Source organism: Ascaphus truei, chromosome 1 (assembly GCF_040206685.1).
Source record: "Ascaphus truei isolate aAscTru1 chromosome 1, aAscTru1.hap1, whole genome shotgun sequence".
Lineage (NCBI taxonomy): Eukaryota > Metazoa > Chordata > Amphibia > Anura > Ascaphidae > Ascaphus > Ascaphus truei.
Window position 1 is genome coordinate 413178551 of NC_134483.1, and position 72089 is coordinate 413250639.

Genomic DNA, 72089 nt, shown 5'->3' on the forward strand with positions numbered 1-72089 from the left:
TCTGGAGGAGGCCAAGTATCTGGGGTATTCTATTGGTAGAGGGTTACTCAAACCACAAACACTCAAAGTAGAGGCGATACAAAATTGGCCAAGGCCAGTCACAAAAAAACAAGTAAGGACCTTTTTGGGGTTAATTGGCTACTATAGGAGGTTTATTCCCAATTTTGCAACTAAGGCAACCCCACTAACCGACCTCACAAAAGCAAGAGGACCGCTAATGGTAAAGTGGTCCCCCGAAGCCGAACAGGCCTTTAGAAGCCTGAAAGAAGCTCTCTGTGCCCAACCAGTGTTGGTCACACCTGACTTCTCCAAAGAGTTCGTAGTCCAAACCGACGCATCTGAGGTAGGGCTGGGGGCGGTACTCTCCCAGGAGTCTCAAGGGGAGGAGCACCCCATCCTTTATTTAAGTAGGAAACTAAATCCCCAGGAGAAAAATTACTCCATAGTCGAGAAAGAGTGTCTCGCAATAAAGTGGGCTGTAGAGACACTCAAGTATTATCTGTTGGGGAGAAAGTTCCGATTGGTCACAGATCATGCACCCCTTACCTGGATGTGTCAAAATAGGGAGAAGAACGCTAGGGTGACCAGGTGGTTCCTAAGCCTACAGCCCTTTAAATTTTCTGTGGAACACAGGTCGGGGCACAAACATGGCAATGCCGACGGGTTGTCAAGGATGCACTCCCTAATATCCATGGTCGCTCACCCCTCGAGGTCTGAGCTGGGGGGGAGGATATGTGACAGAAACCAGGGGTTGGTAATAAACTCCATATACAGGGCTCCCAGGATACTGAACAGTTTCTGTCCTGTCTAAGCTGAACAGGGCAGCCTCGTGGTACAGGCACTCCATTCCACAGTTTGTCTGCTGCCTGTTTTCTGTCACCTGTCATGCTGATTAGAGTTCAGGTATATAAGACCTGTTTCCTGTTTCCTCTGGGCCCCGCCCAAGAGCCTGGAAGGCTGCTGAACTGCAGAGGGGTGAGAAAGCCTCTTTCCCAAATCGCTTCATTCATTCTGTTAGTTTGTCTAAAGACTGCAAAGGTACTTATTTTGTTGGTGGAAGTGGACAAGCCACTTCCAACTCTGAGTCAGGGACATCTAAGTTTAAGTTATCGCTCAGACGAGCAGCTTTTTGTTTGGCTTTGTTTTCTGTTTAAACTGTGGCAGTCTCAGTGCCTGGGACTGAATAAACCAGGCATAGCCTGTTTAAAGGAACAGTACGTGACGTCTCATCATTTAACCTACCCTAAAAGACCGTGTTCTAACAGTCCCGGACAGACGGCGGAGCCCCGGAGTATGCCGTTTGTCACAGTGTCTACACACACACACACACACACACACACACACACACACACACACACACACACACACACACACACACACACACACACACACACACACACACACACACACCTATTCTTGCAGAACAATGCAAAGTTTTAGCTGCTTTCTGAGAAAGCCTTTAGTAACAGGTCAGCTGCAAGTCCAGGTGACAAAACTCCAGTGCGGACTCTTTGTTCAAGAAGGGGGATCTGGTCTTTAACTGCTGGATGGTTTCTGAAATGCAGGAGCACATTTTCCTGAATCAGGTTCCACATCCAGACTCTCTGTTGATTCGTGCGCTTGGTAATCAGCTCTTCGCTTGTGAGCATGCTCATTTGAAACTCCACCATCTTCTTCCAAAGCTCTGAGATCCCTTCTCCGTTTCTAGCAGAAATGCGCATAACCTGGGAAGAATTAAGAGGTATAATAACCTTTTCAAACAAGACTTTTATGGTATTACAGAGCCGGGTTTATAAACTTAGCCCTGTGTTTGCGGGAACTGCATTGCACAGTGCCCTGAACCATCTATTAATCTAGTTTACATACTTAAGGTATATCACGTGCATCCACCAACTCTTCATCATAGACTAAATAAATTAGCAAAGCCATCTAAAAAAAGAAGATTTTCAGATTTCCCCTCTGCAGATCTGCTGCACTCAAGAGTACGCTAAGGGCAGATAATAGCAGAGCAACTCCCCCTACAGTAAATACTGTATTACAGTACGAGAGAAAAAGGTATTGGTGGAGTGCAGAACACCAAAAACATGGTGGGCCAGGCACAGGAAGAGTCATTATGAGGATCAAAAACATAATAACTTCAAGGAGCTACTATGTTAGTTCTCACATTGCAGGTTGTGATCACAGATTTATTTAGTGATGGTGAGTCACTTGCATACCCCTGTCCCGCAAAGAAAACGTCAGGTTATTCTTTTCAGGCAGAAGGAATAAAGCCATTAATTTAAACAAAATGCGGACAGGTTTTTGTGAATATTCTATTGTTTATAACATGACGACCCCGACCCCAGACCATCCCAGACCACCCAAACAGAACACAATTCCCTGGCTTGGTCACCTGAGGTTTCCAGGACTTGGAACGTTTGCGAAGTAGCTTCAATGCACTAACATATTCGGCTTGAATCTTCCGTGCAGGTCCGAGCAAATCCCCGTCAGCCTTTGTTATAACGACTAGGTCCGCCATCTCAATTATACCCCGTTTAATACCCTGAAATATAATGAACATAATAAAATAGGGCATTTTACTTCCATTATCTAACTTCTGTTTTAGACGTATCAAACACTACCAGGGACAGGTTATATTTTATATAAAATGTAAAACTAGTCAATATTGTCAGCAGTATTAATGGGATTTATAGAGTGAGTGTGTACTCTTGAGTATATGTATATAAGACCATTTAATGACACAATAATACATAGAAAAACACCCGAAAATGTGATAGATATAGTCACCATACACTGAATGGATGAAATCCAATCCAGCCCACATATATTTCACAAGTGGAGAATTGGATGTATTAGCGATGTTCCACTTGCTGTAAATAGAGAGATGAAGATTTTTGTGCAGTCTGATGCATGTGACTCCCAGCTGGAAGTGTGTTAAAGCAGCACTTTGAAAACTGCAGCCATGCTGAGAGTGAGACGCTCCTTATCCTCTTTCAATCAGAACACAGACACTTCTTCAGCAGTGATGTAATAAAGGAAGACTTCAGGGCTCATAGAACCCAAAGCAGGAAAAGGTAGTGGGACGGGCACTGCTAATTCAAACAGGCTGGAGGCAAAGTGCTACAAAAAGGGGTACTTTATTACGGCATGACAGCCAATATAAAAACAGGAAGGGTCCTCTGACGCGTTTCGTCCCTTATGGGGACTTTATCAAAAAAATCTTTGATAAAGTCCCCATAAGGGACGAAACGCGTCAGAGGACCCTTCCTGTTTTTATATTGGCTGTCATGCCGTAATAAAGTACCCCTTTTTGTAGCACTTTGCCTCCAGCCTGTTTGAATTAGCAGTGCCCGTCCCACTACCTTTTCCTGCTTTACCTTACCTTCGGAACGAGAGGCACGCAGCAGACCAGGAGCTATCTCATCATACCGGCAAAAGGAGGAGTGCAGAAGAATTCTACTAGCAACTGTGAGTAAATGTGCTCATTTTCAGTGAGACTAAAGGGAGATTTAAAAAGCTCGCCCAGAGGGGGACCGCCGGGTGGAGCAACATACTCACCGGGAACAGGTTAGATGGCTTAACTCCCCTCACTACACGGATTAATAAACTCATGGCTCACTCCACGCTGGAATAATAGGATTGTTTATGTCTCAAGAGGATGTTACCTGGTCAGTATATCACTACTGTTAAATGCTTACAAGCAACACTCAGGATATAGAGCACCCAATTAGGGATTTTCCCTTGTCTACATTGTCTCATAGAACCCAAAGACTGGACTGGATTTCATCCGTTCATTGTATGTTGACTACATCGATCACATTTTTTGGTGTTTTTATACTTTTTATGGACTTATACATTTCTAACAATGACACTCAAATTTTAAATGTATTATTGGGTCATGAAGTTATCTTATATACTTCTATATACGTATGCCCTAGAGTGTGCACTCTCTGTCTGTCTCTATCCTCTTTTTGGGCTCGTTGTCCCTTTTGAGAGCTGTAGGGACTATAGGTCTCATCTGTTATAATATTGTCTTTATTATTTATCACCTCATTGGATACACCTTAATTTTTTGTAACAATTTTTTTATTGGTCACAGTCACAGATAAATTTACATAAAGTAGTGTCGTGGGCCCACAACATTTCTGCTCATTATTTCCAGAGAAGGAACAATAACAGTTTTCCATTTTCAGTAGGAAAAAGAGAAGAGGGGGAGGAGGAGACAAACATGGGAGGGGGGGGGGGGAAGAGGGGGAGGGGGGTATGTGGGCTTGCCCAGAGGTGTATCTCCGGACATGACCACCAAATGTGGGCCATGTCTCCCTTTTGACCACATCCCCTCCAGCACAGGTCCGGTGTGCCGGGGTAGACCTGGCTCAACCTAGCCGGAGTCAGGTACCACTGGAATATCATTTTATAGATGTTTTCTTTTATCGTCGTACAAATTGAGGTTTTAGGGGCTTGCTCCCAAATGTCCTCCCAGTCTTCCAGGTCTATTGGGAGACCTAGTTCGTCCGACCATTTTTGCATATATCGGTGTTTCGGGGGGTCTGATGTCGGTTCCGTGCTTTTGTATATCTGTGATATCAGGCCTCTCTGGTATATGTCTTTGAGACATAGGGTTTCAAATCGGGTCAGCGGGGGGAATGTGGAGGTTTGAGACAGTGAGTGTAGGAAGTGCCTAAGTTGTAAATATTTAAATAGATGAAGGTCTTGGGTCTGGAATTTGTTCTTTAATGCCTGAAAAGTTAGGATCTCTCCCTTCTGCAGTAGATCGGCAACCATCCTAATATTGTGACCCTGGAATTGGTCAAATTGTCTTGTGGAACACCCTGGCGGGAAGTTGGGGTTCCCAAAGAGTGGGGTGAGCTGGGAGGGAGAAGCTAGCAGACCATACTTCCCTATGCTTTTGAGCCATGCGTCCCACGTGCATCTCATTGCTCCGAGGCCAAACCTCTGTGGCCCACTCCCTCTCCCTCCTGTGGTCCAAAGTGCCACTTGGATGGAGTGAGGCTGTGCGTAATGTGACTCTATTGCGAGCCAACAGGCCGAGGCTGGGTCGCAATTCCAAACTACAGCCTGCTTCAATTGTGCTGCGAGGTAATATCTGACTAAGTCGGGGACCCCCATGCCTCCTCTTGCTCTTGAGGAGAGCATCACTGACCTTGGAACCTTAGGTCTCTTATCGTTCCAAATGAATTGGAGCATTAGTGACTGGATGTTCTTTAGAGCCGGGCTTGGCACTACGATGGGGAGGGTTTGGAAGAAATATAGTAACCGTGTGAGTACGTTCATTTTTATGGACACTATTCTTCCAAACCAGGAGATTTGGTGTTTTTTCCACGTTTCCAATGGTTTGCTCGCAGTTTCAGGGGTAAATAGTTCCTCTTTTGGATTGGTTGGGAGCTGGCGTGGCGATGGGCACCCAGGTCTGGGCCTCTCAGGGGGAGGGGTGGGGGGGGGCCATAGGGGATTTTGGAGAGGGGGTGGGAGACAGTGGTGGTGGCGGAGGGGCGGTAGGAGTAGACTGGTGGCATATCGGGGTCAGGGGGAAAAAGGTGGATCCAACCTGATTGTTGCTGGGCCCCCTTGGGTTACGGATATAGTCTGCATAGTCCTCTTCAGTAATGTACAGAAAAGCCCGGGCGCTACCTCAATTTGATTGACTAATTCTAGTGGCTAGTATCCCTGAGACTTTTTTTACCACTACAGCCACCGTCGGAAGCAGGAGGCAGGAGCACAGCAGACCAACCGGACGCGGAGAGTTAGCTGCGCACTTGAGTATCCTGCACAAACATTTTCAGATGGACTGGCTGTTTTTATGCACACCTAGCTCTTGAGTCATTTTGACTAAGTGCTTTTTTAAATGTTTTGTTAGGACTTTGTCCCGTTGTTGTTAATAAAGTATCACGCTTTTCTACCTCTGCACCCCTGTGTATCATCGTGTGATCCAGGCACTATTTGAGTGGTTCAACAAACCCAGTTGAAGGTTTGGATTTGAAGTTCCAGTGAGGGGAGAAGAGATACCAATCAGAGTTTATACTCACACATGGCCGTGTGAGTCTATCACTAACCTTACGGGGTTATATTTTAAATCAACCTCCGCCCCATTACCCCTTCTTTTCCTACTTATATGATATAAAGGAGCAGGTGGGGGATGTGACAGCACTGCAGTTAGGTGCCTTAAAAGATACCTCCCTCCAGAGATCACTCACGCTTGCCCGTGTGAGTGGATGCAGTAATCATCTGCTTTTTGATTTTAATACAGTTGTCTACCCCAGCTATATTTCATTTTATTTCCTGTATTGTTCCTTACGCCATTTGTTCTCGTTTCATTTAATCCTGAGGACAACATCGCTAATCATCCGTGTGGAGAAGACCAGGAACACTCAACCACACAACAGAGGAGAAGAAAAGTATTAAGCGAAAAGAACACCGGAGAGAAGATCCCTAAAGCAAAGACACCTTGATGTGAAAGCATTTACACAAGGCCGTGTAAGTGTTTACGTTATTGCACACCTTACTAAATTTCAACTCACAGCTATATACCGTGCAGTTTTATAAACGTCTGTATAGTCCCTCAACCTGTGCTCCCCCATTTTTTGTTTGTTTCCCTATAGTCCTCTTCAGTAGCCAGGGTTTTCTCTCTGGGGGGCTGTACCACGATCGCCAGGGTCGGAGGCCCCAGGTTGGGGTCGTCACCCTCCGACTCCAGCTCCCCTGGCTCTGGTAGGTGGTGGTAGGGAAAAAAAGGGGGGGGGGTCAGGAGGGGCAGGTAGGGGAGGAGATTCAGGAGGGGGGTGGGTCTAGAGGGGGTGGGGTTGGGGGGAGGGGGAAAGGGTTGGGGGGGAAGGGGCGGGGGGAAATGAGGGGAGGAAAGGGTTGTGGTGGGGGGGGGAATGAGGGTTAGTGGAGGGGGGCCTTGGCTGAGTTCTAGACGGCAGTGTGCTGGGGGGTCTGTCGCTGATTGTCTCTGCGTTTCTCCGCTGGGAATCCAGTTGCAGAGATTGGAGGTAGTAGGGACATCAGGTAGATGGGTGGACTTGGCCTCTCTTCGGGGGGGGGTTTCCCTCTGGTGGTCTTCCTCAAGTACTCGGCGGGTCTGTCGCGGCAGTATGGGCATTAGGCAGGTTTTGGTGGCGCTCCCGGCCCATAGCGGGAGATGAGGTTAGTTGGCTCTAGTGTTGCTTCTGGCTCCCCAGCCGTTCCGAAGCACGGGGGGTCTCAGAGGAGGCGGGTTTGTTGGCCGCGCTTGGGGGAGGTTGCTGGGTTTGTGGAGGGGGTATTCCGAGAGCCTTAAGGAAGTCCCGGGTATCCTCTGGGTCCAGGATGGTTAGAAAGTGTCCATTTCTGGGGACCACTAGTTTGAAGCGGAATCCCCATCTATAGCGGGTGCCTTGAGCCCTCAGTATAGTAGTTAAGGGTTTCATGTCTTTGCGCTTGTTGACTGTGAAAGCGGACAGGTCAGCAAAGAACTGCAGGGTGTCTTCTCCAATTTGGATGTCACCCACCCCTCTGCTAGCCGCCATGATTCGCTCCTTTGCGGTATAGGTATGCATTTTGACTATGATGTCTCTGCGGCGGTTGGGGTCTGGGGATTTGGGACCCAGGGCACGATGGGCGCGGTCCATCAGTAGCTCATGCTCCTGCAGATACGGGACCAGCTTCAGGAAAATCTTGTTCAGGTATGCTTGTATGGCGTCCGGCAGGATTGTTTCTGGCACATTTCTGATGCGGATGTTTTGTCTCCTGTCTATTTTCCTGGTCGTCGAGGGCGTCCCTTAGCTCGTTCACGGGGTTACCAAGCCTGTTCACCTCGTCCTCTGTTGTCGATTGAGTGTGGCAGACCTCCTCTACCTTTGCTTCTAGTGTGTCAGCGCGTGCGGTAAGGCTATCTACGTCGGATCTGAGGCCTTCTATGGCTGAAGCCAAGTCTTCCTGGAACCCCCGTCTGATTTTATTAAATAGGGCCTCAAAGAAGTCTTTGTGCAGTCCGTGTTCAGGCAGTTCAAATTGGATCTGCTCCGCACTTGTCCCAGCGTGGTCGGGGTCCGCGACGCCCTCTTGGGACTCGGCGGCCGGCTCCATCTGGCGTTGCGCGGGTGCAAAGAACTTAGTGACCGTATTTTGGGTCCGCTTGTTCTTTGGCAGCATTGCGCCTTCTTTGGGGGGCGTCTCCGAAAGTCTGATAGTCCCCTCTTTATTATTTTTATTACCTTTTATTTGAGGGGGGGAGGTGTGAGTGTTGCGGAACTTCTGGGGTGTTTCTGGAGCTGCTGAGTATTTATTTATTTGGCTCAATGCTGTGTTGCTGGGGAGGTAGGGGGTTGTGGCACACTGAGGCTCAGGCAGCAGTTGGAAGTTGGTGGTTAGGACAAGCAGCCGTATATCTCTTTAAGGGGGGCTGGTGTCTCAGTGGAGTGCTCCTTTAAGATGGCCGCTTCCTCTCCTGCCGCCACGTGGTGGGTCTCGCGGTTCCTCCAGCCAGGGGGTACTCTCCCCTGCCGGGATCGCCTGATGGGGTATGTATATTTAATTTATTCTGGGGGAGGGGGGCAAGCGGTGACCGGGACCGCAGCGGAGAGATGCTGTTGCTGCTCCGGCTTCCCCTCGGGGCCGCGGGAGGCCGCCGCGGGCGCACTTCAAGGGCAGCGCGCGCAGGGGGGATCCCCAAGCCCCGCAGTTAGAGCGGACTCCGCGGGACACTCTGAGCTTAGCCCCACCGCCTCTCCTACCTCCCGCACCGCTCCCCCTGGCGTTCCTGACTTTGCGTGAGTCAGGGGGAGACTTCCACCGGGGGTCGGGGCTCACAGGAGGCCTCCCAGATCGCCGGCAACCCCTCTCCAAATCGCCGGAAAAGGTCCCTCTTGTGTCCAGCTGGTCTTAGGGGTTCCGGGCTGTAGGGTTTGGGGGGGTATTTGTTTATTTAGATGCTTAATTGATGGTTATACGTTGGAGGGGGCCTGGAGCAAGTCTCTCAGGCAGCCATTCCTGTTGACGTCACCGGAAGGAGTCGATACACCTTAATTTTAAGTATTCATTTGTGTCTTGCACCATTTATATTCATTAGCACACACTTTAGTAGACGTTGACTTCAGCCTCAATATACCAACTTATACCTTATCACTTTCACTGAATATTTCACACCAGTCCCCATCATGGGAGACAAGGCAATTTACACCTTTTTATTACGATCATTCATTGAGCAAAACAATTTAATGAAATAAATTGAAGTTTATTTGCACAAATTCGCTTACACACAATGGAACACAAAATACAGACAAAAAGACACACTTACTGGGGGTCTGGGGTCGAAAACTAGACTTTCCTAGGTGCAGAGAACTCTAAATAAGAGTTTTACCCTGATTGGGACTTATTTGGGAATCTCCTGGTTCCCAAATCGGCGTGAAGTTACACACGCCAGCGCTCCCTTCTCTTGAGAACTTGGACTTTCTTGACCGCGAGTTACCACCAATCCTCAAACTCAAATCGGCATAAAATCCCAGCCGCGTCCACTACGTTCGATTTTGAGAACGTGGGCACAAAAGTGGGGACTTAGTTCCTGGCAGGTTTTTCAGGCTTGAAATCGAAGCCGGTTGCTCGGCTAGTCGCTCAAGAGCAACTTTGAAAAGCCCGCCGCGTTCTACCTGAGACATCCAACCTGATTGGCTCACAAGTTCTTTATAGTAGTCTGAGTTTCATTCACAAGACTCAGCAGCCGATCATTGTGTCGAAAAATTCCCAGCAACCAATCAGAGCCAAGCCGGCTAGAAAAGCCGGGTCAGCGGGAAATCTGGAATAGCCAAGGGACATGAGCAAGTTTGCCACCTCCATCCCTGGCTATCTCAATACCAACCGCTGGGACAGGCTCCACCAGGTCTGGAAGAGCAAGTGGCAGCCCGGACGACTGCCATTGATCTCCAGACCTGGTACAGCATCTTTCCCCGCTGCCCAAATGCTATTCTCACCTCTGACATCCTCTGACTGCTTAGAACTCCTATGTCCAGCAGACTTACCGGCGCCTATCGGTTAGCTCGGGCAGCTTGTTTGGACCTTGATTCCGAATGTAAAAGCACATTACATTATTAATGTATAGCTTAATACACTAAGGTAGATATATACTTCTGAGTCTTTGGGACAGGAATAACAAAGATGTTCTACTTTTATTCTTAGCTGCCTTAGTGCCCATACTCTATCTTTTAGACTCACACTGGACTTTGAGTCCCCCCTCAACCTTATATACAGTTAGGGCACCAACAAACCCTACACTGGTTCTGGGTCACTAGCTGGGTAACCCTCTAAACCTAGGGTTTCCCTCAACTACAGGGATACCTATTGATCCCTGTGCCTCATTCTCCTTTCGGGGCTATGCTGAAGCAGGGTACCCTAGTGGTGAGTCGCGCTTGCGTTTTCAAGGGGAGATATTGCCGGGACAATGTGCCTACATGTATCCGGGAATCAGGCATGATTCCCGGGTACATTTATGGGGGAACCGACAACTCTGGACCCCAACTCCTAGGAACATTCTGTTAACAGATCCTCCACAACCTCTCCCCCCCCCCCCCCTCTCCCTCCCCCCTTGAAACTCATACCCTAGCAATCCCTGCTCGCTGGCATGCCCGGAAAGGGAAAAACACACCAAATACTATTTATTACATTTCATACATTGAAAAATTACAATGTTACTGGGCCCAAGAGCTAACTCTCTTGGACCCTTATACACGGATCAGGGGTAACCAAAACGGGCTTAACCTTTATTGGAGAGCCTGGTTACCCCTTACCGTCACAGTCACTTTTAATTTTTTTTACTATATTGTGCGCACATTTTTTTTTGAGCGCAGATCAATTTTTGGATTTTTGACACACACACACACACACACACACACACACACACACACACACACACACACACACACACACACACACACACACACACACACAGCGCTCCTCCCAAACTAATACCAAAATTAGTGATATTTCTACATTTTTTCCCTAAGGCCGCGGCCATGGTGCGACCGCCGCAAACAAATGGCTGTGAGCCAATGGGTGCGGCCATAGAGCTCGTGCACGAGAGTGAGGTTGATTTTTTGCGTGACAAAATCTTTTGATTTTGTCACGCGACGGCCTGGTCATGTGCGCGGTTCAGCCAATGAGGGCGAACCGCTCACATGACATCACAGGCACGCCTCCAACAAGCCTTTTAATTTTGACACAAGTCCTTTTTTACGCCTTCCCGTGGCGTCTCCTCCTCCAAATCGCACTGGCCACAAATCGCCTATGCAGCAGGCACGCGCGAGGCCTAAGGCCTCGGACATGGTACTGTAGACCGAGCAGACGCGTCCGCACGCTGAGCGAACAGACTGCCTTAAGGCAGCGTTCGCTTCCATGCGGCGTGCGGAAGCTGGAGGGGGCGCGCATTGTGCGAGAAATCAGTTAAACTGATTTCTCAACGCGACAGACAGGTCACGTGAGCGGTTTGCCCAATGAGGGTGAACCAGCTCCGTGACGTCACTAGGAACGTCCCCCATGGCTCGTCTGGTATGGCCAGGGAAAGCACCCGCTTTCCCTCAGCCTTCGCGCGGGCTGAGGCACCATGTCCGCAGCCTAAGTCTAATAACAAAGGAGTCAGCCAGTTGCATCTTTTGATCAAAATATTATTAAAGCCTGCTAACCCTGTCAAGGTAAATCTCCCATACAGCAGGTACCTATACTAAACACAAAATTATTGTCCTATGGACTAAACTTTGTAATATATGTGCAAGTGCCTAAAGGAGAAATAATGAATTTGTGATCCAGTGCAATTAGAAACTGGCATAATGGTTCCCGTAGCATTACGAAGGAAAACTGGGTGCACAAGTTCACAAAACTGTTTCTCTGTAACACTCATCTCCGTTTCCACCTCCTACAGTATATTGTCCCCAAGTACAGTACATCTATACCTGAAAAGTGTAGGGTCTGTGGATCACCATTGTGCACCTCATGGAAAAGAGAAAGGAGGTAAGAAATGTTTGCCCTTCTCACAAAAATTATTATTTTTTAAAATATATCTCAGATGTTCAAAAATCCTCATCTTCAAAGGTTTTAGTCTTATTTATACTGTATATTGTAGGCCACACGTGCATTGAATTAAATCAATCACAAGTGCAGTATTACAATTAATGAAAAATTCTATATCAAACATTTTCCAGTTGTACGAGATCTGAAAGTCTTGGCAGATAACAGATTTACAGGCCTTGCAGCTTCAACACTTAAAACGACACTTAGGTCTAGCAATTGGACCAAATGGCACCTTACTACCCAGACTTTTTAAATGATTAGGTGCCAACATGCCCTTGAAATCTTTAACTTTATTAAACACTACCATTTGTCTCGTAGATGTTATTTAGTATAGGATCTACTTTAAGGATATTACAATGTTTTGAAAGGATATTTTGTATGCCACTATGTGCTCCATTAAATTTAGCGATGAAGAGGAGTATCGAGATTCTTTTTCACAATGTTATCTTTTTATGAAGAAATTCACCAGAATTAGCCATTATACCCCCTCACCCCAAGAGTCAAACACATGGCTTTTGCAGATCAGACCATCATTACTCTTGCCAGTTACATTTAAATTTGTATTGCCATTGTTGTTGTTATATTGTACAAGAGAAGATTTATTACTAAAGTGACTAGCTTTATCGAAGGCCTTACTATCATAACCCTTCTTCAAAAACCTTTTAGGAATTGTGCTTTATCCAAAAAGCAGGCTTCCTCTGAACAGTTCCTCTTAAGCCTGAGGAACAGACTATAGCAGATGTTATGAATCATTTGCTATCGTGATTGTTCGTGGGATCTAAATAAGAATTGACATTCACTTCTTCAAAGAAAGTGCGGATATAAATTCTCGTTTTTTCTAAAAATCTCAAGGTCCAAAAAATGTATCCTTTCATTATCAATTTCACAGGTACATTTTAGATTAAACTTATTATCATTGACTCTCATGACAAAAGACCACACAGAAAATGTATCCCCATCCCAAACATCATCCATGTATCTCCTCAACAGGATGAGCTGTGGGGAAGATGCACCAGCACATTGAATGGAACACTCCTCCCATCATCCCATGTATAGGTTGGCGAACAGCAGGGCAAAGCAAATGCCCATCGCTGCTCCTCAAAGCTGCATGTAGAACTGAGACTCAAAAAGAAAAGCATTATGTTGTAATAGAAATAAAATACTGTCAATACTGTCAATAATAAATGTTCTCTAATAAAGACAGGCTATTTGCGATTTGATGAACCTACTAGAAGAAAATGAAGTTAAAGATAAACCTGTTATCCCTACCAATCTAAAGGTCATTATCTAGAAATATTTGGGAAACTAGTGGAGGAACATTTTATGAGATTATGTAGTCGGAAAATTAAATCCAGGGGTAATTTTGAGGCTCATGAGAAATGAGCTATTAATGATTTCAACACAAAAGAGAGGGGGTCTCTGCTCAGCCTTGTATTAACTTTCCAGAGGGGTGCTATCAGGGGAAAGTATACATGCACAACACGAAAGAGAAAGGATCACTGTCAATGCACACTCGTCTACTTATTGAAAAAAAAAATTCTTGGCATGAAAGAAACACAAAAAACGGTAAAAACCTAATACTAGTGCTGGTGTGCACAGTGAATAAATTCTCTGCTTAGTAAAGCGATTGATAATTCTAATCCTTTAGGTGGGCTCAAGGTGTGTGGTCACACTATTGTTCACCACGAAGGGGTTAAACGATCTCCCAACGGTGAAATTCAATAATGCGATCCTTATATTAATTGTTAATATTCAAATGTCAAGTATTGTGTATGCAATGCTACAATACTGGGTTAACGTAGTTGCTAGAAAACCTATACCTCCCTAATGGAAAAGTGGTATGATCATATGTTCCTACACCTGCTAGATATATTCAAACTTCATAAGTTTCTGTGATGATTTTGCTATAGCCCTTATAATATATCATGGGAGATTGATGGTTAACACACGGCGGGAGCCACATCAGACCACCTGGTACTTTATGATCTGAAAGGTCTAATATTGGGACAATATCCGTCATTGATTGGACTTCCATATTCACTCCATTGGACTTGTAAGGCGCCGGTTTTTCTTTTGCTTACATCTTGTCATCTGATTTGTACAAATCAGTATTTCACCAGGCAGCCTAGCCTACTAATTAAGGGGTATTCCTAATGAGGTTTATTATTTGCAATTTTTAGCGCTGATTATACACTGTCTTTTTTCTTTGTTTCCTGGATGATTTGCTGATTTGTACTTGGAGGGTTTGGTAGGACGACCGCTCTTGGGTAGAGTGACTGTTGTCTTAAACAGTCTCCATTTCTAGACTGTCTGTCTGCCAGTGGATTGGTGGAGCCCCAAATCCTTAGAAATAGTTTTGTAACCCTTTCCAGACTGATGAGCATCAATAACTGCTTTTCTGAGGTCGTCAGAAATTCCTTTTGATTGTGGCATGACGAGTTTCCACACATCGGTATGGTGAAGACCAAACTCACAAAGTTTCTGATCTTTATATAGGGTGGGGCCTCCCAAACTCACACCTGAAGATCTACCTAATTATTTAAACACCTGATTCTAATTGTGCCCTTTAATTTAGCTGATAAAACCAGGGTTTCACTTGCACATACCCTGATTCTTTATTACTCATTGTTTGTCCAATTCATACATCATTTTGTTACGAAAGACATGGAATTGGTTAATATAAACGCTATTGGATAATTAAGAAAAGACTGGATTTTGATTCAAGAAGGTGATCATGGAAAAACTCTGGAATTTCCATGATCATCACAAATTTTTCTCGCCACTGTACATACAGTACACAGCATCCCTGAGGAAGGTCCACATGGGGACCAAAATGTTGGGTTTGTTATGTGATCATAAAAAAATTCTGTATTCAGATTTCCAGTGCTGGTTTTTCAACAGTCTGATGATTTTATTTGTGTCTATTTTCATTGAGCGTGCACGTAATTGTTCTTAAGGACATTTACTCTACCATACTGGTTGGAATTCTGCACGTCTATCTGTCTTACAGTTTATATACACACGTGAAAATAAAAACTTTTTTTTTTTTTTTCCAAAAAAATTATAAACAATCAAAAGCAAATGAAAAACATGCCAATAAAATGCAGGGGTTGTTTTTTTTTTTTTGCACGTTTAACCATGTCTCCCTAGAAGGGTAATGCTAGTTTTATGCGGTTTAGCAACTTATTCTAAAAACAAATTGTATCATCACATTACTACATTAAAAGAAATAACCAGCGTGAAAAACAAATTTGTCCTTGGGATGCATGTCCTCTTCTTGTGCATTTTACATTCTACAAAACCTGACACCTGTTTCAATCTGAGACACACATTTGAGCTCTTCAATAGTTGAAATAGGAAGGGAGACAAGGAGCCCACTTACTTGATGATTCAAAACTTTCCAGACAAAGGACTAAACCAAAGGTTGATTTGCATACTCCTTTTTACTGTCTGCAACTTGGTGATTTAAAACATCAGTTACAGAGCAATGTCACATAAAACTTCCTGTGCGCTACAGGAAGCAGACAGAGGTGAACGTTAATGTAAGTTACAAGCCATTGAATCTAATTCACATGGAACATAAATGATTGCTCCCATATGGTCAGTTATCTTGAGCCAAAGCATCTGATTTACAGTCACTGGCTAACTGGGTAGATAAATATTTTAAAAAGTCTCCGGATGGACGGAGATAATATATCAACGTTAATCCAATTTTACACAGATGAGAAAACACTGCAAGATTAATGAAAAATAATCAATCTATTTTTTTTGGCAATGGGAAACAGCTAAACTAGAAAGATTTTGGCACTCAAAATATACTGAAGTAATTACGTGACAAATTCTACTATCTGTAAAGTATTCATGGTTCACTTTTATCTGGTGCGTCTCATGTATCAAAGATTAGATCGTAAGATCTTCACAAATGGAGATAGTAAATATATCTGAAGGTGAAGCTTTACAAGAGGTATACTGCTCCCCGGAGTTCGTAGTCATCTCAGTAAAGCTAACAGGCAAACGAGATAGCCCAAATGTAGCACTATGTGCAGAGCGCCGTAGGTGTTGACACACACAAAAACAAAATTGTAGACTGTAGTTGATCTGACTTTTGAAACATGGGAATCTAATAATAATAATAATAATAATAATAATAATGCAAAACTAAAAAAACGAAAAAAGGCTATATTGAAAGCATCAGGCAGGTAAACAAGGAGAAAAAAAAGGTGGTGAAATAGCAGCCTGGTAATGGTAGCCCAATCATAGTCCCTTATAGACGAAGCTAACTTGCCACCTTCCATTGATGCTCAGTCAAAGTTTTAATAAATGAATTAAACACGAAAGATACACACACCAAGCGCACCAAGAATTAGTATACACTCTAAAATATCCAAACCACAATCAGATATGAAATTAGGTGTAATCGTCAATTTAATGATAAAAAAAGGGTCTGCACTCAGACCGTGGACAAACATTAACCGCGGTTCCAACACCGCTAGACTAATACAGTAAACACATGTAAAATATCATAAAAAAGATACTGTATATGCAAATGCAGCAAAAAATATAATCTCCAAGGTCTTGAGACTAATTGAATAACACCTAATAATAATGAGATGCCCCTGCTGCACAATTGAATGAGCTGAGAGGGGGGGGGGGCAGTAATGACCTGAAAAGAGTACGCTTGAACCGCTTGTAGGCGTGTTATTGTCCGAACCACGCCATCCACGGAGAAGCACTTTGTTGCGAAAAATGCGTTGAGGTCACGTGGAGCTACTCAATGCGCTTGCTGATTGGCTGGGGCTGGGTGTACCAGGAAGTGTTCGCTGTGACTCCCTCTCCGTGGATGGCATGGTCCGGACAATTACGCGTCTACAAGCGGTTCAAGCGTACTCTTTTCGAGTCATTACCGCCCCCCCCTTTCAGCTCATTCAATCGTGCAGCAGGGGTCTCATAATTATAAGGTGTTCTTCAATTAGTCTCACGACCTTAGAGATTGTATTTTTTGCTGCATTTGCCCATATGTTTTTTATGATATCTTTTTTATGATATTTTACATGTGTTTACGGTATTAGTCTAGCGGTGTTGGAACCGCGGTTAATGTTTGTCCACAGTCTGAGTGCAGACCTTTTTTATCATTAAAATTACGATTACACCTAATTTCATATCAGATTGTGGTTTGGATATTTTACAGTGTATACTAATACTTGGTGCGCTTGGTGTGTGTGTGTATCTTTCTTGTCTTTTGGGGTCCCCCTTTTTTGGGAGACCCCTCTTAGGAGCGTTTGGGATGGGCTCCTGCACACCCAGCTGTAAACGGATTATTTCAAAATTGGAGAAGATCCATGACAGCTGGAGTACGGAACTTTTAATAAATTTTAATGAATTAAACACCACAAAAAAAAAAAAAAATGAAATCTTAAACACTTTCATTTTGGGAAATCAAACTGGTAGGTGGTGAAACGGTAAACTGGCCTGACATAACTGGAGGCCATCTGAGAAAAGGAACGCTTTTCCCTCCCTCCCAGCAGCTCTGTGTCACTGTGTGTGTCTGACACACACACACACACACACACACACACACACACACACACACTCTAGTGTGCATTAAAAGTAGGGGTGACTTGCTCCGCCCCCGCACGGCATCTGCCTCCTGCTCTCTGATGTGGCTTTCCCCCTCTGCTCACTCAGCGGTGGTGATTTCACCTGCCGATCACCATCGCTGCAAGCCCCAGTGCGCTAGATCGGCTTTAATACCTTGGGGAGCGCTATGGTGAGTGACATGTCAGTCATTACTGTGCACCACGCAGGCGCCAATGGGAATATATATACACTCAAAGAAAAAAGCGCAGAGGAACACCAATAGCTTAATAAAGTTTAAAATATATTAATCTAAAGTACAAAAACAATAGTGCTCTCATGTTTATAACAACATTAAGAATTCTCACTGTACCAGTTGACGCTGGCCTTCTGCGTCTGTATTTTGCGTCTACAGTGTGCTGTTCTGTCAGCAAAGGCCCTCCGGGAGAAGCCTTCAGTGGACAGAAAGGATCCCCGCGAGTCATTTCAGGTTCATATTCACTGGGACTTAAATCCATGCGATAATGGCAACACACACGGAGAAAATGGCTGAGCAGACAGAGGTAGGTGTGGTGCACGGTAAAGGGTAAATAGTTACAGTCTGTAAGTATCCCAGTTGGTCTTTTCCTGAAGAAGATCCCACTGGGGACCGAAACGTCGGGCGTGTGTGTGTGCATTTTGGACACAATAACCCACTTTTTGTGATTATGTCTTGTGCTGTGCCAGTATATTGGATCTCTAGGGATCCTTACAGACTTTATATATCATCTAAATAATCATTGCCTAACTGTGAAACAGAATGCATGGTTGCTGTACCCAAATGGGATGTAGCACAGTAGAGACTTTACAAAACACTACCCCATAAAACAAAATTACAGATTAGGGAAACTTTACAAGGAAAAGACCCAGAGCAAGAAAAAAGCCTAAAGATAATCACAAATAAAAAATGTATAAAGAGAAATTGGGACAAAAGGGGGGAGGGAAGAAACAGAATTCCCTCTAATATCCCAAAAAGACTGACAGAGAGCCGACGATTCCCTAATAAAGGGAACCAGATCAAGGTCTTCGTTCAGACCAGCAGGTGTCATGGTGTGTAATTTGAAGATCCAGTATGTCTCCTTTGTGGATAATTTATTCAGTCTATCACCTCCTTTATGATCAATATTTACATGTTCAGCCCTTTAAACAAGTCCTACCACTCCGACCCTGTGTATGGTGTTTCATAAAATGTCTGGAAAGGCTACGCAAAACAAAACCTTTCCGCATATTGCAAACTTGGTCCTGTATCCTTTGCTTTAATATCCTTTGGGTTCTACCCATATATTGATATCCGCAAGGACACCCTATAAGATAAATATTCTGTTATTTGAAAACGGACGTTTCCATTTTTCCAACCTCAAACAGTCTTATCTCCATTTCCAATCTGACAAATAAAACAGTTGCTACATTTAAAGTATCCTCTGGGTTTGTTATTCAACCACAATCCGTCACCATTCTTAATAGGTTTTACATTGGCAATAGAATAGGGTCGCAAAGCAGAACCTGCTAATGTTTATTTACAGTATTTCTTATTTTATCACTAAACTCATTTGAAAAACTTTTTTTTAGGTTTAATATCTAGATGCCCACTTCTGTCCAGATCTCTGGCTCTCAGGAAAATCGCTTTCTAAAGCACTAAAATGATAACATCTCTCTATAAGTTATGGTGGGTGAAAACGTGACAAAAACCCTCCACCATAAAGGGTACAGCAAATATAAATATCACTTGTGAGCACATTCCCATGTCTCAGACAGGTCTGCTTTCCCCAAAATCTCTTAGCATACTGTACAGTGCTTTCACTGCAGCCAGGGATTCTGGGAAATGATATGCAAATGAGCACACAATGTGTCACCTTTTACTTAATGTCCATTTTAACATGGACCCCTATAAGCATATGCCTGCCGTTTTACACAGCTTTCAGCACAGCCTGGGTTAAATGAAACCAACATCTCTCAATATACCATTGTTTCAGATCTCTTGCCCGATTTGAATAATCACCAATATTGCTACAGTTACGCCTTGCTTGCTGAAATTAACTAAAATATTTCTCTTCCAAACCTCAAAAGGTAGCTGTTACAATCTACTTATTTCAAATAATGTTTTAGTGGTAACGTGCTCAGTGGAATTGGCCTCTATGGGCCTCATGCAGAGAGCAGCGCTATTTAGAATTGGAGAGGGGGAAAAATTTTAGCTTTTTTGGAGAGTTTTTATCTCCATATGCAGAAAGGGCAGAAAACTGCCTTTCTGCATATGGAGAGTTTCAACCAGCGCTATGAGCGCTGTTGAAACTACTGGGGAAAAAATTGCGTTTTTTTTTTTTCCCTCTCCACCGGCCGCGGAGCGCCAGCTGCTTGGTGGAGAGGGAAAATGTTGAAAATCGCGCCATTTTTTTGGCGCGAACAGCCACTAGATGGCGATCGCGGCTCTCTGCATACGGCAGAAAAAAACACTGGAGAGATTAGAAACTCTCCAGCCGCGCGGCGAATTTCAAGCAACAACAAAAAAAAATGGCGCTTTTTTTTAAACTTGCCTTTTCCGGCGGTTTAAAGCTCCATTTTCGCCGGAAAATGGCGAGATTCCTTTTTGCGCTGCTCTCTGCATGAGGCATATGTCAATCTAAAAAATTGATACATGCATTTATCACTGACAGCAGGAAATACAATATTCCGATAATTTGTATTGATATAATTTACAAATGGATTAAACGTAATTTCCTCTCCGTGACAAATGATAAGCACATCATCGATATAGCGATTCCAAACAACTATTTTATCTTGATAGGCGTTATTCTCCCACACAATATTCTGCTGATTAGCTGGGCGCTCCACTACAAACTGTTACGTGTATCCTTTTTTTCTTAAAGCTGCAGTTCAGTCAATATCCTGCATGTGTGTTTTTTTTTTAATAAATCAGTTCTGTAGTAAGAAAAAATACTTTTAGCATTTTCTCTTTTTAAAAAAACAACTTTTAAAGACCAATTTTCTTGTATTCTATTTTAACAGCCATTTGCTAAGGCACTGCCCCTTCATGTCCTGTCACAAGCCCTGGCACACCCCTTTGTCAGCCCTGCCCTCCCTCTAGCACAAGTCAGTGCAGGAATGCTCATGAATATTCATGAGCTTCCACTGACAGACAAGCAGAATATAAACAGATCCCTTCACTAATTATGTCACCAAATTTCGACCTATCAATACATGGAGAACGAATTGAGCTCCAGCTATACAGTTCTTTAGGTAATTAGAGATTGCACACATAAAACTATTGAAGTAAAAAAATTAATTTAAAAAAAAAAAAGACAACTGCAGCTTTAATGAGCAGCAGTGCTTTCTGTTATTTGGCGTTTGAAGACTTCACGCTTCTTTTTTTTTGCACTGGGAGCATTGTTTAATGGAAAACTGATATGCAATAATCTATTAAACCTATGAAATGTCTTTTTCTCTTTGTTCTTTATTAGACATGCTAAGATATTGCTGTATAAGATGTTACAATTCTTTTGCATGATGTAGTTATCCAACATGCTGCTTCGATGTGGCGAGACCCTCTCTCGAACAAAACATGAGCTAAAGAGCTGCAGTACATAGCATATTTCAGCTCCAAATGTGTACAAATTGTTGCCAAGTGCTTCAACTGTGCACCACTCTTCTAATGACTCACATAGTGAATCTATATTACAAGCAGCTACTACATTAAGACGTTTGAACCCGAGCACTCCTGCCAACCACAGTAACTAAACCTCGGTTAACGAATTCCCATTGAAATACTTACCTGCAACTCATCTCCTCCTGCTGGTGGAAGCAGCAAGACAAACATATCAACCATGTCCGCCACAGCAAACTCAGACTGGCCCACACCTGCAGAATAAAAGACACAATTTAAATGTCATCGGCGTTTACAAGCCGAATTAATCAGGTATCCTCTTCTGCCAGTGGACCTTTCAGGCAGTCAGACAATAAGATGCTATATTTGTGAAGTTAAACTGTTTTAGTTAAGAACATACAGAGCACTATAGCAAAGGGTTTGACCCAGGGAAATTTAGGCTCTTTGTAGATTGTTGCAACTGACCAACGCTTAAAATGATGCATTGATGCAGTATTTACATATGCCATGAAAAATTACCATGATTTAATTGCAATTTTTATGTTCTGTGGCATTCTTGTGGTTAATAGGCCTATAATATTCTGGATGAATGTGGCTGTGTCAACATATGATATCCTGAGTGATGGTATCACACTAGATAAGACTTGACTGAACCTGAAAATGTTTGTATAATTACTTCATTAAGGAGGACTCTCTTATTACTGTTCATGGTCTAGATCAGAGGTCCTCAAGGACCACCAACAATGCAGGTCTGAAGGATACCACTGTTTGAGCACAGGTGGTCAGTCAAATGATTGGGCCACCTGTGCTAATGAGAGGATAGCCTTCAAACATGTACTGTTGGTGGTCCTTGAGGTCTGGCGTTTGGAACCTCTGGTCTAGATGCAGCTTTTAGATCACTTTGCATTCGTTTTCTTAAATAATAAACACACCACAAACAAAACCTAAGGAAAAATACACACATTAAACAAATCCAGAGAGCTTGGGTGAATAGATCTTGACCTCGTGTATATGAAATCCGACATGATGCAGAATCCATAATCTTACGATTTTTAAATCAACATAAAATATATGTGTATGTTCCAAGAGAGGAGGAGGTTTCTTGGCATACACGTTTTTGTTTTTCAGAAAGCAGCACATATATTATTACGAAATTAAGACCAAAGATTTGAAGTTTTCAGCTATGTTGTAAAATCTCACTCACCGTGAGCCTCCATCATTCAGGAAAGAAATCTTTAGCCTAATTACTAAAATTGATTAAAAAAAATAAAATAAAATACAAGTAATAAAAATTGAGAACCATCAATAAAATTTGACCCCTGGTTTATAGGTAATTTTTCTACTCTCTATAGGACAGGCAGCCAATTCCTGTAAATTACCTTTACGCGAGTAAGTTAGTGATTCACAACTTTATTTTGTGGTGTACTGCTATAATAGAACCAACCTTCCTGTTCCACCAATATGTTACTGGTGTGAAAGGAAAGAGTGACATTATGACCCATAAAGAAGCATCCTCGGTGACACGAAACGTACATTGGTACAGAGACAGACGTCACTTGGTCACACGTAAGCCAAAAGGGAATCGGGCATCTCTGACTGATTAAAACGCCAACGGAGCACCGTTCCTTCCATGGGGCGCTTCTTTGTAACCTATTATTAGGAGGCTGTTGCCTTAGAATTTGGCTACTTAATGTTCACAACGGAGGATGTAGAGGAGCTCTTAATAGGGACAATTCTTCCATCTATTCTACCAACTCTGTCCCTCTCTCTCTTGCTACATATACAGACTAGTTTATTTAGCTGTTTACATTTATCTAGCCATATCATTGTTGAGAACTCTGTTGTGGACATATAATGAATTAGTGTTACAATAATCCAGCACTACTGTACAGTAGGTCAGAGGCCCCTTTTGAACTTGTGTAGAAATTGCAACATTTTAGCCTTATAATAACCTGCTGCTGCTACAAAAAATGTATCACTGTGAGATAAACTGAAAGTCCACTGAGACTGTGCAACATTTTATTGCTAGAAGTATTCAATACTGGGGAATCTTCCAATTCTAATGAAGTATACTTAGTAGCAGAATGAACAAAGAGGATTTTAAATGATATGGTCCCCTTGTTATCTATATGTACACCAGCTCTAGTATTACAATATATTAACATTTGACTGGTGGCATTATTATTGAGTGACTTATGATATGTACTGTATATACCCTCTATTGACTCACTATACACTGGCTATCGCAAATACAAGACTTTTAACCATTTCTTATTTATACACTATGGTTTTAACTAGAATTATTCAAATTTAATTTGAATTTTGTGATGATTAAAGATGAATGTGATGGTTATATACACCCATGGGGCCTTGAATGCAGATATAGCAGTGATCTTTTCTCTTTACGCTTTTCATTCCAGTTACCGGCTTTGCACTGCCCTAAAACTATAGGCTGAGAAAGGACGTTTCTTTAACTTGTTGTGAAAGTGTATGTATGCATGCGTGACAGTGAGGGGTTAACCAGGCTCACAATAAAGGTTTAAGTCAGTTTGATTACCTCTGATCCGAGTTTTGGGGTTCGGGAGTGTCAGCTCTTGAGCCCAGTGATTGTAAATGTATTGTATAAAATTGTGTAAAATTAAACGACAATAAAGAAATGTGTGTTTTTACCTTTCCAGGTGTGCCAGCAAGCAGAGATTGCTGGGCTACAAGTTTCAAGGGGGGTTTTACGGAGAAAGTGTTGTCAGAATGTGTCTAGCTAGTCGGGGTCCAGAGTTGCTGGATACCCCAAAAATGTACCCGAGAATCAAGTCTGATTCTCGGATACATTGAGACACATTGCTCCAGCAAAATCTCCCCTTGAAAACGCTTGCGCAACTCACCGCTGGGATTCCCTGCTTAAGCACAGACCAGAAAGGTAAAAGCCACAGAGGATGCCAGAGGTGTGAAGAGCATTTGGGCAGGAGGTTTAGGCTGAGCACCCACGTCCTGGGATGAATGGAAGTCCTCAGACTACCATTTGCCTTCCCAGACTCTGAGGAGCCTAAACCAGCAGGGGGCTTCTGCATACCAAGTGGCAGAGAGGTGGCAAGCTTGCACATGCCCTTGGCTGATGCAGAAGATCCGCTTGCCTGGCTTCATTAGACTGGCATCGCTCTGATTGGCTGATAAGAAATTTCCCACGCTCGGACTGGCTGTAATATTTCATGAATGAACTCTGAAATACTATAAGAAACCCTCAGCCAATCCGAAGATGAGATTCTAAGCGCCAGAACATCAGCGGCAAATTTGAATGTATGAAAAGATGCTCTTGGAGCAACAGCAGCGAGCCGGCTTCAGAAATTTCAGGTCGAAATATTTTTTAAGTCCAGCTTTTTGAGACCAGGTTTACAAATTGACTGTAGCGCTCGTGGCTAGTATTGCAAGTCGAAAATAGTTCCAGGACGTTTGGGACAATCCCGGTCAAGGGATTACAGCACCTCCGGAGGAGTGGTGGCGTCAGGAACTTCATGCCGATTTGAGTTCCAGGACATTTCGGGCCAAGTCCCAGTCAACCTAAAACTTTGTTTTACATTCTAGACCAGACCCCCTGTAAGTGTGTCTTTCGCGTGTATTTTGTGTTTCACTGTGTGTTAGCCTATTTTAAGTGAATAAATGATCATTTGTTTTACCATCTTGTTTTGCTCAATGCTATGATCCCGGTATAAAAGGTGTAAATGCCTGGTCTCACGCGACACTAGCTATACCCATAAAATATAGACACAGGAGATATATAGAGTGGCATAAAAAGAGGGAAAGATTACATCCCGGGAGTAGATACCACCACAATTTTGCAATGATAATTATAAATGCGTTCTCCATTGACCAAATGGATTCTTGACCACACAGCGACTAGGAAACCCTGAGGTAAAGGGGAGCTCAACGAGGTGGGGCCACTCCTAGAGGCTGAGTCGCAGACCCGGCAATCTAGTATAAGCAAGTTACCAGAAGAGAGGTAGATGAAGTGAGCCGTATCCGCCCATCAGTGAACGAGGTCGCGTTCTGGACCCCCCCCCTCCCCGCCCTTCCCCCCATCCCGTTAACCTGACGTCACATCTGTTGGTCTGTTGAGTCTGTCACGTGTGTCACGTTCAGTGTTTGGAAACAAGGAAATGGTGGAGTTATAAAAGCAAATGGATTGTGTTATAATGTATGCACCAAAACACCTAATAAAATTATAGTTATAAAAAATTAAAAAAAGAGGGAAAGATTAAAAAAAAAGTTCAATAAAATATTGTAAGATAGACAGAGGACAGCATAGCAAGTGAATAAGAGTATCTGTCTTTCACTTTCAGTCTCAAACTGGTTGAGTGGATGCCAAGACATAGAAACAGAGAGACAATTTTACTTCATGGTGCCAAGTTTTAGATCAATCAAGTGGATGGGTTCTAAGGCACTCTAGCACTGTTGAGAAAATCTGGCTCAGAGAGATAGAAAGTGGATGAGAGCAGGGCAATGACATGGAGACATTTGGTAAATAATGCACAAAGACAGAGCAAATGAGATATACACATACATACATACACATATATATACATATACATACACACACACATCTGTACATGTGGGTGGATGTATGTATATATGAGAGAGTAAAAAAACAAAAACAAAAAAACAACAACTGGAGAACAGGTGGTGGGAGAGGCAGTGGCACCAGCTGTATGAGCTCTATGCCTCTGGTTGCATGGCAGTCCAAGGCTTACATATACCACGTGTTAGATGCTATTTATTTAGCGTGTTCAACTACATGCCGTACCTACAGTCTCCACAAGAACAATATTGTAGCCGCCTCCTTCGCAGAGCAGAATAGCTTCATTGGTGGTTCGGGTGACACCTCCCAATGTCCCTCTGGTGGGAGAGGGCCTGATGTAGGCATTCATGTCTCTGGAAAGCTCAGTCATTCGTGTTTTATCTCCAAGAAGGGAGCCTACAATAATTATAGAAGGGGGGGAAAAAATAACCCTGTCAGGCTTACGTTCTGTATGCAATGATTAAAGAAGCTCCCACAATGGCGTAATAACATCGTCATTCAGGTAGAAACAAGAAGATGACTCCTGCAGCACATTATGATTACTTAGCAATAGTCGATAACTTAAGATTACTGGAAACTGTCATCTTATAAAACAATAGTGCTTTATGTAATAACAATGGCACAAAACTTTTTTTGAATCCGTGCTACACACTGCAAATGTAATCATGGCTGCAGTGGAGGGGTCTGAGGCTTTCCACCCAGGTCACAAATCTTGTGAAATTGGCGCTTTTTTGGAAACATGCGAGTTGCCCAGAACCAAGCCAGAGCACAGTAACAATTCGGCAAACATTTTAAAGCAGCAATTCAGGTATCATTTTTTTTTTATTATTACAGGATTGAATCAGGGGATCAAGTGCACTGAACCAAACTGATTTCAGCTCCAGCCCCCCCCCCCCCTCACTTGTGACTGATCTGTGACTCATTGTCGAAAAAGCAACTGAATTGTGGAAATGTGTGATTTCTGAGAATCTTTTAGCCCTTAAGCTGCAAACTGGTTTGCCAGAAATCGATTTGGCAAAAATAATAATAAATAAGTTTTGCACATCTCTAGTCTGCAGCTATCCCATGCTGCAGTATTCATCTTACAGTCAGGGTATTATACCTCTCCTGTTCTTGATAGGACTCCATTAGATCGCATACATACTTTAAATAATGCTCACCAAATGATCTAAACTCACATTTAACAATGGAGTATATTTATTGCAAATACTCTGCATATTAGACACTTGAAGGCAAATGAAACATAAAAAAGGTATAATAATAGAAAGTACAAATTACTGAAAGTGGGATAGAGATTACAGATATATCTCAAGTCATAAAACAGGGGGGAGGGATAGACTTCAATCACAGATCACATTCCAGTATGCACTGTTTTAAAGTAAAAAACTTTTTTTTTTGGTTTCATTCATTGTAACACCGCTGGAAGAAGAGATCACTGTATCTCGAAAGCTCGCACAAATAAAAGCATTTCGTTAGCCACAGAACAGTATCATCTATTCATTTTTGATTATTAAAGCTTGACTAACACGGTACATATATACACACACACACACACACACGTATGTATGTTGTAGTGTGATGCCTTAAAGCCCATATATGTCTTTTGGAATCCCTTATTTTCTTTTGTAATTGAGTCTCCTAATCCGTACAGAGAAGCCCGAGGGTGCAAAAAGGAATAGACCTTTTCTTCAGTTATTGCTCTGCCTTACGATTAAAAAAAAGCATTTCATTTTTTTAAGATAATTTAAAAAGTGAACAAAAAGGAAAGTAACACATATTTTATCCTATCCTAGCACATATCCTATGTGCTCACAAAACAGTTGGTGTGGTGGATTGATGTGGTTCTCAACCTTGTCAATCACCGACATTCAAGCTTTTATATACACGTTAAGTTTATTCACTGTGCAGCAAGGGTTTAAAAACACTATCCAGATAATTTATAGAAATGTTAATAGTTATTGCTAAAATAACCCATTTCAAATGCCCACAGGAAGAACCAGTGATAGGGATTACATGGCTCTGTACAAAGCGTTCTTTGCAGCGTCACATGCATAGCCGCCTTCTGAATGTCATTCCACAGAACAACCGGGAGCTCGGGCTGAGAAGCATCTTACCTCCACTGGTGCTGGAGGATGGGTCGACAGCTAGAACTGCCACTTTATGTCCCTCTTCTGTAAGCATTTTCCCAAAGCATTCGATAAATGTTGACTTTCCAGCACCAGGAGGACCTGACAGACCTGTGTCATGAATGGAGAAAAATACAAACAATGTAAATGGCATAAACGCTCAGCACGTCGCCTAAAAATCATGACACACACATGGGAAGATGGACCTCACTTGCCTTGTACAGTCATTTGGCGCTTCTTAAGGCTGTCCTAATAACTCTGCTAGGACAATAAATGTATCCTAAGCAACAACGAACAAACGCTACAAGGTAAAGCCCCAAACTCATTATTAACATTAACTGCCTAACAACTAGACCAGGGGTGGCCAACTCCAGTCCTCAAGGGCAACCAATAGGTCAGGTTTTCACGATATCCCTGCCTCAGCACGGGTAGGTCAGAAAGACTGAGTCACCTGTGCTGAAACAGGGATATCCCTAATACTTGGCCTGTTGAGGACTGGAGTTGCCCACTGAACTAGTACATCATCAGCTCACTCCCCTACTAAAAATATTCCAAAAGGAAATGTGAAAATATATATGTTCCAGTTAATAGTCCGGCAAGCGGAAACCATCTTACAGAGCAACAAACGTTTTACAAAAAGGGCTCTCAGTGCAGTCACTCAGCTCCCATGTCCATACAAGCCCTGGGTGCTTACGCGAGAAAAGCCCAACATGCAGAATGGCTGATTAGCAGATTTACAATACACACATTCATTACAAGTACAAAAAAAAATAAAGAACTGACCCACTCTAAATGCTAGCGGTTTTCCATTATTTACGCGCTCCCGTTCTCGGTGGTGAGATAGTACCTTCTGAAGCAGCACCTGAGCTATCTCCCTCTTCCTGACATGGGTGGATTCTATCAGAGTGATGGCTTCTGCCAAGCAAGCTCGATGCCCGCTTATTAAACCTCTGTAAATGTGTGTCAACCGTCTTTGTTCCCTTGCAGTGAGACCTTCGGCGTCTTGCTGTGACACAGCGGATATGCATAGCTTTCTCATGGGAACAGTGCTGAATGAGTACGTCCCAGACACACCCAATTTGGACACAGTACTACGGCATTGTGTCGTCATCAAAAATGCAGCATTGCTACGCCAATGATGAGAAAAAGGCGATAGTAAATTCCTAAGGAGGCATGGAGTAAATCCCTGCATTGCAGATGCCCGTTCTGCACCTGGCAGATGAAGTAGAAGGGCAGAGGAGTCTTGGTGATGAACCTGTCAAAAGAAGACAAGATGACATTTAGGTTCTGATAGGAGCGTCTAAAGAACAAAGAACATGTGAGTGGTAGTGGAGTGGCACCTCTAACAGTCACAAGTCAAAATGCTCTAGTTGTATTTAGAATAGGGTGAACTGACTGACGTTCAGACCGCAAACTTTTGTCAGTCTTCACGGACCCATAAAATGCACATTTTTTTGCGTACAAATCAGTAATTTTTGTATTCATTTCAGGAATTATTTTGTTCGGTTTGGTGCACAAAAATATGTAAAAAAATAAAATAGCAGAATCCCCCCCCCCTCCCGAACTCAGATGTGTACGTGAGGATTTGCACAATGTTTACAACAAAATCACCTATCTTTAGTTATTTTGCAAAAGGCCATTTGTACTTATCTGTTGCAAACCTTCCAACATGTGGCACGTGAAAACAGGTCACCCTGTGCACGATCACTGCTGGATGAAGCTACTTTCAAGACTGTAAATTTCCTGTGACAAAAAATATTTATCACATCTAACTCTTGTTTTATCTATGGTAAGTACACCATCAATCTCTCTCAAGGTTTCTGAGCCTCAACCAACAGAAGCAGATTAATAGAAATGACACAAGAATGAAGTCGTTTGTAAATCCGTTTTGACAGTTGAAGTGTTTAACTTATTTCACACATCACATTTGTACAACAACATAATATGCAGCATAATATGCAGCATACAAATCTGGCATAATTATAAATTATTAAGATTATACTGGATGGATCCAACCAGCAAATGGTTTAAAACGGTGCAATTCTTGATCATGTATTTTTTTGTTTGTTTTTTTAAACATGTCACTTGTCAGTGTAAATATTTGTGTGCACAATATCATGGGGCTCAAGTTCAGTGGTTCCTTTGGATATATAGATGGTTGGTAAGACCATCCGATGCTGAATTCTTTTAGTCAGTGCAATATAGGATTTCTTACAGGATATCTCGTTTACAGACATTTCAATCCGGTCCTGGTCTTCCAGCACCCATACTGGTGCCTTATAGCACTAAAAAAAACAATATGTATGAATGGAAAATGTTGACTTGGAAAACCAGGACTGAACACAAACCTCATAATGGCATGAGATTAGTAATAGTGTGGTTGCACCAGACGGAAAGGCTTTAAAAATTGCAGCCAGTGTGGCCTCTGGATCTCAATCCAATCATATCTGCCATACAAGAAAACAAAAACTTTACTTGGAGTCTCACTCCTCTGTGGTTACGGTGATTACATCACTTTACTCATTATGTTGTCACCAGCCATTTCCAGATGTCACCTTTATACATGCTAAAATCAGCAATTCAGTCTACTCGACCGCCGGGAACCCCTCGTTTCCAGAAATATTACTTATTTGTGCCGGTTTTGACACAAGAAAATGACAAATATTGTGGCAGACTACAAACATGGGCACGGAGATCGCCAATCGAAAGGTGCAACATGACTGCGAGCAAGTCCTGACCCCGGCAGCCATATAGTTTCCCCAGATTTTCCCTGGTAGAGCCCGTGGCATCAGAAACCTCAAACATCGGGGGACGATCGATGAGCTCCGGGGGTGACCCTCTAGTTCAAGCAAATTTTTTTTTTTTAAAGTATGTTTAGTTGGGATTGTTGCTTTAAATCTGCAAGCCAAGGACATGCAATCTTGGTTTGTTATGGCGAATGTTCTCCTAGTACAAGTCACCCACAGAGCTATATCCCAGAATGAACAAGACTTATTTCACACATCGAGTGACAGGGGTGGACAATCATCTAAACCATGTAGGAGCCAGATGGAATTTTTAGGCGTCAGTTTGGTAAAGAGGGGGTGAGGAGTGATTGATAGCGGTCATGGCACTCAACCCCCCCCCCTGTCTCAGCAGGGTCTGTGTGTGTGTGTGTGTGTGTCTGTGACAAACGCACACAAACGCCTTCCCTTACCCCATCCACACTTTGCACCAGTATTGGTGCGCCTCACTCCCCCCGCCAGACTAAGAGACACATTACCGGTCAATCCACACCATGGCCGGCATCAGCACTCAAGCATTATTGAGAGTGCTGTTGCCTATCGTGGAGGCGACAGTCTGCGCCAGGATAGAAAATGTAACCACCGTGGATTTTTCCATCCCTGGAGCATACAATTCTGGCACAATAATAAATTAAAAAGATCATAGATGGATCAAACCAACAAATGGTTTAAAGGTGCAATCCTTGATCATGTATTTTTTTTTTTTTTTTTTTTTTAAACAGGTCACTTGTCAGTAAACATTTGTATGCCCAATACCACGGGGCTTGAGTTCAGTCCTCGAGGTTCACCAACAGGTCAGGTTTACAAGGCAATACACACCTAAGCAAATCATAGTGATCATTAAGACTAGGCCGCTGGGTTCATTGATTTAGTATGCGTTAGAAATCTGAAAAAGGGATCACACTCTGCACTATACAGTGATTCAAAACGCTCTTTATTTAGGATGTAACACCCAAGGCATATCTGCTTGTCACTTTTAGATCATAAGGGACTATAATGATTTTCCATCTAAATATCCAATGCATATAAAATGTGTGCCACACAGAAATAAAAATAAATAAATAAATAAAAAATTGGGGTACTATTTTAGAGAATAGTTTGATTTAAAAGCAGATCATGTTTGCTCTTTCAAAGTTCACTTTGCAGTTGCACCCCCAATCTTATTTGAGCACTCCGTTCTATACTCAAATGTGCCATGTGTTACATCCGTGCCATAAATAACTATATAATGAACCAGTGGGCACAGTGGTTTCAAAAAGTACCTGCTTTTCAACGTTTATTAAATATTGGGCGTGCATTCTAGAAAAATCTAAGCAATATGTATGCTGTTTAACGATGTTTTGTAAAATTAATCACCTTTTTGTCTGTAAAGAGAAAGTGGAATTGTACATTTGTAAATAAAGCAGTGATAATCTGGGTGTGAATATAAGAAAGTAGTGGTCGTAACAACACTTTGATCACTGTAATTAACTCAAAAACTTTGAGACTGAAAGGTTGTCCCTACGGCAGCCACAGATCTTTGGAACATGATTAAGGGCTGTTATATAGTGCCGGGCGGAATTTTAGTTGGCGGACGTCAGTCAGCCTTTCTATAATGGCGCAGCGCCCGGCAGGGAGCGGGGAGCCGACAGACAGCGGCGAAGACGGGGAAAAGATGATTTTGCGCCGCTACCGGCGCTCAAATGTATGTATGTGTGTATGTATGTGGGTGTGGGTGTGTGCGCGCGCGCATGGGCCAATGATTGTACAATTAAAATAAAAAAATATTTATTAAACTTTTTTTTTCCCTTTAAAAAATTTTTTTATCTTATTTAGGTCTTATTTCACTCACACAACCCATGCGCGCGCGCGCACACACACACACACACACACACACACACACACACACACACACACACACACACACACACACACACACACACACACACACACACACACACACACACACACACACACTGCAGCTCCCGGCTCTATAACAGGGAAAAGCATGCGGCGCGTGCACGCGCGTTCGCAAATGCGCGCACGGCTGCAACATGTATAGAACGGCCCTAAGGCTGGGGCTGAGCGAACAGACTGCCTTAAGGCAGTGTTCGCATCCATGCGGTGTGCGGACGCAGGCGGGGGCGCGTGTTGCGCAAGAAATCAGTTCAAACTGATATCTTGGCGCGACAGGCCAGTCACATGAGCGGTTCGCGAACCTGCTCCCTGACGCCCCTAGACACGCCCAGTCCACCATGGCCAGGTAAGCGCCCGCTCACCAGCCTCCGCGCGCCTACACACGGGCAAAGGCACCACGGCCCCAGCCTAAGACCTCACATTTTGAAATGTGATGGTTTACGGTTTCAATAAGGAGAGTGTACTGTATACAGAATACAAAATGTTCTGAAAAAGTGACACGCCAAGGAACAGTGCGTGAGTGAGTGCTGCTCCCTTATCAAGTGCCAGCAGGCCCCCAGTCTCCAGGGTCCCACAGATCCCCATGTATATTCATTCCCCCCGCCCCCTTTCTACCTTGCTCAGTGCCGGGCGCCTGTAGAACGCAATGACAGGTCACAATGACCCTTCTACCTGGCTCTGTGACGTCATGGAGCTCTAGCGCCGGCAAATCAAACCTTCGCATTCCCGCCACGTGTCACTCCTGTGTCGCATCAACGCGAGAGCAGAGGTTATTGTGCAAACGTATGGGGAGGGGCGTTCGGCTAGTGGCGGACATATTTGAAGGGGGCAAAAATAAGAGCGCAGAAAAAAAAAATATTACGTAAATAGCGGTGACACGTTGAAAAAAAACAAAAAAAAAAACAAAAGGGGAGTTGCAGTGCATCTTTCTGGCTTCACGCTGAACGTAACTATGCTCCGCCGTAACTTGCCCGAGTGAAAGATGGCTGCTGAATGCTACTACGCGCATTAAAGCAGGGACGTAAATAACACCTATCGGAGCGGAGAGGACGGGCTGCCAGTCACGTGACCGGGGTGGTATGCAGACGGGAACATCGCAAACGTCTGTGACGTTTCCTTCAGACACACAAGCTTCTGACTGCAGTGTAGCTGAGGGTGTGTTTGTCACCTCTAGTTTCCTTATTCCTCAAACCTGCCCTGTAATGTATGGAGTTTGTAAATCCGTTTTGACAGTTGAAGTGTGTGTATGTGGATAGATAGATATATAGAGAGAGCACTTCACAGCAGTAATACATGTGACATAATATAAATAAGGGTGCGCTTATAGTGCCGGCGACAGCAACCCGACATCGTGTCAAAACAAATGCATTGCTGCCGTCGCATACGCTTATAGTAAGCGCGACGGCTTGGTCGCGATCGCTGGAAGTCATCTCAATTTGATTTTTCCAGCAACCGTAGCCTGACGTCATTGTTGCCTGCACTATAAGTGTAGCCTTACCCTCCACCTATGTCTGTGCCCATACACTGCGCCATTCTTTATGTAGCGCACTTTCCCCCACCCCCCGGGAGATGGGTGGCTATAGTGTATGGGTGTGGTGCAATACCTGATGGTTCCCTGGAGATCTGAGCCTCCACTGCCGGGAACCTGGGGTGCACCTGAGTGGTGCTCGGTAGCACCTCCACCTGTACGGGATTCTAGCGTTTAGAATTCCCCCGTTACAGGACACATAAAGAATACATACTTGGTAAAGCAGAACAGTTTTACTATATGCTGCTAATAGTTACAGCCTACCCACCAGGCCCTGCACGGCCGTACCTTCCAATACTTTGCCCCCTCTCAAGGGAGTCACCGCACGAGGCCCATGGGCACCCAATCAACCCGGTGTCCACAAGGTCAATCCCCCCCACCCAATATGTGTTACAGCGCTACCCACTAAAGTGTTGTTGGTGCACGTGAGGAGTTGGGTAACCGGCCGGGTGTGTCCACATCCGGGCGCGCAGATGCCGATGATGGGATCCACGGATCCATTGCTGTAACCCGTGAAGCGTCCGCCTCTATGTTGGGTGGGTCCCTCGTGGATGGAACCACCGTATGCAATGTCTCTTTGTTGCAGGTGTCTGGTCCCAGGTCACCTGATGCCAGGATGCAGCCGCGTCCTGGCTGTGTCTCTCACTCTGGTACTACAGGGGCAGTGTCCCTATCTATGGGCCTGTCCCTGCAACAACACAAGCTGAGGGGAATCTGGGCCTAACGGGGTATCTGGTCTAATGCAGGCACCTGAACACGTAACCTACCCCTTCCTTGTCCCAGCTCTGACTGGCGTGGATTGCAGCGCGCCAAAAGTATCTATCTTGTTCAGGGACAATGCTGCATCCCTATTGGTTGTTCTGGCTCATCTGATCCTGCATCCCCGGTGGCTGTTGTGGGTTGTAGTTCCCTTTGGAGCCTTCCCTGCATTAGCTGCCGCTTGCGCTACTTCCTGCGCATGCGTGCGCTCCCTTCTAATGGCCGCCGTTACTTGGGCCATACTGCGCATGCGCACACACCCTAAAGATGGCGGTTCCCTTTAACGGGAGCCGTCGGACTCATCGCCAGCTCACACCTCCCCACATGCTGCCTGCTGTAGCGGACGTAAGGGGGGCACAGGAGGAACTCCGCTATATTTATACAGTAGGGCCCTGGGTTCCGCTAATATGGCGGTTTTATAAATAAATGTTTCCTGACTTCACCCATGTATTTTCTATTAGCAAACACAAGATTGATTTAATCAGGCTGCTGCCTACCACACACACTGCTTGGTGTGCTCTCCCCAGCGTCTGTTACCCACCCCTCCCCCAGCGCGCCAGGTTACGTCATGCAGCCCAATTTCTCCCCCTCGGTTTTCACCCAATCCCTTCTCGGCTTCTGCGAATGCTGCTTTGAAGGACGGGATGTCGCAGGTGAATATAGCATGTGTGCACTCTGCACAAAAAAAATCCTATGTTCCGCTTTTCGGCGGGGGTCTGGAACCTAACCCGCCGCATGAGTGGGGCCCTACTGTACACCTCTTTCCCACAACTTCTTTATCCCTCAATAAAAAGCACCCCCATAAATCCTCTTCACACCCTCTCTCATCTACTGCTTCCTGCTGCTGGGGATATCTCTCCTAATACTGGACCTAGCCATATACACACCTCTCACCCACACCTCCCTCCACCACTTCCCCTTCTAATGGTGTTAACCTATCTGATTTAATACTGACTAACCTTTAAATCTCCCCTCACAAATCAAGCATCCCAATAGCCTGCACTCATGGCTATTGTCCGACACCCACAGTCACTCCTGCCAAGCACTGCCATCTACAGCACTTATTCCCTCACCTGCTGTCTCTAGAAGGCTTGGTCCATAGTGCAGGCGCGCACACGTAATAGAGCACATGGCAGGGGGATAAATTACATTCAAGGATCCCCCGCTATATGCCCAGAACCCAGTATAAGGGTTCGGAGTCTCTCCCACCATGTATAAGGTGGCGAGAGTGAAATGTTTCTAAGTCCAGCGCTTAGAGAATAAAAAGCAGCTTTTTTGCTAACTTCAGTTGGGAAGCTCCTAGCGCTCTGAAACTGGCCGTGCGCATAGTTCAGGTAGAAACATATAAAAATTAAGTTATGGTCGTTTTATAAAAATTGATGAATGAAAGTCCCCCTAAATTAGTGTATTAAACATGATAGGAATAATTGGGCTTTCATTCAGAACACAGGAGACAGGGAAACACTCATTTATTATAGCATCACACTTAGTATGCGTGTAAATGAGCTGAGGATGTGCAGCTCCGGAATTCTAAGGCATCCCGCTGGCTTGATGCCACAATGTCTGCAAAAGTCCGGAGTTGAAAGGGCTCGGTGTCTCTGAGGTGTCAGGTTGGGAGGGGTAGCCCAAGTACTCCCATCCTAATGTGATGTCCGTGCCGTTGGCAAATGATTGCCCAGCCCAGACTTACTGTCGCCAGGTAGAGGGGTTGAGTCCCATATGCTAAGTGGCAAAGGTGCTAGGTTGGCGCATGCCATTAGCAGAATAGGAAGCCACCCCTGCCAGGTTTCTGAAGTATTGGCAACTCTGGGATAGGTGGGAAAAGTTATTCCCACTGAGAGATTGGCTGCACTTGTTAGGTACAGGGTTCTGAACCCTATAAGAATTCCTGCAGCCCATCGGGAATCAGATTCACCTAAGATTCATAAGTTTCATCAAGATTCCAAGTGCCATTACAGCAGTGGCAGATTCTGGAAACAAATTATTTCATTTGCCCCCGTCCCAGTAAGTGTATTTTGACTGTAATTACAGAACATTGTGTGTATGTCTTTTCGTGAAATAAATTACAATTTATTTTACCTCCTTGCTTTGCTCAATCATATGATCCCGGTATAAATGTGTTGATAGACCTGGTCTCCCGTGACACATGCCAGGAGATCGGGAGTCTCAACTCAGAAGTGCGTGAGTGGAAGGAGGACTACAAGGAGGCCCTGAATATGATAGAACTGTAAAAAGAAAATACAAGGCTGAAAGAAAACAATTCTGATATGACTGACCACGTCAATGAAAAGCTGCACGAGCTTGAAAAAAATAAAGAAACTTTTGGAGATGAAAAGTTAGAAGCATTGGAGCAGCGTATACAAGCAGAGCATATATTGCAGAGCCAGCTGCAAGAGCTGCGTGCACATCTACAGAATGCCAAAGAGAAGCAGCGAACTCTGCCAGAAGAAAATCTGCAGACTGCTAAAGAAGTACAGGTGCTGCAGGAACGTCTAAGAACCAAGTATGTCCTTGCAGAACAGGATGAGGAACTGAAGACTACCCTGAGCATCACCAGAGCATCGCTGGAGGCCAAGCTTAGAGGCCAGGTGAAGGAGAAACTAGAGCAAGAGATGGAAAAGCAGAGCAGCTGCTCCATCCCCAAAATTCAGTACGCCCAGGAGAAAGATGCATGGAAATCTCAAGCAGCGATGACCCTGGTGATGAAATCTGCAGAGCTCCAAAATATGAAGGATATGTGGAAGCAAGCACAGAGAAAGCACAGTGAAGAGATGAAGACTCTGAGAGGAGAATTGCAGGATACACTCAAGAAACAGGGATCTCATGCTGATAAGTTGAACTTGCAGAAAAGCCTAGAAGTGGAAGAGCTAAAGCTGGCAGCTAAACACACATCCCAGCAACTTACAGCTCTGCAGACGCAGATTGCTAAATTCAAGATACAGCTCGCCAAAAAGGAAGAGAGTGAGTGAAGAGGGGTCAGTTCATCAAGTGGCCAGCCTGACACTGCGCTATGAGGCCAAGATGGCTGATGCCCACAAACTGCTGGACCACATGGCCTTGAGAGGGCCCAGCTAGAGCTGGACAACATCCAGGAGGAGCACCAGCAGCTGCAGGTCAGAAATAGAGAAAAGGAAACAGATTTAAGCCTTGCTCTGAATCTACTGGGAGATGTGAAATCCCGACTCAACTCCAAAGAAGCTGAACTGGCAACTGCATGGAGTGGAAAAAGAAGGGCAGCTTCAAGAGCTGAAAACTCAAATATAGTAGCTATTTTTGAAGTTCTTTAAGTGATACCATGAAATGGCACGAGTCTAGGATAGTAGAAATAGATTCCGGACATCAGAGAATTCAAAAGTAAGCTGACAGAGGCTTTGCAAGACCTGAGCAAGGGTTACAAGGGATGGACATTTAGTGTCTCATGCAGTAAACGCCAAAAAAAATTATCGGTAGAGTTTTGAACTCGCCATGTTTTTGCCGAGTTGCTCTCACGGTATGCAGAAAGCCCCAAATACCAGTGAGAGTAACATTTCCAAACATGGCAAGTTGCCGGCGCCGAGACGACCTGCCCTCCGAGAAGGGTTCCCCCGGCGAGATCTATCTGCTGCAGAGAGATCTGCATCTCTCAGCGATAATCTCGCCGGAAATAAAAATATTTTAACATTTTATTCCTAGTGTAGATGAATAGGGGGTCTCCGGAGCAGAACCGCATTGGTTTCAGGTCCGGGGACCCCCTACTTCCCGAGATACAGGCCCCGTTATGGGGTGCCGGTATCTCCTATGCATTTAAATTCTGCAGGGAGATACAGGCCCCGTTATGGGGTGCCGGTATCTCATGAAATAGGGGGTCCGCGAAGCTGAAACCAATGTGGTTCAGCTCAGGAGACCCCCTGCTCATGTGCACTAGTGTCAAAACACTTATCAATAAACAATAATTCATTACAATAGCGGCTATCCGCTATGGTAATGGATCTGCATTAATGTAATTTTTAGTAATATTGTGCTGGGGGTCTCCTGAGCTGAACTGCATTGATTTCAGCCTCGGGTACCCCCTGCTTCCCGAGTCACAGGCCCATATATGGGGTGCCGGTATCTCCATTGTTTACATGTCACACGTCACACTACGTGGACGCTTTAAAAATGGTGGCGACAGTGGCATCCGATGCCCCATACAGGCAGGTTAGCTCGGGAAGCAGGGGGTCCCTGAGCCAGAAATCAAAGCGGTTCAGCTCAGGAGACCCCCTGCTCCCGCACAATATTGAAAAAAAATACATTAAGGCAGCTTCATTACCTTAGCTGCTATCCGCTAAGGCAATGAAGGGGTTAAGGCACAATAGCATGTTTATTGGGCACAATTGCCCCAATAAACAATGCAATATACAACACACCCACCCTCTGTGCCCCCAACAACCCTTAACATACATCAAATAGCTTCATTTTTTTTTATGCACAGGAATGATACTATAGGCCGGCGGTGGTCTCCGTGGGTGTCCGGGGGCCCCACAGGGCGGTCCCCGCTTACCTGCGGTACCAAACCTGTTCCAAAAAAACAAAAAATACATAAATACTTTAGAATAAATACACCCCCCCCCCCCCCACCCTCTAACACATACAGTACAACAGTGGCCAAAATTACTATTATTCACATATATGGATAATAGTGCATTTGCCCATTTAAAAAACAACATTAAGCAGCATAAATAAAGTAAATAAATCTCGCACTCACCCTTGCCAGGCTGCTACAATGAAGGCTATCCTCATCCCGTCCATGCCCTCCGGTGCTGCAAACAATGCAGAAGAATAAAAAGAGACAATCTAATGTCCCCTAACCCCTTAATCACCTTAGCGGTTAGTAACTGATAGAGTAATTAAGGGGTTAACCCACCCTCCCCCACTACCCACCCGGGAGGCCTAACCACCCTCCCCCGCTACCCACCCGGGGCCTAACCACCCATCCTTGGGGATAATATCCCCTTCACCCAGCCTCTCTACCCACCTCTTAGGCCCCACAATAAACATTACCATATTAAATAAACATTAATACATATAGACACATCCATGGGTCCCTGCGGTACCAACCCTGTATGTAGAAAAGAACCCCCACACCAAACACATACAGTACAGTAATGGGCAAAATAACTATTATCCAGATATAGATAATAGATTATTTGCCCATTATTAAACACATTAACAAGCATAAAAAAGTAAATAAAACCATTCTACTTACCCCTGCAATATGATGGGCGCCCTCGTCAGGATACTGCAAGGTCCCTGTCCTCCGTTGCCAGAAAAATACATAGCAAATACATTCTAATGTCCCCCCACCCTTTCATTTGTACAGTGGGTACATCATGCACATATATATATATATATATATATATATATATATATATATATATATATATATATATATATATATAATATTGTGCATGATTAGCCAATATACAAAGAAATGGGGAAGGATTCCAAAAACAGGCCCAAATAAGAACATAGCTATATACAACACAGCACATTGCAAAATCAAATCCAGCATATATAAAAATCAAACACAGCACATCTCAAAATAAAACATAGCACATATCAAAATAAAACACATAGCAAAATCAAACACAGCACATCTCAAAATAAAACTATAGCCCTGTGTAGTTTGGGCTATATTTCTGCTCTCCTCCTGGCAGTAATTCCTGTTGAGGGCAGTTTGCCAGGAGTAATCATGGATTTTCCCCGCTTCAGACATTGAACTGAGTCAGTGATGGTAGGTCTGGGCCTGTGTCCAATCAAGAGACACAGGGACGGTGCCTGCTGAACTACTTAGAGCAGTGTAATTTCCTATTTAGTGGAGAAGTTCTGTAGTGTTAGCTAGTGAGAGGAGTGGAGCGGTTAGGCTATAGGGTAATAGGTGGACCAAATTCCTCCTGCCCTGCCTAGGGGGCAGGGGAAGAGCTAGACCCACTCTGGGTGCCCTAGGCACTCTGAAGGGAAACAGCCGGCTGAGAGTGATTGCTGTACCTGCTGTAAGCTGCTGCTGAGGACTTGAATAAAGAGTTCCGATAGAAAAGAGACAGTGTGTGAGACTGGAATCTCTCATTCCTGGGAGGGGATTCGGCTTTAGGGATTTCACCCCATATCCCTGGAGCCTGCACCAGATGGAGGCGCTGCACCATTGAGGAGAACAAAGGCACAACCCCAGAAACCTGTCCTGTTGTCCCCCATGTCACCGCGGTAGACTCAAGCCCTCCTGTTGCCAGCAGGTATGCACCACATTCAGACATGTAGCCAGAGCTTGAGACACCCTGGGGTACGCAATGTGAGATTGGTGGGGTGTCCAGGGGCTACAAAACATAGCAAATTATCTATTATCCATAGCTGGATAATAGTTATTTTGCCCATTATATATACACAAATTAATCGTTCCTGGCGCTGTGGATAAAGTCCAAAATACCGTGAACCAACAAGGCAGTCTCTAATGCAGGCTTCCTTAAGCGGGTTATTGATCTTGATAGTGGTGTTTCAGACAGGGGAGTTGTAGTCCTTGTAAATGATGTTCAGCTGTTTCTGGAATAACAGAAAAGACAACAGGGCACGCCAATAGCGTGGTGTGTTTCTTTACTTGTCCCCCTATCTAAAATCCTAGAATCCTACTTACAGGATATGGGCTGGCAACATTCAGTTGAGAGAATCTGTGACATCCATCCCTTTCCTTCCGATCATCTCACGGATCCCACGTGGTCTGGTCTGCTGGAATCTCCCTCACTCAGTGTCGATTTTTCACTCCAACACCCCACAGGTTCGAAAGTGGGAGGGGTGGGGGTGGAAATTAAACAATACTAGTGTGATACTGTACAGGATTTAATGGCTTAAGAAAAAACGTTAAAATCACACTTACATACATATAGGGTATCAAATACCGCACAAACTGCCGTCCGCAACCTGCACTGCTCCTATAGACTGCCGAGGAGAGAATCGCCGCACGCTACACTCGATGCCGACACCCCGAGTGACGTCAGCGATACCGCAAACCGGAAACTGGAACTCTCCTCGCGTCAGGAACTACGGGTGCTCAGACGTACCAAATCACTAAGCTCCTCCTCCCTACGCGTTTCGTGACCCGTTGTCACTTCGTCAGGGGTAATGGAGCTTAGTGGATAGGTTATTTATATACAATCCTAAATGGAAGGACCTTCCTATAAAGGGATGGGCTAGGCATTTAAAGCTGTACACTATATGAATCTACAATTGATTGAAAAGCAAAACGGGATCAAATGATAGTGCCTGCAACTACTATACACTGGCGACTCACTTTATTCAAGCTCGGCTAGTCCCACGAATTCGGGTATACCCGGGTGTATTGAGGTTTGTGACTGTTTTCTGCCCAAGTGCATTGAGTTATTTTCCAGCAGGGATTGAAGCATTTTATTCCCACTGGCTGCAATACTGCACAGTACATATATATATACTGCATTACAATTCATGAATTTATGCCATCTGGTAGACACGCCAAGCATTGCAGCCTATTAAATCCTAATCATTATCATTTAACAGATCAGCCGCCCATCAGCCAGGCATGAACCCAGGCTGGGAAGGCAAATGCAACGGGGCTTGTCAGAGGTGAGGAGCGGCGCATTCCAGGTATCTGCCAGGTACATACCGGGTATTTGCTCGAATAAAGTGTGTCGGTGCAGTACCTAAACAACATCAATAGTATAAACAAAAGGGAGGAGGGATATTGAGGAGGGATACCCTAAATTACTCCTGTGGGCTTAAAATGAATAAATAAATAGTTAAAAAATTACACTCAATTAGAATATACTTATCAACTGATTTGTAACATTGCATATATATATAAAATTATATAAAAAATGAATGCAGATATAAAGAATTGTACATTAAAGTCAATAACCCTAAAACAATTCAAAAACAGATATATGGAATTGTACACTACTACCAATATGTTAAGACAATTAAAAATAGTTGAAAGACACCAATTAATCGCTAAAACATTATTAATGGCCTGTTTTTAGGAATCTTTTAAAAAGGCCGCTAAATCAAAATCGATATTCAGGCCGTGAGGGGACAGTGTCTTTAGTACATAAATCCAATAGCTTTCTTTTTTGGATACCAGATTCAGTCTGTCTCCCCCACGCCAGCTACCTTTAGGAATATCGATTCCTACACATACCAGACCTTCAGGATTCTGACCATGGTGTATTTTAAAATGATTGGAGACACTGTGGGTCTCGAGGCCCCTCTTTATGTTATAGACGTGTTCTGCGAACCGTCTTTTGAGGGGTCTCCCTGTCCGGCCTACATATTGCAGGCCGCATGGACATTCTAATAAATACACACAAAAATTGGTCCTACAATTAATAAAAGTTCTAATGTCAAAACTGGCCCCTGTTACATTAGATTTAAAAATTTTGTTTTTTTTTACTATGTTTACATCCAATGCAATTTGTGCACGTGTAATAGCCCTTTAGACCATTCAACCATGTCACATGGCGATCTCTAAGGCCATCGATGGGACAACTAGGAGAAAGGGTGGATTTCAAATTCCTAGCCCTCTTGTAAACAATTTTGGGTTTGCTTGGGAGAATGGTTTTCAAAATAGGATCTCTATGGAGAATACCCCAATGTTTTTTTTAACGTTTTTGTTATGACCGGGGCCAGGCCACTATATTGAGTGATAAAAAAAGGGAACTTTTCTTGTGTCTGTGGTTTAGGAATTTTGCTATCTTTTTGGCAAATTAAAGAAGCTCTATCTATGGCATTAACCTCTGAAATTGCCCTGTTTAATTCCTGATTTTTATATCCTCTTTCTATAAACTTCGTTTTTAATTCCTTGACCTGCTGCTGATACATGACATCTTCTGAGCAGTTTCTCTTTATTCTCAGTGCCTGGCCTTTAGGAATGTTACGCAGCCACTGAGAGTGGTGGTGACTAGATGCCAAAAGATATGTGTTGGCATCCACTTCTTTGTGGAAAGTCTTAGTATGGACCGTATTGTTAACCACATACAGAGTTAGGTCAAGGAAATTAATGTTGGTTTTGTTGTGGTTAAACGTGAATTTTAGATTCCTTGTGTTTGTATTCAGATATATTTTGAATTGTTCTAATTGATCAATAGACCCTTTCCAGACACACAGCACATCATCGATATATCTCTTCCAGAGCACCAGGTTTGCCCCAAATTGGTTGGAGGACCATATATGGTCCTCCTCCCACGCGGACATGAACAAGTTCGCGTAACTAGGGGCAAACCTGGTGCCCATTGTGGTGCCGCATGTCTGGAGAAAAAATTCTTGTTTATAACTAAAAAAGTTATGGGTCAAAATAAAATTGATTCCATCCAGAATGAAATTCCTCAATCTGTCATCTATCCCAACATCACGTTCTAAAACCCTCCTGATAGCGTCTAATCCCATCTTATGGTCAATTGTGTACAGCGACACTACGTCGCACGTCATCCAACACATATCTTCTGTCCATACCAAATCTTGTATCAGGGTTAATACCTGAGACGTGTCCCTTAGATAAGATGGGACCTGCACAACATATTTTTGAAGAAGATAATCTAAAAACTGGGACAGGTTGGAAGTAAGGGAACGGATCCCAGAAATTATCGGGCGGCCCGGGGGTCTAGTGAGGCTCTTATGTAATTTCGGGATGAAATAAAACATCGGGATTCTGGGCTGTTCAATGGCTATAAATTCAATTTCCCAGTGGTGATAATCTCATCCCGAATACCTTGATCCAAAAGCGCCATCAGTTCTTCTCTAAACGGAATGGTCGGATTTGTATCCAACTTTAAGTATGTACTACTATCACCCAGAATTCTGAGTGATTCTTCCTCATAATAGGAAGAGTTCTCCTATTATGAGGAAGAATCACTCAGAATTCTGGGTGATAGTAGTACATACTTAAAGTTGGATACAAATCTGACCATTCCGTTTAGAGAAGAACTGATGGCGCTTTTGGATCAAGGTATTCGGGATGAGATTATCACTACTAGGGAAATGGAATTTATAGCCATTGAACATCCCAGAATCCCGATGTTTTATTTCATCCCGAAATTACATAAGAGCCTCACTAGACCCCCCGGACCGCCCGATAATTTCTGGGATCCGTTCCCTTACTTCCAACCTGTCCCAGTTTTTAGATTATCTTCTTCAAAAATATGTTGTGCAGGTCCCATCTTATCTAAGGGACACGTCTCAGGTATTAACCCTTATACAAGATTTGGTATGGACAGAAGGTATGTGTTGGATGACGTGCGACGTAGTGTCTCTGTACACAATAATTAACCATAAGATGGGATTAGACGCTATCAGGAGGGTTTTAGAACGTGATGTTGGGATAGATGACAGATTGAGGAATTTCATTCTGGATGGAATCAATTTTATTTTGACCCATAACTTTTTTAGTTATAAACAAGAATTTTTTCTCCAGACATGCGGCACCGCAATGGGCACCAGGTTTGCCCCTAGTTACGCGAACTTGTTCATGTCCGCGTGGGAGGAGGACCATATATGGTCCTCCAACCAATTTGGGGCAAACCTGGTGCTCTGGAAGAGATATATCGATGATGTGCTGTGTGTCTGGAGAGGGTCTATTGATCAATTAGAACAATTCAAAATCTATCTGAATACAAACACAAGGAATCTAAAATTCACGTTTAACCACAACAAAACCAACATTAATTTCCTTGACCTAACTCTGTATGTGGTTAACAATACGGTCCATACTAAGACTTTCCACAAAGAAGTGGATGCCAACACATATCTTTTGGCATCTAGTCACCACCACTCTCAGTGGCTGCGTAACATTCCTAAAGGCCAGGCACTGAGAATAAAGAGAAACTGCTCAGAAGATGTCATGTATCAGCAGCAGGTCAAGGAATTAAAAACGAAGTTTATAGAAAGAGGATATAAAAATCAGGAATTAAACAGGGCAATTTCAGAGCTTCTTTAATTTGCCAAAAAGATAGCAAAATTCCTAAACCACAGACACAAGAAAAGTTCCCTTTTTTTATCACTCAATATAGTGGCCTGGCCCCAGTCATAACAAAAACGTTAAACAAACATTGGGGTATTCTCCATAGAGCTCCTATTTTGAAAACCATTCTCCCAAGCAAACCCAAAATTGTTTACAAGAGGGCTAGGAATTTGAAATCCACCCTTTCTCCTAGTTGTCCCATCGATGGCCTTAGAGATCGCCATGTGACATGGTTGAATGGTCTAAAGGGCTATTACACGTGCACAAATTGCATTGGATGTAAACATAGTAAAAAAAACAAAAATTTTCAATCTAATGTAACAGGGGCCAGTTTTGACATTAGAACTTTTATTAATTGTAGGACCAATTTTTGTGTGTATTTATTAGAATGTCCATGCGGCCTGCAATATGTAGGCCGGACAGGGAGACCCCTCAAAAGACGGTTCGCAGAACACGTCTATAACATAAAGAGGGGCCTCGAGACCCACAGTGTCTCCAATCATTTTAAAATACACCATGGTCAGAATCCCGAAGGTCTGGTATGTGTAGGAATCGATAATCCTAAAGGTAGCTGGCGTGGGGGAGACAGACTGAATCTGGTATCCAAAAAAGAAAGCTATTGGATTTATGTACTAAAGACACTGTTCCCTCACGGCCTGAATATCGATTTTGATTTAGCGGCCTTTTTAAAAGATTCCTAAAAACAGGCCATTAATAATGTTTTAGCGATTAATTGGTGTCTTTCAACTATTTTTAATTGTCTTAACATATTGGTAGTAGTGTACAATTCCATATATCTGTTTTTGAATTGTTTTAGGGTTATTGACTTTAATGTACAATTCTTTATATCTGCATTCATTTTTTATATAATTTTATACATATATGCAATGTTACAAATCAGTTGATAAGTATATTCTAATTGAGTGTAATATTTTAACTATTTATTTATTCATTTTAAGCCCACAGGAGTAATTTAGGGTATCCCTCCTCAATATCCCTCCTCCCTTTTGTTTATACTATTGATGTTGTTTAGGTATAGTAGTTGCAGGCACTATCATTTGATCCCGTTTTGCTTTTCAATCAATTGTAGATTCATATAGTGTACAGCTTTAAATGCCTAGCCCATCCCTTTATAGGAAGGTCCTTCCATTTAGGATTGTATATAAATAACCTATCCACTAAGCTCCATTACCCCTGACGAAGTGACAACGGGTCACGAAACGCGTAGGGAGGAGGAGCTTAGTGATTTGGTACGTCTGAGCACCCGTAGTTCCTGACGCGAGGAGAGTTCCAGTTTCCGGTTTGCGGTATCGCTGACGTCACTCGGGGTGTCGGCATCGAGTGTAGCGTGCGGCGATTCTCTCCTCGGCAGTCTATAGGAGCAGTGCAGGTTGCGGACGGCAGTTTGTGCGGTATTTGATACCCTATATGTATGTAAGTCTGATTTTAACGTTTTTTCTTAAGCCATTAAATCCTGTACAGTATCACACTAGTATTGTTTAATTTCCACCCCCACCCCTCCCACTTTCGAACCTGTGGGGTGTTGGAGTGAAAAATCGACACTGAGTGAGGGAGATTCCAGCAGACCAGACCACGTGGGATCCGTGAGATGATCTGAAGGAAAGGGATGGATGTCACAGATTCTCTCAACTGAATGTTGCCAGCCCATATCCTGTAAGTAGGATTCTAGGATTTTAGATAGGGGGACAAGTAAAGAAACACACTACGCTATTGGCGTGCCCTGTTGTCTTTTCTGTTATTCGAGAAACAGCTGAACATCATTTACAAGGACTACAACTCCCCTGTCTGAAACACCACTATCAAGATCAATAACCTGCTTAAGGAAGCCTGCATTAGAGACTGCCTTGTTGGTTCACGGTATTTTGGACTTTATCCACAGCGCCAGGAACGATTAATTTGTGTATATATATTGTTTGTACAGATTTGGAATAATCTGCTGTTTTTTTGTACCTTAGGCTGCTTTATTTTATTTTATATCACATTATTGTCTATCACATATTTTTTGATATAATCACCTTTAATTTCACAGTGTGTAGGTCAGCGTTTTTTTGAGGGCTTATATTGATTTGTTGGTTATTTTGCCCATTACTGTACTGTATGTGTTGCTGGGGGTTTTTTTTTGATTGAAATGTAGGCCATGTTTATTTTTTTACATACAGGGTTGGTACCGCTGGGCTGAGGGGACCCATGGAGACCACCTGAAGACCCCCGTGGGAACCACCCGAGGGCCCCCAGACACCTGTGGGGATGACCCGGGGACCCCTCGACACCCGCGGGACCACCTGTGAACCCCATTGGGGCCCGGGGACCACCTGCGCCTAGTGGGTTAACCCCTTAATTACGCTAGCGGTTACTCTAGCGGTTACTAACCACTAAGGTGATTAAGGGGTTAGGGGACATTAGATCTCTTTTTATTCTTCTGTATTGTTTGCAGCACCGGAGGGCATGGACGGGATGAGGATGAGGACGGCCTTCATCGTGGCAGCCTGGCAGGGGTGAGTGCAAGATTTATTATTTTATTTATGCTGCTTACTGTTGTATTTTAAATGGGCAAATGTACTATTATCCATATGTGGATAATAGTAATTTTGCCCACTATTGTTCTGTATGTGTTAGGGGGGGGTATTAGATATTGCAATGTTTATTGGGGGCCTAGGAGGTGGGTAGTGGGGCTGTTATGTGTGTTTTTTTGTATTGTGGGTAAAGGGGGTGTAAGCCCCCAGGATGGGTGTTCAGGCCTTGTGGGTGGGTAGCTGGAGGGGTTAACCCCTTCATTACCTTAGCGGTTAATACCGCTAAGTCCACCCGCAACACCCCTGCAAGGTCTAAACACCCACCAAGGGCCAAATACCCCCTTCACCCACCCTCGCTACCCACAATAAGCCTGGCTCAGGTGTTGAACCCCTTCATTGCCTTAGCGATTAGCTGTTAAGGTAATGAAGTGGGCTGTAAATGCATTTTTCCTGAAGCTGATTCATGCCGGGGGTCTCCGGTGCTGGTATTAATGGATATCAGCTCCGGAGACCCCCGGCATCAATCCGATGCAGGAAAAAGGCCAGATTTTTTCTAAGTCCCCTCTCTCGCCCTCACTGCCGCTTCTCCCCACTTTCTTGCCAACTTTTTGTGGCGGGACGATCTGGAGAGGAAGCTGGTCGTGGCTTATAGAAGGTTCGCCGAGTGAGAGATGGAGCACTACTAAAAAATACAATTGCTAGAGAGTGGGTCCCCAATAAAAAGGTTTAATGGATCAGAGCATGGTACAAAAAATAAGCCCTAAGGCCCCCACCAACGCGTTTCGAGCTTCCGCTCTTTCTCAAGGTGCATTATAGAATACAGCTTGTTTGAGAAACTGGCGATCAGTGCCGAAAAGTGGCTTATCGCCACGGTGATTTGTGCTCTTATCACCAGCTTCTCTGGGCTTACTGAATCGCAGTAGGCTTTTTTTGCAAGAAGCTGGCGATAATGGGCTTATCAGCGTTTACTGCATGAGGCCCTTAGTGCTAAATTGGAGTCCATGGAAAAGGTGGTGAGAGAAAGCTATTTGCAGAAATGCTCTGCAACTGTCACCATACAGTCTGCCTACAAAGAAAGGATCGCCCGACACATGGGAAAACTCATGACCAAGCGGTCAGAAGAAAGACTGTACTTAGAAAAAATACTCCTCGAGCAACTGTGGGGTGCTGATCTCAAGCACCTTCTGGAGGAGACACTAATAACCTGGAGAAAGGGCTCCAATCCCAGCAGGACTGAGGGTTCTCGTTCTCCATCCACTCTCATTCGAGCCGCAGAGATATCTCAAGTGAGAGTGGAAGGATGGGCTTTGGCCATGATAAGCCCGAGCTTCCAACAAACAGGGGAGGTGTGTAACAGGGACTTATCCCTGTTAAAGAAACGATCTCTAAAATCCAGCAGGGATCTGGTTAAGTGCAGCAGGCAATTAACCAGACTCCACCTGGCCAATTAAGTCTGTAAGAAAAGCCTCCTGTTGGAAACAGGAGAGAGATTTCTTAGCTCACATTTGGGCTGACAGAAGGAGAGGAGAGAAGCCTGCACACAGACACTGTCTTGAGCACAAAGGCTGTGCTGAGATCAAGACACCCAGACATCCAAAGACCTATATTTCCTGGACACAGAGGACCCAGGAACCTGCCAGAGACTGACATGGAGGGCTACCTGCTTAAGGTACTTCCTGAGGCTTTGGGGTGATAGACTGGTAATGGGAATATCCCTCCAGCCCTACAGATAGGGTCTGGGGAAGTAAGTTAGCTCTTTCAAAGGGATAGGGGTTTGTTATTTTGTTGTGTTTGTATGTTTTGCCTTGATAATGGAACAGCCAAGATATAATTTCACCCAAAATCGGTCTCCATTATATGTATCTCTGCACACATCTCTTACAGCAACCCAAACAAACGCAAAATAAAAACTGTAAAACAGTGAGAAAATGGGCATGCAAAATATGCTAATGAAGGATGAGGTCATAGATATGACATCTGGACACCAGTGAGGAAACACTATTGTAGCATTAATAGTGTTAAAACATTAAAACAAACAGATTAACAGGGGAAAATCAAGATACATTGTAGCAAGAGGGTAGTGATACTATTAACTAAAGTTCAAATAATGGTCAAAATAAATACAAAATGCCACTACTGCAAAATCACACACCAGAAAGCTAAGTAACACCCAGGGAAATAAAGTGTGAACTATAGAAATCATCACTCGAAGAAAAATAAATAAATGGTGTTTACTACCCATTAATAATGATGTACTAATAAAAGAAAATGTGTACGAACAAAGTGGTGTCGGAGTCCAAGTAATAAGTCCCTGGTATGTAATTCAGTATTTCCGTTTGGTGTACTGAGCATGGGCAGAACAGAGTTGCAGCAGACGTTTTATCCAGCGTAGACTGTTTGTAATGAACATGGCAGAAAGTATTAAGTATTTTAATAAAACTGGTACACCAGAGGTTAATGTTCAGTTGAACATTGTTTAACGATACAAGAATTGTTTTGTCTGGCTTTTAAACCACTGACCAGGTCTAGTTTTATGTGTTTTATAGGTCAGAGGGTTTCTGGGGTCAACACCTGGTTTTGCAAGTGGGGGGATTGAAATTATGGCTCAATTCTTTTCCGACAGCGTAAATAAACAAAACCCCTCTTTTTTGTATCTTGAAATAGATTCCTGAAGGGGATTTGCAGAGGGTGTGGCTAAGAAGGTTTTCCAAAAAGTTTGTAAGTTTACTAAAGGTTAAATATCCTGTGTCTGACAGCGATTCGCAAAAATAAAAAATAGATATTTGTAACAGTTGTGATTACCCAAATCAAATGATGGCAAACACTTCACGATTAGGAGGTGCAGAGGACAGTATCTGTTTTCTCATGCAAAACTATAAGTTGCGTTGGCAATAGTGGTGTCTATGCGTGCATATTAATGTCACTGTAAGGATGGTATTTGTCTAAGTATTATAGAAACAAAGTTATTAAGTCTCTTTTATTTATTGAAGCAACAGTTAAGTCAAAAGAAAGTTTTTTTTCCCTTCAGTCATAAAACTGTCATGGGGCTGATTGATGAAGGAATAGGTTGGGATCACCCCCAGAAAGTATATGTTTCAATGTGCTTCAAAGAAAGGTTTTAATATATAAGCCCTGCAATTCAGTTATGAAATTAGAATTCAACAGAGTTGTGTTTTGGGATCAGACACGTGAATTCTCATCGTTCATACTTCAGTGACCTCTCTGGGAAGAATCTGTTACATGTTCTGTGGTAACGTATAGGAATTCTTTGTTTATCTTTTTTATTTGAAGAAACTCTGCATTTTATACTGTACACTTTGTAAGAATCTTTTTCTGTAACCTAAGCACTGTACTTTTGTATATTAAATTTAAACTTTAATAAGTAATTCTTTGGGCTCTGATTTGAACTGCTGCACTCTTTGTAGATAACAAAAGACAAAAATACCCAATGCTACATCCAATGTAACAAAATACACAAGTTAAATACTTAAATGTGTGTATTCTCATGAGTAAGGGTCATTTAGTTAAACACTTTGGCCAAAGCGTTATAAACCTGCAGCCACATCACTGCATGACCAGTATGCAGGTCCTAACACTACCTGTGAAAATTCTCATTTACCTCTACAGTGGACGGAGAACGGCCTCAATAGACCTGTCCTGCACAGGTACATGGAAACATCTGTTACTTAAAAAGTGGAGAGGGGTAAGCTTACTGTAAATCCAGGTAAGAGAGGCCACCAACCTCCAAACAACTGATACCAGTTGAAAATTTAAATTAGAGATTGCAGGGACTGTGTGTTCATTAATTCTCTTTGTAGATACATTACATTTTCGGACATAATTTACTACAACAGATTTTTGTGTGTAACCCCCCCCCTTCCCTCTAAAGGGTTACTAGTTTTGTTAGTGTGTAACGGGCCCCACCCTGTGTTGTCATGGGACAATGACATCGCTGGTGTTTATAAGGGGAAGGGAAAGTTCGAGAAGTTTAGGTTCCAGGAGGACAAGAGTAGAGGAGCCTCAAGGAGAGTGAATAGGTCATCTTATTAAAGTAATAGCACAGACCAGGCCCCCCTGTTTATTATGTTATAGATAGGGTTAGTACCCTTTAAGTCAGAATCCCATAAGAAGATTAAGGGAGTCCAACATAAGCCTTGAAGTATGCAAACAGCATGCCACAGAGGGCCTCAGTAATGAGGAATTCTGGGTGCTGGCAGATCAGCTCTAAACACGGATCTGCATTAACAGTCCTCTCCGGCAGCAGGGAAGTGGTAGTTCCCACACTGACAAAATGTATTAAGGTCATTTGTACAGGATCCGCTAGAAGTTCAAATGGGACTAGCATTACAGGGATAATACAGAGGGATATCCTGAACAGGAGAACAAGGGGGACCCAGGTCTCAGAACAGTTAAGCAACTAAGAGATATATCTTCCTCTGAGTGTTAAGCGTGGGCATTCATGGAAACACAAAGCATCGATAGCCATAAACAGATATTACAACGTTGTTTAAGGTGTGGTGTTCAGTTCCCGTGCCTGGGGATCTGAATAAAAGACTGTTGGATGACAAACGTTCCCGGCGCCCATTATTCTACAACCTTGCTACCTCATCGCCCAGCCACCTGAATTCATCCCCTGAGTCAAGGTAACCCATGCGTAGTAGCCTTACATAAGACACCGATGTTATCTCCCTAGAAGAGGGGCATGAAGGGTTACATGTGTGTTAAGTGCATAGTTTACATAGTAAACAGGGACCAAAAAACTCTGCAAATTACATATTTGATATTTTTTTGGTGGTGGAAGCGAGTTACGATATATATTGTGATGGATTGAGGGTAGATATTACTCATTTGAGGTACCTCGCATAGGTAAAAGGTAAGTCAGTGTCATGATTCCACCCCGCCGTACTCCTCAGAGACCTGTAGGGTTGCACAGAGGAGTTAGGTTCAGCCCCAGAACTAGTAAGAGCCAGAACAGTCCAAGAGGCCAGCTGCCATCTTAGTTTGGGTATCAAACCTCACCCAGTCTGTTAGTTCTTTTCTAGTAAAACTTTCAGTATAGGCAGGAGTCAGCTTATTCTTTTTCCCTTGCGGTGCAACTTTCTCTGTTCCTTTATACCAGGCTCCCAGTTCTACTGATCTTCAGGTACCTTCTTGTTGTCTTGTATTCCCTTTGCACTATTTGCCCCCGGTGTATTATTTGTCCCCTGCTACCATTGCATATAGCACTACAATTCTTGCAACTAACCTTGGTTTGTCCTGTTGTTTCCCTTAGCATTATTTGCCCCTTGTCCTTGTTTGTTCCCTTAGCATGTAGCTGTGCACACTTTGCAGATTTTGTTTTCCCAGTTTTTGTTTTCCTTTAGTGCAACAATAAACTGGTTAGTTTTTACGTATTTCTGTCTCCTGTCTTTTGTGGGTTTCCATGCTACCTCCGAAAGTTCTATACATCCTGATAGTCAGCTAGTTAGATGTGTTTATTAACCTGTCACATATGTCACGTACTCAGAGGTGTGTCGTTCGAGACAAATGTGACTGATTAAGGAGAGATTATTAATTTGAGGGACCTTGCGAGGTTAAGAATGTATCAGCAGGATAGCTGTCTGTATTAACCGTTGACACATACACAAGTCACATGCTCACAGGTGTGGCTTTCGTGACACTGCTGGAGAAGCAGTCAAATACAACAGGGAACCCCCGCACTCATAGGGACAGTACTGTCAGAGATTAAAGTCCAAGGAAAAATGCAGAGAACTTGCATTGTGCCCGAAGCCAGGATTACATACAGAATATCATTCTCCTAGATCAGGGGTGCACAAACTACTTGAGCTGCGCCCCCCTACCCGGCAGCCGCAGCGTTCGCGCCCCCCCTCTCCAAGGACTCGGCATCAAATGATGCCGCGGGTCACGTGACGTCACATCATGTGACCCCGCCGCGTCATTCGATGCGCATTGCCATGGCGACGTGTCACGGCACATGACCCCGCTGCGTCATTTGACGCCGCATTGCCATGGCGACGCGTTGCAGAAGACCCGTCAGAGAGCAGGTAAGGGAGTTACAGAGCCCCACGCCTCCCCGGGTATTTAATTTAAATACCGCGGGGAAGAGCGCGGGGCCTCTGTAAGCGCCGCGCCCCCCCCCCCTTAGAAATTCTCGCGCCCCCCAGTTTGCGTACCGCTGTCCTAGATGAATAGGGTGTGGAGACGGGCTGCAAGTATGCACAATTGTGTAACACAAACCAGCAAAAACCAAAGTAAAAATGTCTTCCTCTCCACAGATGGAGGGAAACTAGAATACCCAATTATGTGCACTCCCTAGACACCTAAATGTAACAGAGGTTGTAGATGGATGTAATTTGTGATTACGACTAACAGAGAAAACACCACATTTTTATAAAAGTAAATGTAATTGTGTCCCCGGAATGAACAGTAAAGGGTAATCTGATATGAAATAAAAACTACAGTATACTTTATTAAACAAATACATAAATAATAGGGGTGAGTGAATTCAGAAAATCATTGTTGATAGTAAAAACTACCAGAGAATAAAGGCAGATATTGGCAGTCATAGATTGATACCGGGAGTAGAATCTTCATACAGACTAGGTATGGAGGATAGTGTCCAGTTAGGCATATACCCAAGACACAATGTTAAATACTTCATTAGCTCTGTAAATGGAACCCAAATAATTCAGAATCCATGTTGTCTGTTAGAATTCATTTTGGATTTGTAAATCGAATTTATTTAATTCATTATCCATTTTGTTTCCCCAGACTTTATTCAGACGGAACTGAGAAAAATTGTGTAATATAAGAAAAACACATTTAAGGGAAAATAGATTTTTTTTTAGGAAAGTTAGTGAATTGTTTATAGTACATTTTGGGTGCAAGATGGAGTCTGTCCAAGGTCAAGATAAGAGTATAGGCTTTGTGTTCAGACTTTTCCCAAGATTGTTTAATTGTATTATTGGTTCATGCTAACAAGTCATGCATAGGTTAAATTAGTAGCTAGGATTGACTATATGAATCTGTTTTTACAGTAGATACTTCAGAACGTAAAGAACCAACCAACCCAAAATAACATTGAGCAATCAAGAATGCTCCGTTCTCCATCCATAGTATGTTTTAGTTTAGTCTGTACCTGTAGATGAAGCTTATTGCTATTTGCTTTATAATAAATAAATGAACTGTTGAGATCTGTTTTCTGATATTTAATTTGATATTGGATAAGAAGAAACGCACGGTTACAAATACAAACAAATAAAAGGAACTTTCTTCTTCATCGTCTTTGATCAATCTTTCATATTATTTTCAAGCTCCAAGGGGAATATCCAGGTAGGCATATACCCAAGAATCACCCGGTTAAGAAGCATTATGGCTACCAAGCAGGAGAACATTCTATGATGCTGAAACACATGTGTATCTCATAGGGAGATAATGTTAACAGGTTACAGGGGTGGCATGCACCCACCCACTATTCTGTAATAGCCTAAGTCCCTGTTTACAGTGGGCAATACACAAGACTGCCTTTGAATATAATAACTCTGTGTTTACAGCCTATTTATTACGTGTTTGCGACTGACTAGCTGTGTATTATAGTCATAAGGGCATGGAACCCTTGCTCCACTCCGCTACCAGCACTGTCACTATGAAGTTTGTGTTACACAATTGTGCATACTTGCAGCCTAGTCTCCACACCTTATTCATCTAGGGGCATGATATTCTGTATGTAATCCTTGCTTCGTGCGCAATGCGAGTCCTTTGCATATTTCATTGGGCTGTCAATCTCTGACAGTACTGTCCCCATCAGTGCGGGGGTTCCCTGTTCTATTTGACTGCCTCTCCAGCAGTCTCTGTTGGATGAAAGCTCTGCTGCAACTTGCCTCTGTTTCCTTCCAGGCTCTGTTCTGCCCATGCTCAGTACACCAAACGCAACTACTGTATTACATACCAGGGGCTTATTACTTGGACTTCGACACCACTTTGTTGGTACACATTTTCTTTTATTAGTAAATCATTATTAAGGGATAGTAGACACCATTTATGCATTCATTTTTCTTCGAGTGACCATTTTTACAGTCCACACTTCATTTCCCTCAGTGTTCATTAGCTTTATAGCGTGTGATTTTGCAGTAGAGGAAATGTTTATTTGTAACCTTATTTGAACTACAGTTAAGCGTATCACTGCACTCTTGCTACAATGTATCTTGTTTTTCTCCTGTTTGGCTGTTTTGTTTTAATGTTTTAAAAAGATTGCTGCTACATTAGGGGTTTCTCACTGGTGCCCAGATGTCATACCTATGACATCATTCCTCATTAGCATATTTTGTGCACCCGTTTTTTCACTGTTTTGCTGGGTAGCCGACATGTCGAGGAATAAAGTATCACGTTTTTTGCACGTATGGTGTGCCTTGCGATTTTTTTTTTTTACATAATGCTTTATTAAGTATTTTAGCAGTAGCACCTTCAGTCTTCTGGACTACATCTACTGTGTGCCCTGATTTTTATACAGTATATATTCATGTGCCCTGGCTATATGCTTTCTGGCCCTAGCATGTAAGTTCTGGTAAGGTGCAGGCAGTGTCAGGGTGAAATCCCGTTCACATGAGCCAGCATGTGAGTTTCGTAGGCCACTGGATAATTTGTTGTCATTTCCAGGTGTGGGCCTGATGGCAGTTGGGAGCATAATGCCTGGGGGTTGTTAATGGGTCACATGCAGTATGGTGTGATGCCTGTCCATCATCTTAAACCTGCCCAGTTATGGGGCAGGGTTGCTAACCCCTCCCCAGGTATAAAAGATGCTGCCTGCCTACATTTAGAGAGTTCCAGTGCAGCCTGCTCCTTCGGAAGTGGGTATGATTCTGCCTTATCCCATCAGAGGGTAAGGTGGTGAAGGACTACCCTCAAGGGCCTCAAGCCTCTGGGGCTTAGTTCAGGGAAGAGGAAGTTTTGATGATGTATGTTGGTTCCAATAAACGAGTTGTATCATCCATGGTCTTGGACTACTTTATTGGAGAAGTGCCTGTGGGGAGAACCCGTGTCTTTGGCAGGAACCCTGCAGGATGGAGGCGCTGAACCAAGTGACAAGAGGACTGAAAGCCTGTCCTATAGTCTGACTCCCACTGCATGAGTCCTGGTACTTCCGGATTACACTCCGATTCTTCTTCAGTGCAGGAGGAGGGACTCCAGGGGATTCAGGAGGCTCAAGCAGACAATGCAAAGCGCTGACCCTGCACCTGTCCTCAGTACACCCTACGCATTTTGAAAGCACTCTAGCAAGTGCACGCGACTCGGTGGCAAATGATGGAGGGGAAATACAGGAAAAGGCAGGAGAGCACGGCAGAGGAATCCGACACCAAACAACCTAAAAACAAAACGCGGAGTCCTGGTGCTGAACGCAGCACCAAAGAATGCGAGTGGGATTTATTCCCAAATTTAGTTTTTTCCTTATTAAAATAATCTTTTCCATAGAGGGGTGTGTGTTTGTGCTCTTCTCATTTCTACAGTTTTTCTCCAACATACATGTGAGTTTGGGAGTCCTTACAAGGAAGAAGCACCCAACCTGATTTGGACAATTAAAAAAAGCCTAATCTTGATAAATTACAATTGGTAATTTTTATTATCGGTAATTTTTTTTTTTACAAGAGTGATAATTTTTGTAAATTTTTTGCGCTTTTTGGAAGTTTTCTATGTATTCAAATATATATATTATGGATCATATAAATGTCTGAAACACATGAAGTCATGCATCTGATATTGTGGCATGAATTTTATGTGATAAACTACACTGGTTTTTAGTGATTAAAGTGAATGTGAACACCTATTCTGTACTAGACCCTCTACAATCTGGCTTCCGCACTGCTCACTCTACTGAAACAGCCCTCACTAAAATAACTGACGACCTCCACGCTGCCAAAGACAGAGGTCATTACACTCTGCTCATATTACTCGACCTCTCTGCAGCATTCGACACCGTGGACCACCCTCTTCTCCTTCACATTCTCCATACTCTTGGTATTCGGAACAAAGCTTTATCCTGGATCTCCTCTTACCTCTCCCATCGTACCTTCAGTGTCTCTTTTGCTAACACCTCCTCCTCCTCTATTGATCTCTCTGTGGGGGTACCCCAGGGCTCTGTCCTGGGACCCCTTCTCTTTTCTCTCTACACACTCTCTCTAGGTGACCTAATCACATCTTTTGGGTTTAAATATCACCTCTATGTTGACGACACACAAATTTACCTTTCAACCCCTGACCTTACACCTGCTATACAGACCAAAGTTTCTGAATGCCTCTCTGGAATATCATCCTGGATGGCCATCCGCCGACTGAAACTTAACATGGCAAAAACAGAGCTCCTTATACTACCTCCCAAACCTGGCCCTACTACATCCTTCCACATTTCTATTGGAAATACGATCATTCACCCAGTAGCCCAAGCACGCTGCCTAGGGGTCACACTTGATTCCTCTCTCTCATTCTCCTCTCATATTCAAAACGTTTCTAAAACTTGTCGCTTTTTCCTCCGCAATATCACAAAGATACGCCCTTTCCTCTGTTACTCAACTGCTAAAACTCTGACTCAGGCCCTCATTCTCTCACGTCTCGATTACTGCAACCTCCTGCTGTCCGGCCTTCCTACCTCTCACCTGTCTCCCCTACAATCTATCCTAAACACTGCTGCCAGAATCACTCTACTCTTTCCTAAATCTGTCTCAGCGTCTCCCCTGCTGAAATCCCTCTCCTGGCTTCCGATTAAATCGCGTATCTCACACTCAATTCTACTGCTCACTTTTAAAGCTTTACATTCTTCTGCCCCTCATTACATCTCAGCCCTAATTTCTCGCTATGCACCATCACGACTCTTGCGTTCTTCTCAAGGATGTCTTCTTTCTACCCCCCTTGTATCTAAAGCTCTCTCCCGCCTTAAACCTTTCTCACTTTCTGCCCCACACCTCTGGAATGCTCTTCCCCTCAATACCCGACTAGCCCCCTCGCTATCCACCTTTAAGACCCACCTTAAGACACATCTGCTTAAAGAAGCATATGAGTAGCACTGGATAATCATGGACACATGACACAAAGCTTGGCCTCCTGCAGACGCACTTACTAGTATTCCCTCCTACTGTCTCTGTACGTTCTCCCTACCTACCAATTAGATTGTAAGCTCCTCGGAGCAGGGACTCCTTCCTTAATGTTACTTTTACAGTATGTCTGAAGCACTTATTCCCATGATGTGTTATTTATATTTGTTATTTATATGACATGTATTACTACTGTGAAGCGCTATGTACATTTTATGGCGCTATACAAATAAAGACATACATACATACATACATACATGTGGGATATGTTTGTCTGTCTAATATAGTATATAATCTTGTCTGTTTTTAGTATGGGTGTCCAATAATGTGTCTACATATTGTAACAATAATTACCAAGAGACAGACGTTGTGAACAAAACTTTTATTCACACAGTTAATTCATTGTGCGCAAAAAATAAATTCAGAAATAATCAAAACTATTTTCAAAAATCATCTCCTCTTTTTTTGGAGCGGAACTGCCAGGCTCACAAGGCCTGAACCAGAAAAGGATTGGCACAAAACAGCGGAGTCCCAAAAAGAAGCACCATCAGCTCACCAGATGAATGAAAAAGTTAAAAAAAACTTTATTAAACTACATAAAAAACAAAAAAACAGACATAACAGAACAGGAAAAAGCTTACATGGGATCCGCAACTACAGAGGAGACTCACGTGGAACCTATGGACCAGGTGGAGGGTTCCCGGATGGACCGGAGGCTGTGATACACACCACCGGCACTCGGGAGCTCCAGTGTTGGAGAGAGGAGGACAGCTTATTACCGACTCACGCCCCACACCACGAGGAAACGCAGTCGACGGAGGGCTAGAAACGGGATTACAGAGGTATTATACATTTCCTCTGTTATATTTACATTCCCCATAGCGTTTATCCATTGAAACTCCGTCACTACTTACCCTGCTTGTGGTTACCTTTCCCATCTGCTCAACACGGACCCGGTGCCTGAAATTCCCCTCACACTCAGCAACTGTTGTCCTGCATTATACGGACATTATTATATATTTTTCTTTATACTCTCTGTTTTGAGCTTTGAGCAGCCCTTTTTTTCAGAGGCTCACAAGGCCCCCTGGTAACGCACGTGCGTTAATTGGAACTGACGTTATAGTTTTGACAATGCGCATGTGCAATGTATTGGTTATTGCGTCTCCCGCAATGAAAATCCCGTTAATACAGCCGACTTGACTATGCTAGTTTGCCCTTGGACGTTGTTTTTGCCTATCATTAGCTTTGTGCAAGCTAAACTAACGGATGTATCTATTTAGGTAACGTTACATTAGTAGCCCAAATGGAACTGGGCATTCTGAGGATCCACCCCTCTATGAGCAGTGAACTGATCACTTCTTTGTGACACTTTTCTGCCAAAATAACAGATTTTTGTTCTTGGAGGTTGACATCTCTGTATTGGGCATTAAACCCCATTTTAAAATGAACAAACAAGTGTTCTAAATGGTAGAGCAGATGTCGGTGCTTTTACTTTATTGCAACCCCAGTACATATCATTAAAGGGTAATAATACATCTTTAAATAAAAGCACAAGGTCGCAGCCATAGAATTCAACCAAAACATGGCCCACTTCTGTTTCATGAGGGCATGGGGGGTTAAGCCATACTGAAGCAAGCTTCTGAGGATTGTCCTATTCAGAAGACAAACCTCCTTTGTTTCTCACTTTTCCTGTCTCAGGATTTCAAGGGTACAGCTCTTTCCAGGAAGGAGAGAGTGTGTGTGTGTGTGTGTGTGTGTGTGGAAAATTGGAAAAAAAAAGATCATTGCTTTTAGTAATCACCACATCTGGCAGCTAGAGTTTAAAGACAAAACATCTTTGAAGAAAAGAAATGTTTCTAGCTTCCCATGACCCCAGGGCTTTTTTTATTTTGGAATTGTGGAGACCTAACATTTAAGATATGTTGCAAACTTCATGGAGTCTGTGCAATTTGAATTTACGGCTTTATTCCCTTCTTTTATATTGCTACATACTGTTCCAGTGTCGGTGTAGATGTATATTTCACTGTTGCCCACCCCGTTGTGTTGGTGCATTATAAACCATTATACTAATAAAACTACCGCTCATGATTTAAAAAAATATCCGAGACTAATCCTACATCACTGTGATGGTGTAGAACAGGGGTGCGCAAACTTTTCCGTTCGCGCCCCCCTGCCTGCTCTCAACCGTCTCTCTGGCATGGGCGGCATCATGATGACATCACGACGTCATGTTGCCTTTTGTCGCCGTGTTGTCATGGAGACGCATCGCCGGAGAGCAGGTAGAGGTAGTTACAGAGGCCTAGCACTCCCCCGGCATTTCATTTAAATGTTGTGGGGAAGAGCGCGGGGCCTCTGTAAATGCCACAAGCCCCCCCAGAAAATCTCACATCCCCAGTTTGCACACCCCTGCTGCAAAATACAGGCAAACAGAATATTAAAGCAGCAATACTACTTTCCAAATTTTTTCTTTTTCTTTTTTTTTATATGTAAAGCATGAGACAATGTATAATTAATTCTACATTATTACCTAAGCTGGCAATCGTTTGGTGCCTCTGTTATAAATCTGTCAAAATCCTGATTGTGTGACTAACATAATGGCCGCTTTAGTCAGTGTAACTCAGCAGCTACAATGTATCCTTATATTACTAAAGGTAACAATCTATTGTTATAGTCCACAGCTCAAACAGCTGGGAACATTTGCAACAAATTATCCCAAACAGGAAAGTGTTGCAAAAAACTTGCACTTCTAGGTTCTTAAAACCTGCTATAGAAATCAAAGGATGCTTTAAAATTTCTTTAAAACGGCATGAAGTTGAATAAAATAAATGAAAGAAAAGTCACTATTATCTAATACTACATAGCTGATTTAATAAAAATAGATTTCACGTTTTACTGCTTTAATTATAAGTAATGTTGTTCTGTGGTTTGAATACAGCATGAACACTACCAGAGAATTAGAACTTCTCCATTAGGTACCAAGAAACAATTTCACTAACATTACACTATAAACAACAATGGTTACAGCTTGTTAACCATGTGGCTGCAAAGGAGGCTTACTGCTTTAACATGTTGTCTTCTCTAAGCAGACTTATAACACGGAGTTTCAGTAGTGGCTCAGGACCCACAGAGATTCCTGCTCTCAACAGGGGCTACTTACTGTAGCATTCCCTATCTCCCAAATAAAGTCTAATTTTTTTTCAATAGAGATGACCTCCCTAGGACTCAGGGTGGTCTCTTGTATCAAAATACAAAACCGCAGACGAAATTGCACTTTTAGCACAGCAATTCAAGATAAACATGCTACAGTATAAATCTGTATTGATTGTGACTATGCAGTTTTTTTTATTTTATTATATATGTAGCACTGTTTCCCCCACCCTATGGGAAATGTGGCGGCTATTCAGTGTGTGGTGCTTTACCTGTGGCTCACAGGAGGCCTGAACCTCCGCTGCTGGGAGCTCGGGGTGTACCTGATCCGTCTGGTGACAGCGCCTCCACCTGTGAGGGATCCTGACAGTGTGGGATAACCCCTTCACAGGACCTAATGCAATAAGATCACACTTGTATGTAATAACAGTTTACTGAACACAGGTAAAACTAGATATATCATTAACCTACATACAATTTAGGCCTCGCATGGCCATAGCCCCACCGTGCCCTCCAACCGTAGAGTCCACCCCTGATGGGATTTCCCCAAAGTACCGAGGGGCCCTTAGGCACCCAACCTCACTGGTGTCCACAAGAGCCAACCCAGTCAATGTGTGAGACAGCACTGCCCACAGTAACCCGTGTATAGCCAAAAAGCAAAAGGGATTCACTGATCCAGCGACGTCGATGTCAGCGAAGCCTCTGTCTCTGTGTGGGGTGAACTCCGATAGAAGGGTCTCACCTTTGATAGTGCGGTGGTGATCCTGCCCAAGACCACAGTCCGCAAATCGCTGTGCGGCGTCTTCAAATGGCACTATACACTAACTGTATACAGCTCCAGGGGAAATGTCCCTAGCTAGGGGTTTCCCTATAGCAGCCACAATCTGATTAGGTGAGTGGGGCCTATCTTGGACCTAAAGGGTTAATCTAGCCTAGTCTGGATGCCACTGACACCCAGACCCTATCTTCCTGGCTCCAACTCTGTCCCTCTAACTGTCAGAACTCCAACTGTCAGAATTCTAACTGCCATGCATATCTCAGCCCTATTAGTTGCCTGGCAACATGTGGTTTGCAGCCCTCGAGGCTGCTGGGACTTTGAGTTCCCCCGCTTTGCTATACTCCTAATGGCCACCGCTTGCTACTGCGCAACCCCCCCCCCCCATCCCCACCACACTCTCTCCCCAGCACAGTAAGAGTAAAGACATGGGGGGGGAGGGGGGAGCGGGAACAGATGTAAAAAAACATTTTTTTAACATGATTTACCGGTTGACCAACATTGACAAAGTATATCTCACGCACATCTACACAGGGTTATATCAGTGGGCTCAGATAGAGGAGACAAGCCTATTCCTGGTGGGTCCTAAGAGACTTGTAAGATATGGCAAGATGCATTGAGGACATTCTGTGCTGGGTTGGACGCTACATTGGTACATATTGCAAGATTATGTGCTGTTGAATGGTTATTCTTCTTGGGAGAAATAGGCACAGACAGAACAGCCCTCCACTGTTGTAGGAATGTGGGCATTTACCACGTGTAAAAGCGCTGCTTTAATATCATGCAGATCAGCGTGACAGAACTGGAATTAGACTTCTTGGAGCTGCTGAGTTTTTCGGCGCTGTACAAAGAGAGGTTTGGAGAATTGAAAAGCACATTATAACATCAGGATGTTCATTTCACTTCCTCCACAATGTTTACTTGCTGCACTTTGACCATGGTTTACCAAACAAACAGTCAATGCACAATCTATAGCTGTCAGCGTAAACTGCGCTATATTTAAAGGCCAACAAATGTATACTATTGATGCCTTTGGATAATCTGTAAAACATACGAACTGCCAGAAAAGTTGGGTTGAAGTGCACATCAATTTTTTTCCCCCCCAAAGAAAACTGAGCCCAGATGTTGGTTTCATGTTTGATCCGACACCAGTTATACTCCGGGGGAAAGACAGCTGTTTTATGACATATTAGTTTCTGAAGCGATATCAACATATTTTCTTAAAAATACACACAATGAAATGTGTTGTGTTTTTAAAGCCAAGTGTTAATAGTGCAACATCTGTTCCTGCAGGATTTGTACATGTTGTCTGTTACCTTACTTAGCAGTATGCATATGCACAGGAAACGCTAAGCACGCCACTTGTAAGGCAACATCTGGGGCCTCCAGCACTCCGTTTATGTCAAAGTAAAACATAGGCTTTTTCAGAGCTGTTTTTCACATACTTGCATACTGTATGAGGTCGTACATATTTCTGTAAATTAATGTCAGGCATGAGGTCTTACATATTTCTGTAAAAGAATGTTTTATGTCAGGCACTTATTCTGTATTGTTCCATTTTGGGATGATTGAAGCATTGATTCATCAGTGTTGGATAACTGGAAGAGCCCTGAAATGCACTGTAATCAGCCCCCTTCACTGCTAGAGAGGGCAGCAATATACTGAAACCCATCCACTAGAGCAGGCAGGCTCAACTCTGGTCCTCCATTCCCCCCTCCCCCCCCAAACCCACTCCCCAACAGATCAGGTTTTTAGGATATCCCTGCTTCAGCACAGGTGGCTCAGTCTGATCCTGCTTCAGCACAGATGGCTCAATCAGTTCCTGCTTCAGCACAGCTGGCACAATCAGTCTCTGCTTCAGCACATATGGCTCAATCAGATGCGCAGTCTTCAACTGAGCCTAAGGCCTGGGACATAGTAAAGAATTTGGTGCTGTTGCTTGCTGCCGCTCGCTCTACCAGGAGCTTTTTGCCGCCCTGGCAGAGGAGACAGCAAGTGCTTGGGAGGCGGGTATCACTGTGTGTGTGTGTCACTTGGTAGCTGTCAGTGTGTGTGTGTGTGTGTGTGTGTCATTGGGTAACTGTGTGTGTCACTTTTAAGTGGTTTGTGTGTCACTGGGGAACGTGTGTGTGTGTGTGTATATATATATATGTGTGTGTATATTATATAATATTTTAAAAATTTTAAAAAAAGACATGTGAGAAAAAATTATTTATTAACATTGTGCAACTTTGATAAATATATTCACACACATACACACATACATAAATCACACACACACTGACACACACACCTCTGTGCTGCCTCTACTCTGTCTGGTGGCTCTGCTATCTCACCGACACAGTAGGTAAAATGCCGGCTGCTGCCCCATTGGATGGGAGCGGTCACGTGACCACTCCTCCGCTCCCCCAAGCGGCAACATTTCAAACTTTCCTGTCTCTTCTGATTTTCTCAGCCTCCGCACGCATGCGGAGGGAGAAACTATAGCCGCGCTGATTGCATCTGTTCAGCGCGGCTCAGCCCGCCTCAGCGACGCTGATTCCACTATGTCCTAGGCCTAAAATTGAGCCATCTGTGCTTAAGCTGGGATATCCTGAAAACCTGACCCTTGGGGGGGGGAGGGGGGTGGTCTAGGACTTAAGTTGAGCACCGATGCACTAGTTGGTGTTAAGGAAGCTGCTTAGGTTTTCAATCTTCTTTAATCTCTGTTGGATACTGAAGGTGTATTTGGATGAGAACCTGGTGGTCTGTATTATTGCAAATTTACAGGATTTCTACGGTGAATTTTCAATCCAATAGAAGAATTTTACCAGGACTATAGAATTCAGTTATCTAGCCGTCATATTATTGGTCAAAGGCTTTAAAAAGAGTATACTGTAATAAAAGTACGCACCTTCCAGCCTCCTCAGGGAGATATGCGTGTTACGGTGCTACCTGTTAGGCTCACAAGAGGCCTAAGCCTCCACGCATGGGGAGCCTGGGGTGACTGGTGCAGCGCCTCCACCTGTGAGGATCCGTGCGTTGGTCGGATAACTCCTCACGGGAACCGGTATACCTATTTGGTATACCTCCAATAACCACAATCACAACAAAGTATATACAACCTATTTACTATGGCCCCACAGTCTTAGCAATATAATATACACAATCACAATAACCGTCCCTCAAAGTACTGAGGGTGCCCTGGGCACCTAAATCCTAATGGTCCGTCCAAACAGTCCCACCCAGATATATGTGAGGGCAGCGTTACCCTCCCGGTGTGGTGTTGGTGCACATGGTGGTACCTTCCTGGCTACGCCAGTACACCAGGGGATTTGTAGACAGGCGACAAGCCTGGTCCACAATGCAGAGCCTCCAACACAATCCCGTTCACGCCTTACAGGTAGCACAGCGCAAGCGATTCCGCCAGGCCTGGGGAATCCTCCGTTGTGGTTCCGTCTGCTCCGTTGAGTCGTCGGTACACTAAGGGGGCATCCCTTACTATGGCCGGCCCTACAATACATCCACTACTGTGTAAGGGAAACTACCTGGGGTCTACGGGGGAACAGGTCTGGCCTAGTCCAGGGGGGCTTGACTAGCTCCACAGACACTCTTTCTCCCTTCGCTGGCTCCGTCAGGACTGAAAACGTCGTCTCCAGTCCGCGGGGGAAACCCTGAATAGGACCTCCCTTTCCTGCAGCGCCAACCTCAAGATGGCCGCTGACTTGCACAGTCCACGTGTATGTGGCTGCGCCAACCACAACATGGCCGACAGTTCACCAAACCCTCCCACGCAATTGGACCGCTGTCAGGGAGGCGGCAAGGGAGGGTACCCTGCTACATATAAAAACAAATACCCCACCAGACTCCGATGAAAAAAAGAGATAACGCTGTCGATTTGAATATCAAAAATGAATTCTTATTGTCGAGAATACAAAAACAACGTTTTGGTCCTCCCTGAGAGGAACAAAATGATCAATTTTTAATATTCAAATCGACAGTGCTGTCATTGGAGTCTGGTGGAATATTTGTCTTATTTTGTCTATTTCGTGGCTTAATTACTGATTGTAATGCACACGCACACACTATTTTAAAGAAGGTAATCTCAGGAATTGTGATACCAGTACCAATACACTGTGGTCACTCCTAATGTTGAATATTGGAGTTATACTGTACATGTACTCTGTTCCTCCTTTGTAATTTGATATTAAACTATTTATAATGCATTATAGGATGTAAGCCGTGACACGTAGCAGGCACACTTCAAGCACTCAAAAATTTACACATTTCCAGGCAGATGTCTCTGTAGCCTTACAACATAGAAATGAATCGTACTGAACAAAGTAACTACTATTTGCGTTCATGTAGAAGGCAACTATCTTTAGATATGGAATGCTCAGTTAAGGACAATGGAGTGTCAGAGAATCAAAGATTCATATACTCACTATTACAGTAGATCCACTCTATGCCTGAACTGAACAGGCACTTGTGCTTTACTGCTAAAGGCTTTCCATCTCACTATGCCAATTATCAGACAACCCAAAACTGTGATGTTCTGTAAATGTTTAATGGCCACCAGCATGCTGGATCCTGTGTCGTTCACCAGTATTTCGGTAGGAATACAACGGATTAACAAGCAGATAACGAACTAAAGTTTAGTTCTTGTATCTGTTTGTCAGATAACATTGTACAGTAAAAATAAGTCAATTAATTTTAACACTACCTCAATGGGTTACCAGTTTGCTGCACGGGGATTAATAGCAGAACAGCATATGCTAGGCCCCACACTGCATTGCTACAGGGATACTGATGTCATAAGGGAGTATATAGGAGGCAGGTTCTGGAGGGCTAGGTTCCTGGAGGACAAGAGGGGAGGAACCTCGGTAAATAGAGATAGGGATTATGTTCCTGAATAGGAGAGATTAGGCCTTCCCCTTGTTTGACATGTTGTAGATAGGGACAACGCCTTTTTAGTAAGGACACCAATTAGGTGTCCAAAGGAAACACACAGGTACCAGAGAGGGGGAGACAGACATGCCACAGCGGGTCATATGCGGAGGGCTCCCGAGTACCAGCGGATCAGCTCTACAGGCAGATCTACCTATGTATTCTCCTCAACCAGTAGGAAAGGGGCAGTTCCCAATAAAGAATGGGGTATAGTTGCTACCTGCACAGAACACGTCAGGATCCCAGTAAGGGCCCGAAATAGACAGGGTATATCAGATATTACTCCAAAAATGGGGCCCGGTCCAATACAAGTATCACAGCCAGGTATATGCACCTCTCTGAGTGGAAGTACCGTGTCATGAGTAACAGAGTTACCTAGGGAAGTACCTAGGGGAGTACCGTGTCATGAGTAACAGAGTTATGTATATTAAGAAAAACAAAAAAAAAAACGAGGGGGGAAAGTTTGTGCCCCGTGCCATGTGAATAAAGATTGAGTCGTACTACAAAAGTTCATCCCATCATTTTCACCCTTGCTACCTTATTGTCGAGACGCCTGAATCCAGCACCTCAAAATTGAGGTAAACTATGCCGAGTAGCCAATTACTGCGCACCAATGTAAAATCCCTAGAAACCGAGCAGGGGGAGTTACACATTGTTTAAAATATTTCAATAAATCTTCAAAGCAGACTCTGGAGAAGCCAGAGATCAGCTGTGTACCTGTATGGGTCTGTAATCAAGGTATAAAAGCGAGGGAATTGGATAGATAGAATGTGGCCTAGATTAACAACCCCAACTTTCTTCATACTGTGATCATGATATTTAAAAAGGCATTCTAACCTAGGCCAAAAGTGACAGTGGCATATTTAATAGGCTAAAGGTGCACAACCCTGACAGTACCAGAGGGTCCGCCACCCCTGTGGCACATTGCATTATCACCGATTCCAAAAACGGAGTCCTCTTCTGTCTCCCTTCGCATTCTGCTCTCTGAGCGTTATCTCCCCTAGTAAACAAGCTAACAGAACAAAGCGTCCATGGCATAGCCACTTCATCATGGGGCCTCTGGAGTGTCATACCCCATAAAATAGTGGTTAGATGGCATTGAAATGGTTAAAAGAAAAACAAAAATCAGATTATACACACTTTTTTTTCCACACCTTTAACCTTTCCATGGTAGTTGGTAAACAAGCTTTTGATTGATTCGAAATGGGAATTGTTCTAGTGTTTTCCATTGTTTTTACCAATGATGGCTTCATAATTTCTATGTACTGAAAAACAGACCTCTATGGCGCCTGGATGACTTTGAATCTGGATCTATTCAGATGCGGATCTTCATGTATCCACTCCTATCCTGATGGTATCTTTAAACCGCAGAAAAAGGGGAGACAAAAAAACAGGACATGCCGCAATAGTGCAATTACCTATGTGATAGACTGATTTAAACTAATGATCACGGGATGACTTGGCAGATGGTAAATAAACAATGTAATATTTCATATGGATACAATAAGACATATTGTAATAGCAATGTAGAGCATACAAAAGTGTACACTTGTACACAATGGACGTTGATCCGCTTTCCTCCGCCGAGTAAAAATTGGAATCCTACTCCCGGAAGGTTCCTAGAATATGCGCCTTATTATGTGGGTTTCTCTGGCGATCTGGTCCCGGATCTGAAGCTGGATGTCTCGGATCGGCCTCGCGGTCAAGACTCGTCGCTGCTCAGCGTCTCCTGATGACATCACTTCCGGCTTTTCTTGGCTACGGGGTTCCTCGCTGTACCACAAATCACCCTACGTGTTTCAAGACTCTAAAAGGTGGGCCTCTTCCTGAGGGGTATGCTCTAAGGCTAGTTGTGAGGTTATTTAACCTCCTTAATCATCAATTGGTGACACATTATGATCACTAATTGTGTCTTTGCTCCTCCGTTTTCAATTAGGTAGTCTATGCAAATGTCTATCCATATGGGCATATAGAAGAATCAATTGCTGCCCACAATTTCTTTGCAACTGAACTTTGACTTCTACCACTTCTAATTATCAATTAAATTCCTAAATGAAATCAATTTCTAACACATACCACCATATAAACATGATTAGAACAGAAATTACTAACATGGCTTATCACAATACATCTCAACAGTACATAATATGAATACAAATCCTAATACTATGTGTACTGACTAATACTGTGTGTACTAATACTGTGTGTACAATCTAATAATATATGGATTGAAACTACTCTACTATAAACTAAAACTAATTCTAGAGCAGAGGTCCCCAACTCCAGTCCTCAAGGAGCACTAACAGTGCAGGTTTTACGGATACCCCTGCTAGAGCACAGGTGGTTCAGTCAAAATGATTGGGCCACCTGTGCTAATGAGAGGCTATCCTTAAATCCTGCACTGTTAGCGGTCCTTGAGGACCTCTGTTCTAGACCATATAGCAATAAACTAAAGCTAATACCAGCCTGTTTCGTTGCTATCCCAACTATATATCTTGCCCAAAGCATGTGACAATCAATAATAAATCATCACCTAAATACCAAAAATATTCTTAGTGTGCAGGCCTTAGTTTGTACTTTTTTTGTTTTTACATTTGATCAACTTCAGTTGGTGTGCACATATCTTTATACCAAATCGATCATTTATAATTTTATATACAGTATTTATACATATCAAAAGCCATCCAATACATGGCCCCAATTTGATCTAATAAATGTGCGAATATCAAGTTAACACTTTAACACTAACAATTCAAAATGAATTTGTATATTTTTTTTATAATTCCAAATGATTTTAGATGATTTTAATATTAAATGGTTTTCATTTACATATTTTGAATTTTCTACTCATATGTTTTGACATACACATGTAATCACCTCAAGATCTTTTGCTTATGACTCGTCCACTCTCTTGATTCAATGAATAAATATTTGTATTGGAACCAGCTCACCTAATGCAACGTCAGTGATGTTATTTAAATTAACTAGTCGTTCTTTAGAAATGCTGCCAGATCGAACTCAACATTTATTCCCTGGGGGGTGGGCGGGGGTTAACATTTTGAGTTCAAAGATCCAGTAGGACTCCCTTCTGGATATTTGATTCATTCTATCGCCTCCCCTCCAGCATGCAGTGGGACATTCAATCGCATGACATTTAAGATCCACTGGGCTCTGGTCATGCATAAATCTAAAATTATTAGATACATTATGGGTTACAAGTCCCTTCTTTATATTATATATGTGTTCTCCTAGTCGTTTTTGCAGTGCATAATTTCTATGCAAACAGATTAACATAAATCGCTGGCCCATACTTCAAATCAGCAGACCCCGACTAAAGAGAGATATGATTATTTTTGTTTATACTGAAACAAGCGAAATAGTTACTTTAAAAGTGATTTATTATTGCTAAAAGACTATTGCATGGATGTTTAAAAAAAAAAAAAAAAAAAAAAAAAAAAAAAAACATATTTTTTTTTACCTGCTATGTGAGACAGCCTTTTAAAATAAACACCCGGGACTTTTTACACTTGCGTATAAAAATAAATGGTTCTGTGATGTGAAGTGTTTGCCTGCCGATGTTTAGCGCGGTTAAAATAATTTCCTTGCCACGGATTTAATAAAAAAAGGTGTCGGCAGGAACCAAACAAGACGCCTCATTTTTATATACTGTACCTGGAGGAGAAACAAAATCCTGCATGGCAAAATT

General features: G+C 43.3%; 1 protein-coding gene across 3 annotated transcripts; it reads right to left on the bottom strand.

The window, feature by feature from the left end:
• Window positions 1-675: 675 nt before the first annotated feature.
• On the bottom strand, window positions 676-33522 carry MMAA (metabolism of cobalamin associated A). 3 transcript variants are annotated; one of them, XM_075614162.1, is made up of 7 exons: window positions 33259-33521; window positions 28812-29219; window positions 27953-28075; window positions 26064-26234; window positions 21437-21522; window positions 2393-2542; window positions 676-1724 (listed from the first exon to the last, which is right to left on the bottom strand). In XM_075614162.1, exons 2-7 carry the CDS (start codon window positions 28990-28992, stop codon window positions 1437-1439), a joined length of 999 nt encoding a protein of 332 aa, XP_075470277.1. In that variant the 5' UTR covers window positions 28993-29219; window positions 33259-33521; the 3' UTR covers window positions 676-1436. The 3 variants fall into 3 exon arrangements, with proteins under 3 accessions (XP_075470277.1, XP_075470258.1, XP_075470268.1); XM_075614143.1 differs by having other exon boundaries at window positions 677-1724; window positions 28748-29219; window positions 33316-33522; XM_075614153.1 differs by having other exon boundaries at window positions 678-1724; window positions 28748-29219; window positions 33259-33519.
• Window positions 33523-72089: the final 38567 nt, after the last annotated feature.

Coding starts and splice junctions, on each gene's coding strand:
- MMAA (XM_075614143.1), bottom strand. Junction 28,076..28,747: donor ACCGCTAGCATTTAGAGTGG/GTCAGTTCTTTA, acceptor TTCATGACACAG/GTCTGTCAGGTCCTCCTGGT. Junction 21,523..26,063: donor TGTTCTTGTGGAGACTGTAG/GTACGGCATGTA, acceptor TTTATTCTGCAG/GTGTGGGCCAGTCTGAGTTT.